Source organism: Bidens hawaiensis, unplaced genomic scaffold (assembly GCF_021521415.1).
Source record: "Bidens hawaiensis isolate Kalapana, Puna unplaced genomic scaffold, B.hawaiensis_p1.1 tig00017043_1, whole genome shotgun sequence".
Taxonomy (NCBI): Eukaryota; Viridiplantae; Streptophyta; class Magnoliopsida; order Asterales; family Asteraceae; genus Bidens; species Bidens hawaiensis.
The window spans coordinates 467,770-539,858 of NW_027492580.1; the positions used below are offsets into that span (position 1 = coordinate 467,770).

The 72,089-nt window shown below is 34.5% G+C and overlaps 4 protein-coding genes and 2 pseudogenes across 5 annotated transcripts in view; 4 read left to right on the forward strand and 2 right to left on the reverse strand.

Annotated features, from left to right (window-relative positions):
• Positions 1-9,235: 9,235 nt before the first annotated feature.
• Positions 9,236-14,987, reverse strand: LOC143552875 (fructose-1,6-bisphosphatase, cytosolic-like). Of its 2 annotated transcripts, none has more exons than XM_077042989.1 (12): positions 14,798-14,987; positions 13,036-13,083; positions 12,866-12,940; positions 12,718-12,779; positions 12,567-12,633; positions 12,372-12,485; positions 11,326-11,412; positions 11,085-11,155; positions 10,930-10,995; positions 10,243-10,329; positions 9,583-9,658; positions 9,236-9,503 (listed from the first exon to the last, which is right to left on the reverse strand). In XM_077042989.1, exons 1-12 carry the CDS (start codon positions 14,954-14,956, stop codon positions 9,393-9,395), a joined length of 1,023 nt encoding a protein of 340 aa, XP_076899104.1. In that variant the 5' UTR covers positions 14,957-14,987; the 3' UTR covers positions 9,236-9,392. The 2 variants fall into 2 exon arrangements, with proteins under 2 accessions (XP_076899104.1, XP_076899105.1); XM_077042990.1 differs by having other exon boundaries at positions 12,866-12,936; positions 13,032-13,083.
• A 1,887-nt stretch (positions 14,988-16,874) lies between these two features.
• Positions 16,875-18,107, reverse strand: LOC143552874 (O-fucosyltransferase 23-like). The gene has a single exon (XM_077042988.1). It carries the CDS (start codon positions 18,090-18,092, stop codon positions 16,875-16,877), a length of 1,218 nt encoding a protein of 405 aa, XP_076899103.1. The 5' UTR covers positions 18,093-18,107.
• Positions 18,108-21,948: 3,841 nt separating this feature from the next.
• On the forward strand, positions 21,949-23,594 carry LOC143552893 (O-fucosyltransferase 23 pseudogene; annotated as a pseudogene).
• Positions 23,595-28,316: 4,722 nt separating this feature from the next.
• On the forward strand, positions 28,317-29,914 carry LOC143552876 (protein WHAT'S THIS FACTOR 1 homolog, chloroplastic-like; annotated as a pseudogene).
• Positions 29,915-31,182: 1,268 nt separating this feature from the next.
• On the forward strand, positions 31,183-49,649 carry LOC143552883 (transcription factor VIP1-like). The gene is made up of 5 exons (XM_077042996.1): positions 31,183-31,248; positions 40,514-40,932; positions 48,240-48,372; positions 48,569-48,653; positions 49,400-49,649. The coding sequence occupies exons 1-5, from the start codon at positions 31,183-31,185 to the stop codon at positions 49,609-49,611; spliced, it is 915 nt and encodes a 304-aa protein (XP_076899111.1). The 3' UTR covers positions 49,612-49,649.
• A 14,438-nt stretch (positions 49,650-64,087) lies between these two features.
• Positions 64,088-72,089, forward strand: part of LOC143552894 (serine/threonine-protein kinase STY46-like) — a 9,157-nt gene continuing 1,155 nt past the window's right edge. Inside the window, exons 1-10 of the mRNA XM_077043008.1 lie at positions 64,088-64,297; positions 65,622-65,736; positions 66,229-66,296; positions 66,457-66,576; positions 67,340-67,412; positions 67,508-67,618; positions 67,712-67,762; positions 70,685-70,824; positions 70,898-71,005; positions 71,935-72,008. Coding sequence (XP_076899123.1) covers positions 64,110-64,297; positions 65,622-65,736; positions 66,229-66,296; positions 66,457-66,576; positions 67,340-67,412; positions 67,508-67,618; positions 67,712-67,762; positions 70,685-70,824; positions 70,898-71,005; positions 71,935-72,008 — 1,048 coding nt within the window. The 5' untranslated portion in view covers positions 64,088-64,109. The remainder of the gene's footprint in view (positions 64,298-65,621; positions 65,737-66,228; positions 66,297-66,456; positions 66,577-67,339; positions 67,413-67,507; positions 67,619-67,711; positions 67,763-70,684; positions 70,825-70,897; positions 71,006-71,934; positions 72,009-72,089) is intronic.

The following is a 72,089-nucleotide window of genomic DNA, read 5'->3' on the forward strand; positions in this document are numbered from 1 at the left end:
AATCATATTTCGTGTCGGCATGTTTATCCCATCAACACCTATTAGACCCCATGTTTGGGTGACCCTCTTCACATGGTTCTAATTTAAGTCGTCCTACTTGTATCAACTTGTAATATTAACATACAAACGGTTAGGTGACCTTTTTCCCATTTATATGCCAATATTACCTTAACATATTAATTTACTCTTACGCGGTTAGGTGACCTTTTTCCCACTAAGAGCTTACTAATATGTTAAGCGTTATACAAAAGGATGGTGTTTAACTTATTATCCTTAATTTTAAAAGGGATTTTTAGTTTTAATAATTCTAGTTGTAAAACTTTAAATCATGTTCTAACATGCATTTAGTAACACGATATTTTGAAACCATTTTTCAAAATTCTAATTTATAATAAAGCCATTTTATTATGGGCGTGAGACGGCTAGTTAATAAATCCATTTTATTAAACTATGTGTCACGTAATTACCGATAATTATTAGAACCCATTTTATGCTTTGTTAATTAATTCTATGTGACGAAGTTGATATCCTAATATCTAACAACCACACAATCAAACAATCAATTAACAAGCATACACAATTATACTAGACACGAGCCACTAAATTAGACCACACTTGTTAGCCGAAACAAGTGTGTGTCTTAGGTCCAATCCTAAGGGACACATGACACATGGATGTTGTAGCTCCCACTCGATCCCGCATCCAAATGCTTCGAGCATCTTCTTCAACCCCGTTGTGATCCATTGGGCTTGAACTTGGGCCTTAGCTTCCATAAGCTTCCATTTGGGCTCAATTGGTGGGCTTAGGTCCTTTTGGGTTTGAATCCCTTTAATGGGCTTGTGAGACCCATTATCACCATACCCGGCCCAATTAGGCCCAAACTTCCAATTTTGCAATCTTCTTTATTTTACAAAATAAATGTCCTAATACATTTTTCTATAAAATAAAGATAATACAAATAACCTATTTATTACATACCCATATGAATAAATAATTACAAAATTACAAAATTGCCCCTAATTAATTATTACAAACCGAAACTTGAATAATTAATTACAATCACAACATCAACCACAAACAAACATCCACTTGGTCTACGGCTCGGTCTAGTATTAACAAACATAACCCGTTATGTTTTAGGAACCCGTTCCAAAAACCCCTTGACTTTATCGGGCCTAGCCCAACCCAATTTGGGCTTGACCCAATAACGTGATTATGGGCTTCGGCCCACATGTGCAAAACACATGGGCTTCGGCCCAATTAAAAAACTCATGGGCTTCGGCCCATTTAACCAAAAATGGGCTTCGGCCCATTTAGCTTTTTCCCTTTTATGTCCGGTTAGCCCAATAACCATATCCAAGTGGGCTTCGGCCCAAAATCACCCGATTTGGGCTTCGGCCCATATACTCGGTTTTATATTTTTTTTTTTTTTTTTTTTTTTTTTTTTGAACAAAGCCAAAAACAATAACAAGATTAAATACAAAAAAAAATATCATGCATGTTAATTTTTTTGTATAAAATCTTTCAAGGGGAAAAATATAAAACCGAGAACCCGAAGCTTAGTTTCCCGTATCCCGGCTCTTGATGCCATTTGTTGGGTTTCCATAGAATTTATAAACTTAGTTAACCATTTAACTAGTCACAATTAAGGCGGAAGCGTGATATTTACAAACTAAACATATGTATCCATGTGTTTATATATGTATATGTTCATGAATAACCTAGTTTATTCATGTTATAAGATTACCAATAATCTATTTACTAGAAACCCGAAGCAAGGATCAAATGATACGGAAAAGCTAAACTATCAAGCTAGTAAACACTTACATTCTTAACCCTTTAAGAGTTTAGTAGATGGTTGAAGAAGATGATGATGTGAATGTTAGACTTTCAAAGGAAAACCCTCAAACGGAATATACCCCGAGCCTCCAACACACACCGAGCTATGCTAGGAAGCTTGAACACGAAAAACCCGAGACCCGAGCCTTTCTTTTTCTTTTTGGCCGTAAACAAGAAAGAAAGAAAGGAAGAAGTTTTGTTTTTTATGTTACTTGAAAGTGTTTATATATTTTTGATCATGATCTTTTCTCATCATCACATACCATCATACTAACATGGTGTTAGGTTTTGGTTAGGTTTTGGTTAAGTAAAATACACTCAACCTTGTGACAAGAAATTGACCAAGATATGGGGTGTGGGGCCCACCCTAAAACCGGCCCCAATAATAATAATTTTTTTTTTTTTTTTTATTTTATTTATTTTATACTTTATAAAATATATAAACACCCCATCTTTTATAAACCATTTTATAAAAGAATACATAGTTAAATAATCATTCCAATAATAATTATTTGAATAAATAAATTAACCGATTAATTTATTTAACACTTTCAAGTAAATATTCAGAAACCCGAATTTCTGAATGTATCGTGTTCTGTATTTGTCTTATAGATCTTATCTTAACAAATACATAATTGGTGTGTGTCTAACTCGTTATTGGGTATGACCCGACTTGGATCAAACATGACTAGCCACATTAACCTAATTATGTGTCTCGGGCATACGGTATTCCAACAGTTTAATGGTTAAATTGTTTATGTAAAAGTGTAACGACATCTTTTGATACAACATTCCATAAAGATGGCATACGTATAATGCTACAAACTTAAACAAACTTATTTCAATAAAAATAGCATGTTAAGCATCAATTCAAGTTGTGCCGCTACCCCTTTTTGGATAGGATACATCTTATCTCATAAATAATTTTTTTAAAAAAACACTTATTTTCGTCTGCTTGTGTTCGATCATTCGATGTAGAGAAGAGACTATTTTAAAAATTGCTTGTGTTCGCAATTTTTATTTTCTATATTATTTACTTTTGTAGTGTGATATGTATATGTAATATGCAAATATATATGATATTAAGCACATACTATGGCCAATCAAAATGCACCATCCTAAAAAGAATTCTTGTTGCTTAGACTACGTGTAATAACTAAGTGAGTGAAAAGGTGTTACGAAACCGTCACACATGCGGGGTTTCGCTTTTCACACAAATATGTGTAATAGTCTCACATAGGTTTCATCTTTTAAATATTTAAGGATTAGTTAGATGTGTGACTATGATCTGATACTGAATTTAAATTAATAGACAACAGAAACTCACGCTATGGAGGGATCATGGTAGAAAGGCCCAGGCCCCCACCAGTGTGATGTGGGGTGGGCGCGAAAGTGATGCGGCAGTAGGAGTTAGCCCTAGCTTACAATTGTGCATAGTGTTATGTTAGTTTTGAGATACAAGAGATGTACGAGACATGTGGAATTTGAGATTTGTGCTATGAAAAAACTTTAAAAGAAAAAAAAAAACAATATCTTTGAACTAAAAAATAACTTTAGTTTGTATAATATAAGAAGGACAATAAAGGTGTAACCTTAAGGGCAACCCTCAAGTTAAGATAAGATTGTAAGAATATTAATTTATGATGATTAATTTTTACGTAAACTCAAGTTATTAATTCCTTTAATGTTGATTTATGTAACAACACTAGCTCTTGCTTGGATTTTAATTCATGTAATTATGAATAAGATGTTGAAAATTGTAGGTGTGGCAGTAATATATAGATATGATATTGGGTCACTATTAGGTAGGGTCCTTTGTGTGTAAAGGCACTAAAAAGTAGGCACTTCAAATTGCCAATATTGAGCATTATCACTAATTGGTATGAGTCCACATCATGTATAAATGATAGCCCACTTAAAAGACAATGAGAGATGCATGTAAATGCCATTGGTGAACAAAATAACTATTGTTAGGATATCATGATATTCGAACATGGTATCTCTATATGAACTATATGAAAAGATCGGGTATATCAACGAAAGGTTGGTAGTTGATGGCGATTTCGACACTAAAGGTGTTGTTAGGCTCAGGCTGATTGATAACAAAACCTGAAAAAAGTAGTAAAGCGTGTGTATTTCACTTTTGTACTTACGTCCATATTAGGGTGAACAATGATTAGGCTAGGAAGGATTAAAGCCTCGACCATTAGCTTTGCCAAACGTACGGTTTTGGATTCTTGTAAGTTGAATTGATCTCTTAACAACCGGTCGATAAAACATATAAAAAAATTGATCAATAAAAGTCTTTCTTCTTGTGCATGATAATCAACTAACAAAACTGATAAGACAGAACACTTGGAAATTTAACATATTCTCTCTACTTGCTCAATGGTATCTTTATTTTATGTCTTCTATCACTTTCACATATGGGTGGACCCAAGGGTCAAGGCACTTTTCAAGTTTGTTCATTTACACATGATTGTAGTTAAAGGACTAGAGTTGTGAGGTAATTGTATGATTATTTCATGAATTAAATAAAAGTATTCAAAAAGGATTTATGTAGACATGTTATGTGATGTAAAGCAAATGGTTTAATGTACAAATTAAGAGAGTTTGTTTTTATAAAAGATTAAAGTAAAAGATATTAACTTTGACATGTATTGTACTAGTATGTTACATATTAAAATAACTATCTTTAAATGTACCAGACTTACACTTTTGACATTTTTATGTAATGGTGGGCCGAGAATCGAATAGTTATGTACGTGATCCGCAACTTGAAACCAAATATATACCGAATTCAAACATGTATGGTGTTGGTATATATCCGGAGTTTATTCGTAGATAAGCAAACAATTACAAAATTAAATAAAATGGTAAAAATACCAGGTTATGCACCTTTAAAAATAATGTATTTTTAGACACTACACAAAAAATACATGTATCAATATGTTTTGATACAATCAACTTTTTTATTATTATATTGAATCAAATAAATAAATAAAAAGATTGTCATAAAACTTTTCTTTGTAACAAGAAAAATAGGATTATTATTTATTGATTTTTGACAAATTTGGATAAAAACATCGACAATGCTAAATGATATCATCTTTCTCTCATAGACATATAATAATGTTATTTAAAATCACTATAAATAAGGCGTTTACCACCAATAAAAGGTCAATCACCCCATAAATTATATTAAATATTTGAATTGAAATTGTTTATTATAATATATAATAAAAATTGTAACCTTTTCTTTAAATGTTGAAAGTGAAGGTTGATAGATTAAAAATGGGTAATTTGGTAATTTGGGTTTGGAAAACGGCCCACTTGAGAGTCATTTGGTCTCTTTATTTCGACTTACGTCCATTTCAAAGGCCGGGCCCACACTCGGATAAGGATTGGTTTTGGACTTTGAATTTATTTTTAAAAAGTTTAATAAAAATTAGTAACTATATTTATAAACTAGTTTTTCTCTCATGTATTATGGATTTTTTTTATTTTTTATATTTGTCGTTTCTATTATTATAAATGTATTTTTATTGTATTTTAATATAATTTATTGTAAGCAAGTTTGTAATGTGTTTGACTTATTTTGATCAATTTTTGATTGGTTATGTTTATTATGTTCATTTTTGGATGAAACATTGGATAAATCATCTACTTAATGTTTTATAGTTGTTCGTTTGTGTTCATTGGGTGTGTTTATTTATGTTCGTTTAAGTTTGTTTGTGTTCGTTTACGTTTGTTCATGTATATTCGTTTGACTTTGTTTAATTATGTTTGTTTACGTTCTTTTATGTTCATGAACTATTCATCATGGCGATTGAGGAGAAATCCAACAATGAAGTGGCGGTTGATGTAGGTGAGGATAGTGATTGATGCATGAGAGGGGAAGTTTACGATGATGAGTGGTAATTGGATGTTAATCGGTGAAGGAGAAAATAGACTGGCGAGGGAGAATATGCAGTGGATAAAAATTAAATTAGGGTTTGATGATTAAAGAGTTTCACAAATAGATAAGATGTTAACTCGTTTAAGGGTTATTCGAGTTCGGGAAGACTCATGACCCGCGAAAATTATTGTTTGTTGACAAAATTATTTCAAAATAAATGAGATGTTATACCCGTTTAAGGGTAGTCCGGGTTTGGTGAGACCCATAATCCTCTTATATTTTTAACTTAAACGGGTTAAAACCGTGTTAAATCAATGAGAACTCACAATTTCGAAAACAAACAATCTGGTGGCAATTTTTAACTTAAACGGGTTTTCCAGAGCGCAATACATTATCTTTTTTTTGTAGGCAGTTATATAGATAAATATATGTTTAAGGTAAAATTAGAAAATATATATTGGGTTTATATCAAATACAAAGAGAATTAAACTATGAAGCGTACGAATTGAAAGGAAACAAGAAACGACACGGATGTAAATTCATAAATAAAGAAGCTTGATCAATTCAATAAATAGGGGTGTGTAAAGTCGGTTATGAATGCTTAACCATAACCATAATCGAGGTTCAGTTATGAAAGATTGTTGGCCAAGGTCACTTTATTAACGACCTTCCTTATGCAAGTGAATCTTAAAAAACAAAAGATAAATAAAAAAACCTACTAACTTACCAAATAACCAAATCATTATTGAGCTATGAGATTGGTTGGGTTCTTGGGCTAGTTTGTTTATTTAAATTGGGCTGCTGCTAGCCCACTGATGGTAAACTTGTTTGTTGGGTTATATACTTGTAAGTTGTAACTTAGGCTGAGGGGTGTGGGGCTTCAGCGGGGGCGCGAGAGCCCCTCCGCTCGCGCCCCCAGGCGCGAGCACCACACCACAGAGGCGCGAGAGGGGCGCGAGCACGGGAACCAAGGCGGGCGCAAGGCCGGTAGCGGCTGAGGATGGGCGTAAAGATGCATGGGAATGTGTGATCTAGCCGTTGGACATTTAAAATCCGACCAACACAAACCTCCTCGTCAACACCTCTCCGACAAATCAGTAACACGCCCACGTGACACGCCACGTCATCATCGTTACTCCGATGATGGTTGTTCAGCCGATCATGCCATAGCTGTTGCTGCTGTCGCTGCAGCTCATGCTGCGGCGGAGGTGGTGCGTATGACCACCAGAGCCGCCGTTGTTGCCAGCGGTGACTCCGGTTATAGTGTTTCCGGCGAATGGGCCGCCATTAAAATCCAGTCTTACTACCGAGGTTATCTGGTAATAAATAATATACACTATTTATTTATTAATAGTGTACTTTTTTATAAATATTTTGATTAGTTAGCTATTAAATAATTATTTTTATCACAATTTTTATGGATGTATATTGTTTTCGAGGATGGAGAAGATTTCTGAGGTGAGTTTGTCCATGTGAGAGTTGGAATCGATGAATGTAGGAGTTGCCATTAATGAGTATGAGAATTGGGATGAGTGAAGATGAAGATGAAGATGAAGATGAAGAAGAAGGTGGTGAATGGGTGGTTATAGAGAGTGGTACGGAGATGAGGTGGTCGTGCGTGTGTGTAAGGAAGGAAACGACAAAAGAGGGCCGTTGACGATTATTATTATTATTTAATATTATTATTAGATTAAATTTGTAAAAAAATAAAAAAAAAATCCGCTGGAGCCCCTGCTCGCGCCCCTCCACACCAGGGCCAGGGGCTCCAACGAGGGCTCCAACACCCATCTTATCCAGTTTCTCTCTCTGCCACACGTCACAATATTATTGGCTGGAGCCCCCACTCGCGCCCCCATTAGAGCCCCCCACACCCCTTAGCCTTATATGTGCTTGGGTCGTTACACATTTAAGGCTGATGTTTGTTTGGTGTTTGGACTCTTTTGGAGGGTTAAGTTATTCTACAAATGCTAACAAAAATGAGAAGTGTGAGAAGTCATAAATAATTAACATGTGTCAAGTAGGAACCAAAAGAAAAAGGGTATAGAGGTAATTATACACATTTTCTCTCTCCACATGCAAGACACATGTTAATACCCCCAACATTTTAGAACGTTTATAACTTTTTGGTATGATATTTTTTTTTTTTTAAAAATATCATCATAATAACAAGCGTTTTTTTATCTTTAATATGAGTATGATTTTTGTTATATAAAATTTAAAACAAAAATCACGTCATTGTGTCTTTTCGCTTATCATTGTGTCTTTTTTCGTCATTGTGTCTTTTCGCACACCATTGTGTATTTTCGCTTATCATTGTGTCTTTTTTCGTCGTTGTGTCTTTTCACACACCATTGTGTCTTTTTATCTAATACATGAAACACAATGCTTAATACATGTTACACAATAACTTGAAACGTAAAACACAATGGTGAATACGTATAACACAATGATCTAAAACGTAAGACACAATGGTGAATACGTATAACACAATGACTTGAAACGTAAAACACAATGGAAACAACATATTACACAATGACACAATGAACAATAAAAAAACACAATTAAAAAAACCCGTTAATTTTTTTTTATTTTTATATAACAATATGATACTCATATTAAAGATAAAAAAACGCTTATTATTATGGTGAATTTTTTTTAAAAAAGTATGAAAAAGTTATGGACATTTTAAAATGATGGGGGAATTGACATGTGCCTTGCATGTGGAGAGAGAAAGTCAACAAAGATGAGTTATTACCTTCATGCCATTTTCATCAATTTTTATTTATTAAAATTAAATACAGTCGTTCACATCTAAGATCAATGGACTGGATTCCTTCTCACCCTTCTCATTTTTGTTGTCCTTTGTATTTTAACTTTACATCTCTTTTGGATAATGGGCCTGTTATGATGATGGTTTTAATATGTTTACATTTGGGCTATGCCTCTAGAGGTGCAAAATAACCGGTTTCGGACCCGACCCGGAACTGGTTCCCACTCGTACCCGACCCGACCTACCCAAAACCCGTAAAAAATCCGGAAAACCCGGTCAAATACCCGGAACCGGTTCCCACCTGACCCGATTTTGACTTTTTTTTAACCATACCTGGAACCGGTTCTTACCCGGTTTCGGTTTCTGAAAATACCTTACTTGTGCACCTCTAAGTGCCGTTGTGCCATACCTCAAATCGAACAAAGTTTAAACAAGTTCAAACCCCAAGTTTTTATATATTGAGCTTAAGTAGTCACGAGCTTAAATTCATATATTTTTTTTATCTAACATACACTAAATATATATATATAAAAATTATAAATATATATATACCAACAACCAAAAAAATATGAATGTACATGAAGAAAATAATAATAAATAATAAACATGTCGATTTAAATGAGTCTAGCTAGCTTCAACTTAAGGACTATTGTCTTCGGTTATGTGAACATAGTAGCTAAACATTCCCAACGTATTACGTAATACATATATTCTCAAACTCTGAGAAATAAAGCTCTAAACAAACCAGGTTCAAGCTTGGACTCGACTCGTTTAACCCTAAATATTAAAATGAGTGATTGTGTTACAACATGTTACAAACACATTATTACATTATTATGGTTTTATAAACAACATGGACACAAGGTTAATTAATAATTATACTAATTAAGCCTTCTCTTCAGCTGCATACAAGGCCTTGATTTCCTCCACGTCATCATAACTTCCCAAGAATATTGGAGATCTTTCATGTATCTTCTTGGGTACTAAATCAAGAGCCTGTACATTAAATTAATTAGTTAATATTATTATTTTCATACTTTTGATTAAATAAATGTGACATTTTTAATTTTATTACTCTTTCTTTTCCAGTGAATGATTGTCCTCCAGCTTGTTCCATCAAGAATGACATAGGAAACACTTCATAAAGAACCCTGTTTTATATAGATTTAATAAAACTCATATAAATAATCATTTAAATACATGGCATGTCTATACATGGGTGTGCACGGTTTAGTTTATGTCGGTTTTGAGCTAAAAATGAAGAAAAAAAATAGAAACTTCGCTTTTCAAACTTTGAAAAACGTTTGGTTTCGGTTTTTTCAGTGTCGGTTTTTTTTTTATGTTTGGTTTAGGTTTGGGTTCGGTTTTTTTTTTTTGGTTTTCCCATTTGAGTTTAAAAGCTTTGGCCTAATTTTTCTTTCTGACTCAAAATACAGAATTTGGGTCTGAAACATATAATACATTTGGACTAAAATATTTGAGTTACATATTTATAAAATTCTTATAAATTACTTATAAAAAAAACAGAAAATGTAAATATATAAATTGGGTTTGTTTTTTTCAGTTTCATTACATGCAAAATGAAGATTCAATTTTACAAAAAGATAAAACCAAACCGTCAGCTTTTGTTTCACTTTGGTTTGTTTAGTTTGGCTTTTTTTTTCTGTTTCGGATCGGTTTTTTCAACTTCATGCACACACACACACTATATATATATATATATATTAATAAGTACCTTAGTTTTCCATTTGGGCTTTTCTTATCAGCAGGGTACAAAAACACACCTCCATAAAGTAAGGTACGATGAACATCAGCAACCATACTGCAACAAGTAATAATAAAACAGGAAATATTATTATTATTATTATTATTATTATTATTATTATTATTATTATTATTTGTTTAATCATAAATGAAAATTACGTAACAAACATGAACAAGGGTATATTTGTTTTCGTTCATTTAACTTTAAACGGACACAAACACGGACACTTAATTGAACAAATATTTGGTGTTCATGTTCGTTTGTTTAAAAAATGAACATGTTCGAGTTTGTTAATGTTCGTTTATTTAAAATTTAAACAAATAGTTCACAAACATAAATGAACATAACTGAACAAAGATAAACAAGCATAATTGAACATATATGAACTTACTTAAATGAACATAAACAAACATAAGTAAACACAAAGAAACATAAGTGTACGCATATGAACAAACATATACTAACGTTCACGAACATAAATGAACGAACGAAATACGTGTTCATGTTCACTCCTTTAATTAAACGAACACAAAATTTTTGTTCGTGTTCGTTCGTTTACTAAATAAACAAACATAAACAAACTTTCCGCCAAATTGTTCACGAACAGTTAACTGAACGTTCAGTTCATTTACAGGCATATTGATAACTATCAAGTACCTTCCAATATATCTTAGAGATTTTGCAGGTGAACCATCCTTTGGGAACTTGCATTTTTCCACAAATCTGGAACTCAAAATATAACAAAATAATAATATTAATATAACTTATGATAAAAAACACCAATGGGTAAAAATATAACATGATGAACATACTTTGCAGTGGGCCCATCCCAGTTCTTAGCATTTCCTTCATTAACAGAATAAATCTTTCCTTTCTTTGGGATCTATATAATTCAAAAAGTAAACATAAATCATCATTATCGTACTCACTAAATCCGACAGATAACAAAGTTATGGTAATGTCTGAGGAGGGTAAGATGTAGACAGTCTTATCATTACAGCGTAAGAATAGAGAGGCTGCTTCTGATAAAAAAAGATTAATAAAAAAGATTACCTTAATGTCAGGGTGAGTGAGTATAAACTCTCCTAGAGATGGATCAAGAGTAAATCCATTCACACCGGATCCGGTGCTTAACACGAGCTGAAAACGAATGATATATCGATGAGTAAATTACTTATGAACGGGCCGATTCTTGATATGTTTTAAAACAGACAAATTAAATGGTAATTTTTTTTTAACTAAAATGGAAATGGGTAGGCCTGTAAACGAACCGAATGTAAACCGTCTGTGAACCGTTCGGTGGGAAGTTCGTTTATGTTCGTTTATTTAATAAATGAATGAACAGGAATAAAAGGTTTGTGTTCGTTTAATTAAACGAACGAACATGAACACATATATTGTCCGTTCATTTATGTTTTTAAACGTTCATTTATGTTTGTTCATATATTTTCGTTTATGTTTGTTCGTTTATGTTCGTGAGCTGTTCTTTTATGTTTTAAATAAACGAACATACACGATCTCAAACATGTTCATTTTTTAAACAAACAAACATGAACACCAAAATTTATTAGTTTGATTAAGTGTCAATGTCCATGTTCGTGTTTGTTCGGTTCGTTTACAGGTCTAGAAATGGGTCAACAAGGGAAAATCACAAGGAAAAAGAAAATGCCATTTGACACAAGTTATTTTTTTAATTAAACTTTTTTTTTTGGAAAAGAAGTGTTTTGTACCAACCCGTACAAAAAATTACCATTTTACCCATGACCGGACTCGCCCATTTTCAACAAGGGAAAATCACAAGGAAAAAAGGAAAAGGCCATTTGACACAAGTTATTAAAAAATTAAACTTTTTTTTGGAAAAGAAGTGTTTTGTACCGACCCGTACAAAAAATTACCATTTTACCCATGACCCGACTCGCCCATTTTCAACAAACGAAATCACAAGGAAAAAAAGAAAAGGCCATGTGACACAAGTTAATTAAAAAAATTAAACTTTTTTTGGAAAAGAAGTGTTTTAAACCGACCCGTACCAAAAATTACCATTTTACCCTTGACCCGACTCGCCCATTTTTCATTTTTATAAGCGAGGTTCATCTCACCGTGCAAGAGCTGCCATACATGCAGTATCCAGCAGCCAGCATATTCTTCCCTGGCTGAAGTACATCTTCTAAATGGGACTCGCCTCCGTCTTTCAGCATATAGATCCCGAAAATCTAACCGAAATAATTTCAATTTATCAAAATAAATACAATATTAAAAAATGTAGTACTCTAGACGGGTATCAGTCGTCATACAGTTCCTATGGAAACGCCACAGTCGATGTTGGAAGATCCATCCAACGGGTCGAAAACAACACAATACCTGCATAATTTGCATATAATTTTTTAAAAATAACATAACAGAAAAAAATATATTATTCAAAAATGAGAATTTTTTTTTACTCACTTTCCGCGTTTGGATGGTTCTACGAAAATCGCTTCCTCGTCCTCTTCAGAAACAAGTATGGACTAGTAACAAGTGATCAAAGCAGTTAAAAAAAACAGTTATAAAACGAAAACAGTAAATATATGAAGTTAGTTAAAAGAATATTTACTGTTCTGCCACTGCTGACCAAAGCCTTAACAAAAACTTCATTTGACAAAACATCCAACTTCTTCTGTTCTTCTCCCTGAAACCGGAACATGCGCAAATTAATTTATTTATTAACTCGGCCCGTTTGAGATAAAACACAACTCGGGTTGACTCATTATTTTATTAACTTGCCTGCACATTGGTCTCTCCTGCAAGTCCAATGAGTTTTGCTAAACCTGCCTGCACAAGCAAACTTTAGATTATTATTATAACAGCTTTCTTGATATTCTTTTGGTATAGTTTGTTTAGCCGTTAGCGACTTAAATCGATCGATTAAAATTTTTCAAAGAAATAGCATATTAACTTTGTAAACGAGCCTAGTCGAGCCAGAGCTCGGCTAGGCTCGAGCTTGCCTACTTTAACTTAAGAGAGCTCGAGCGGTTTCATTTCGAACACTGTTTCTAACGCTCAAGCTAGGATTTCAAGCTCTGTTTCTAAGACTCAAGCTCAACCTCAACTCATTTATGATTTATATTTTTTTTATATATAATTATAATCTGATTTTTATATATAACATAATATATCCTATTAAGTCGTTTTAACCGTAGTTTTATATATAATATTGTTATATAATCATATATTTAATATATTAACAAAAAACTATATAAATAAGATTTTGCTTTAGGCTCTTGAGCTTAGCTCATTTCAAGCTCTTTTTAAAAACTGGACCTTGGCTCGTGAGCAGCTTTTCAAGATGGAGCTATGCTCATAGTTTGTTAATTAATTTACATATATTTATAATTAACATATATTTATAATTAATTTTATATATTCATATTTACAACTCGATCTAATTTCCACATGTATAATGAAAATTATCTAGTTATTTTTATCATATTTTTATATGTAATTACTATTATTATGTATTTACTTGTTTAATATATTAAATAAAAATTAATACAAATAACTGACTTATTTAGGCTAAAGACTCGCAAGTGTACTCTAGCTCGATAAATAAAGCTCTATTTATATTTATTTTTATACTCATATTTATAGTTAAACTTTATATATATATATATAGGGGTGGGATCTAGAGAGAACTCCTCTTAAAGAGAGAACTAGAGAACTAGTAAAGAATTATTTTTAACTATTTTAAAAAAATTTATTTTGTGATTTTTTTTTCTTTCCTCATTTAATAAGATGATATTGATACAAAAAAAAAAGAAACTTGTCGGTGTAGTACTGTAGTGCATATGTGCACTAATGCCTATTGCATATATATAATAGTGTTTTATTGCATATAATACAACACAATTGCATTATCCAATACACACTATTGAATATATGCAAATACGACACTAATAATTGTATGCAAAACACATTATCGCATATATGTAATACAACACTAATGCACATATGCACTATATCGATTTTTTTTTAATTTTTGTATATAATATAATACTATTGCAAATAAACAATACAAACGACTATATATATGCTATTCAACACTATTTCAAATATCAAAATGCACACTATTGCACATATGCATTATAAAAAAAGTCGGTGTTTACTCGTTAATTTTTTTTATTATTTTTTTTATTTTTTTTTTGTGGTGAAGAATAACAACATATAAGAAGGATGAAAGAAAAAAAAATTCAAAAATATTTTTTTAATTAAATTAAAAATACTTCAATATTAGTTCTCTTGTTCTCTCCATAAAATGGAGTTCTCTCATGATCCTCCCCCATATATATATATATATAATAAAATTTATTTAGTTGCATTTTTCATATTGTTTGTATATAGTAATAATTATGACGTATTTACCTATTCTAATAGACTAATATACCATAATAAAAATCATATAAATAATAGACTTGTTTAGACACGTAAATTTATGTACTCTAGTTCGATAAGTGATGCTCTGGAAACAAGAGAAAAGAACATGATAGACCTTATTAACAGCAGCACAAACAAACTTGCATCCAAGAACAATGTGACTTAGCAAGATACTAAAATCGCCACGTGACTCCGGATGCTTGGATTGCTCGTTAAGCACGAACCAAGTTATCGTCATCAAGTCCGTTCGGACCGCATCGGCAGCATGATCCATCTTAAGTCTCACAATGTAACAAGAAAATAATAATAATAATAACAATAACAATAATAATATTTGTACGTTAAAACATATCAAAGGAGATTGGATTTGGTAGGTTGATATAATAACGTAGTTTGTGAAACATAGATGAGGTTTATATGAGAGCAGTGGTGACACGTGGCAGAAGTGACATGACTAGAGGCCTTTGTCAAGTACAAGAGATGACTGGACACAAAAGGTGGTGGCAGTTTGTGAGTTTGGAGACAAATTATATTGATGTGTTAATGGGACTTGTTTTGGAGTTTATTGATAATAATAATAATTGTAAGTTCGTTAAGGGTGTTAACGAGTCGAGTCTAAGCTTTAGATAAAGATTGTTTTGCTGTCTGGTCCGAGCTTAAGTCATGTATGAAAAGCTTGTTTAGGCTTGTCGAGTCTTAACGAACCTGGTGTATTTTTAAGTTTTAATTACCTTTTTTGAACTTTTATATATGTATTAATTTCGCGCTACACCGTAAAGCTCGAGTTGAGTTTTGGCTCGTCTAAGGAGCTACATGAGATCGAGTAGAGCTTAGGTTCAGTTGTGAAGCTTGGACTAAGATATCGAGAGGGGGGAGAACTCAAAATGTATAAAAAAATTTCAGAAACGGGAGGGTCGGGCTTAAATTTTCGACCGGAAACGGCTAAATTTACATTACGTATGAAAAATCCCGGACAAAAACGGATAAATTCACAATACTAAGCAAAAAAACTTGGGGATGGACTAAAATTCGCCACTGCTTAGGTTCATTTAAGTTTTCTCAACATTTATAAATATGATTATAGGCTTATATAAAGTAATAAATAATAAAAGAGTTGTGCTTGATCGAGTCGAGCTTGAGTTTTAGAAAAAAAAAAGTAGCTTCAGCTCTCATAAGCTAAAACGAGCCATGATCGAGCCTATTTAAGCTCTAATTCGCCTCGTTTACACACCTAATCGTAACAACCTTTCAAATATAGGTCAAACGGTCGTTTTGATGAAAAGATTTTAAAGTTTGACTATCTATGGTTAGAACGGCGTCCAGATAGATATTAGATGACTGATCAAATAATAGTCAAAATGGCCCTAAAGATTTTGATTGAACAACCGTTTTGATCAATAATTTTCAATAAGGAAGGATGTGATAAGTCTAATGATATAATATGTGTACAAACATCATGTATATTGAAACAAATAATATATTTGAATAGATATACATTGTATGTGGTGGTTTATTATACGTACAAATAATATATTTGAAGCATCATCTAATAGTATAATTGGTTGGACAAGCGTTTTAAGTTTTAATTTTGACCAATAATATTTAATAAATGGTTGTTGAGGATGTGATGGTACAAACATCATCTATTTTTAAACAAATAATATATTTTAAACCTGAAAATATATTTGTATTGAGGTAAAGGACTATTTTAAACAATAAATTTCAAAGTTTAATTATCTATGCTTAAAACATCGTCCGAATAGATATCGAACATGCGTTTTAATCAAAATTTTTAAAAATTTGACCATCTATGATTAAAATGTTATACAAATATTATTGGCTGAATAGCCATTCTAATTAATAATTTTCGATGAATGATGAAGGATGTGATGGAGTCTCTAATACAATATAAAACGTACAAACATTATCTATACTAAAACAAATAATATATTTGAAACTAGATAATATGTTGAAATGGTTACTGCTTCTAATTATGTTTGTATACAATTGTGTTATGAGATTTTCATAGTTCTTAATATATGTATAACACTATAAAACTTTAATTGTGAAACATGAACAACACTTGTAACAGTGTACATACACAACTATGAACTTTGAACAATACAAGTACTTGGTATAACATCTTATTTAGTATAAAAGAATGAACTATATTTACTAGTGATGGATAAATTTTAGCAAGATATACTATTCGAACCATAACTGATAGCGTGTAAGCTTGAATCGGATAAATTTGTCATCCATAGTGGTGGATCGCCAGATTCTCCTTCAATGTTATAAGCATACGACGGCCATCTAACGTTGTTTCCACATGCGTGTGAAACTCCCGTTTTGATTATCTTTTGAGTTCTCTCGAGAACCAAAAGACTAGAAAACGTGGAATAACTATTCCCCACAAACACATCGGCTTTTAAACAAACTTCATAGTCTATTGCTGCTTGAATAAGATACGAGTGATTATTGTAAAACTCAGTTAACCCTAATCGCTTCTTGTCAAAAGGGTGCATACCTTCTTTCCAACCATTTAAGATCGTATCATCCTCGAGAAGTTCATTAGCCACGGCTAGATAAAGAATCGTTGGTGGTTTTAGGACCCGAATGTTTGCTACTCTAGCTATAATCTCCTCTTTACTACTACAAATGTTTGATACATTTGATCTTTGTTCTAGTTTTTTACAATGTATCATCCAATCTTTTTCGATCCTCATATGGATCGCTACATATGGTGTTCGATACAAACGATCTTGTTTCATTTCACTTCCAAACTCTCTAATCTTCGACACGACTTCATTTGCATCCTTTGAGATCTCATCTACTAAAACCAAGCATTCGAACACCTTTGCATAATCGCTAACCGGCCAATGATCATGCCATAGAAACGGATTCTTCCCCATTATCCTAATCGTCTCATACACATCATAATCTTGTTTGCTAAACTCTTTCAACTGATCAAGATCTCTCTCAACCGTCCATCTCCTACCACTACCCTTTTGAACCTTGAGTAAGTTACTTCGATTCCCAATATCAGAATACTGACTCACACGCACGAACCCATCACAAAGAGAATTAAACCTCTCAAAGTCGAAGACTTTATCAAACGAAATAGGCTCCAACCGATCAATTTCCTTGTAGAACAACGACGCGCTTAAGCTAGGCATTAGAAGTGATCTATTCAACATTCTTGCGGTTAAACAAGCTCTTGCAAATGCAATCTTTTGATTGTTTAATCCCCAAACAATTTGAGGCACCTCCAAGAACTTCATTCTTGCATTTCCCGGTTTGAATTCATCGTTTTGAAACACACGAATGGAAACCGAGTTGGGGAGTAGAAGTGTTTTGATGATCAATGTCATTACTAGCAAGAACAAACATTTTGTAACCAATGAATTCATCTAATGAATCTCAACCGAATTCGATAATAACTTATTGGATATAAAGTATGAAGAATTTGGGAAAGAAAAAGATAAAAGGAAGATGATGAATTGATGATGATGATCAAAGTTGTTGCATGGAAAAAAAGAACATAAAGAATGAAGACAAAGAAACAAAAAGAATAAAGATAAAAAAAACATCACAATCTTGACAACCTGGTCTGGTAGTGTGTTCCATAGATGATAGATTTCACCAATTTCTTGAACCATGCTTCCATAAAATAAACAATTTTTGTATGTAAGTTTTATTATTGGTATTTAAAGTTAAAGGGTAAAAAGGTCATTTCATAAAAATATTCATAAATGCAAACAGTTCATAGTTGATAAGAATTTGTTGGAAAAAGAAATGAAATAATATCATGATTTTAATAATAACAGTAATGTCAAGATACTCCAAAGAGTGTCATAACGATGGGGAATGGGATGTGTGATACTTTCTTTAATGACAAATGTTGCACGTACTATTTTATATCGATAATTCTAAGTTATATGATTCACTTACCTTACAAGATTATTTTAGTCGCAGAGAAGATATCGTATGTAATGTGTCACAAGTAATGTTATGTCATGTTAAATACTTTAGCTCATTTTGATGGAATTACACTTTACACACGCTTAATGCGGCCTTAAGACCATTTAAATTAATTAATTTATAATTATTATACTTATGTTTTAATAATAGTTTAACCAAGATAACATAACTAGTCCTCTACAATTATTTAATGCAAGTAATTGTATTAATTATTGATAGTTAAGGGGCGATTATGATTACCCATTAGATACCTTTAATTCGAGAGAACTACGGGGAGTTAGTATACGACTCATTCATATCGATAAGTGCATTTTCCGATAAGAACACCGATAAGAATGTTCTTTCAATTGCTCCATCGAATCAAGGTATCATAACGGGAACCGATTTATATGCAATCATGACATCGCCGTCTTCATCAATTCCCGTAAGTATCCATAATTTGACGTCTATTTTATATTTATGGTTGATTCCACATGATAAGGGTTATATCATTGTTCGTGTTTATAGATATCTGGCTATAAGAACGTTGTATTACGAAGTCTCTACAGTCCCAACCTCATGATTCTAGAAGTTGGGACCTCATGATTCTAGAAGTATTGGTGCAAAGTTCAAGGATGGGACCAGCTAATCCGGACGTAGTGTTCCGGTTAGGCCCAACCAGTACTTGTTGTGAGATCCGGATGTTGCGGTTAGAGTGTCTCAGATGAACTGATATAAAAATTCGCTCTTCAGACACACACACATATGGACATACTATAATTCTTGAGCTAGTGCAAGAAAGATTTTGTTATGACGTAGTTTTTATATTCCTAGTTTGTAGCAACTTATTAAACCTTATAAACATATTTGATCACATTTAGTTCGGTTCCAAATAACATGTATAGCACTAGTAAACTCTTATTTTTGTTTCTATTTTACTTTATACTATGCTTAATTAATCATAATTCATAAAAGCCTTACCCTACATACTACACAAAGGATTTAATAATCAATTAAGGTGATGCACTACAATATATATATATATATTGATGTGTCAACCGTTGGATCACTTAGAATCTAAAGATCACATTTGGTGGTTGCATCTTACCAATTTTGTATGGCTCGAAATGACAACACTAGAGATGTTTGTTATTGTTAATAATGATAAGGTTTTTAATAGTTTTGTATTTTCATATTTTTGTGTGATTTATAATTTTCGGGTATTATATTTTTAAAATTTTCTTTCTTTTTTCTTCATAATTATCACCTCTTGATTTATGAGAATAAATCATGCCTTGATTTATATATTCTTTTTGTACCACCAAATTGAACAACTTTAGCCTTGGCCTTCTTACAAACCTTTAAGAAACCATGATATAATTAATATTTGAAACCCACCTCTAGAAGCTTTTAAGCTTAAAGTATATATGATAGATGTTAACAAGTATGAAAGATGCTATATAGTATGTTTATGTCATAGTTTTTGTCTTTCTGAGAAATTAAACAATTGATTATAATATTCCTTAAGATCTTGATTTCAAGCTCGCTTTTGATAGAAATGATATAGATCGGTTGTTGTGAGCTAAACAACAATAAGATAGACAGTAGAAAGATCGAAAACTATAATTTTGATTACACCAGAGCATAAATTACATAGCTTACCTTTCACCCCAGGTGAGCTTCCCCAGGGTAGTGGCTCACACAATGACCAACCGTTGCAAATGTTCTACGAGTCAAGCCACCTCTCGCTGAAAAACACCTAAGTGTCGCCAAACGTCTTAGCGATGCTAGGAAAGTAGGAAGTGTCACAATTTGTCTCAACCACACTCTTAGTTTCATCGGTACCTTCAGCAACACTACTAGTGTTGCAAGAAGTGTCGCTCAACATCATAAAATGACGGAATCATATAATTGATCATATCATTCTCAAATTTCAGACCCATTAGATTCCAATATACACTATTGAACTCTCTTGGTCTTTGAACTAAAGAAAAAATTAAAATTTGCTACTTTTTGTTGGTAAGAAAATCAACTTACGCTTACTATTAAGAAAAACTAAAGAACCGGTTTTTGATCTCGTCTTCTCTAATAAACATCATCAACGTCCACTTTGACAACCATCGACGCTCCCTCTAGGTCCGACGACTACTATAAACAAAATTGTTGAAAAATCAGGCTCTTAATTAAATAAAGACGCACATTATTTTAAATAGCCTAAGGGGTGACTGATATTAGCGATTGAAGCGATTGATTTTAGGGACATCATAAAGTAGTGAAACTTATATATTCTTTTTCTTTAATATTAAGGGCAAAAGAGTCAACCTAATAAAACTCAATAAAAAATTTATTAACCGATTCTCAAAGATTAAAAATTGTAACTATGTGACAAAGTATAATTTTCAATCATAGAGAACAAAATCGTAACAAAAACCACATTGGTATCATCATAAGGGCCATTCTCTTCGTTTGAATAAGTTTTTAAAATTTTCACAACACAGTCAGCGAGCTCGAGCTAGGCTTTGGCTCCTTTAAGTCATATTGAATATGCAACCTCAAGCTGAGCTTTGGCTTGTTTAAGGTCTCCATTGAATATGAACATGAGCCAGTCTTTGGCTTGTAATACGAACTTAAACCTAGCTTTGGCTCGTTTAACGTCTTCCTCAAAATAGTTCAACCCAAACCAAACCAAACCGAGCAAGCTCTTTAAGTTCTGTTTACGAGTCAAGCTTCATCCCAGAAACATAGGCTTGAATTGAGCCAAACTATATGTCGATCTTAAGGCTCAGACTCGATTAACCTCAACTCGACTTATTTATGCCTTTATTTGTTAATATCTTATTTTGTTTTCATTGGTTTGGAGTGAGGGGTGTCCAATAGTGAAAGTAACATATGTAAAGTTAAGGTTGTACTAGGGTAGGTAAAATAACAAAAGTAGTTAACCCACCCACGCTACATACAAAATAATAATATACTTTCATGCAAATAATATAGTAATATTTTTATTACTTTATGTAAATATAAAAAGTACATAAATCAAGGCATAAATTATTAAATTGACTTAACTTTGTGGTACCCATTCACATGGCTCGAAATTGCAGCGGCTTCAAATGTGTTTAAGCCACTAATATTGCACGCGTTAACTTTGTCAACTTTGACGGGCTTATTATTCTTACCAACTTTGTCAAATTTAATATTATTAATTATCATTTTCATATACAAAAGTTGTTTTAACTTTTTCTTATAATATAAGCTTTAACTTTTAACCCTCAAATTGCCATATTTAATATATTAATATAATAATATTCATGAGAAGTTTTGAGAAATTTGTAGATCAAAACAGGTTGTCAAGATGGTGATGGGTTGTTGTTCTTTGTTATATAGCTTTCAAGCTTTAAAGATTATTAATACTTTTGTTCTTTGTTTTTATTCCTTTGATTCTTCTTCCATATTCACATAATTGTTCTTGATTATTGGATGATCGGTTACGGGTTCATCAATTTGGATTAGTTAAGGTGAGTGATCTTGTTATTTGATTATGATTATGATTATGATTATGCTTATGATTATTATTGAATTTGGTTAGTATTCATTTTTTTAGAAATGAGTTTTTGAATCTATGATGGACTTGTTAAAGTTGAAACATGTGAATTCTTTGGTGTCCATATTTGTGTTCTTGTTTGTGATGGTTTTGATAATCAGAACTCTTGTACCGTCTAGCTCGATTCATGTTAGTCGGTTTAGAGACGACGAATATGAGTTGTTGAAACATGGGAATGAAAGAATGAAGTTCTTAGAGGTGCCTCAAATTGTTTGGGGATTAAACAATCAAAAGATTGCTTTTGCAAGAGCTTGTTTGACTGCAAGAATGTTGAATAGATCACTTCTAATGCCTAGCTTAAGCGCGTCTTTGTTCTACAAGGAAATTGATCGGTTGGAGCCTATTTCGTTTGATAAGGTCTTCAACTTTGAGAGGTTTAATTCGCTTTGTGATGGGTTTGTGCGTGTGAGTCAGTATTCTGATATTGGGAATCGAAGTGACTTACTCGAGGTTCAAAAGGGTAGTGGTAGGAGATGGACGGTTGAGAGAGATCTTGATCAGTTGAAAGAGTTTAGCAAACAAGATTATGATGCGTATGAGACGATTAGAATAACGGGGAAGAACCCGTTTCTATGGCATGATCATTGGCCGGTTAGTGATTATGCGAAGGTGTTTGAATGTTTGGTTTTAGTGGATGAAATATCTAACGAAGCAAACAAAGTCGTGTCGAAGATTAGAGAGTTTGGAAGTGAAATAAAACACGATTCTTCATATCAAACACCATATGTAGCAATCCATATGAGGATTGAAAAAGATTGGATGATACATTGTAAAAATAGAGAACATAGATCAAATTTATCGAACATTTGTAGTAGTAAAGAGGAGATTGCGTCTAGGGTAGCAAACATTCCGGCCCTAAAACCGCCTACGATTCTTTATCTAGCCGTGGCTAGTGAACTTCTCGAGGATGATACGATCTTAAATGGTTGGAAAGAAGGTATGCACCCTTTTGACAAGAAGCGATTAGGGTTAACTGAGTTTTACAAGAATCACTCGTATCTGATTCAAGCAGCAATAGACTATGAAGTTTGTTTAAAAGCCGATGTGTTTGTGGGGAATAGTTATTCCACGTTTTCTAGTCTTTTGGTTCTCGAGAGAACTCAAAAGATAATGAAAACGGGAGTTTCACACGCATGTGGAAACGACGTCAGATGGCCTTCGTATGCTTATAACATCGAAGGGGAATCCGGCGGTCCACAATTATGGGTTACAAATTTATCTGATTCTAGCTTAAAAGCTATTAGTTATGGTTCAAGTAGTGTTTCATGCTGAGTAGTTTAAAGAGGTTGGATCATATTTGGATTTAACTAGCTAGCATTGGCTGACTATTCTTTTGTTGATATATTAAAATTTCAATACAACATATTTTTTTCTTTGGAAGGGTTTAATAATTTATTCTCTAATTGTATCTTGTATTTAAAAAACATTATTGTTATGTATACTTGTTCTTTATGTATACCATCAAAATATAATTTTGAAAATATAGAGCTCAAATATCACTTCACTTGTTACAACAAATGTGTCCCTTAAAACAGCTTATCATGTGTATGTGTTATATCGTGTTATTAAAGGTTTATGTGTTGTTGTTGATATTGATTTAGCAGGTATTTTTATTGCGTGTGACGAACATAATGTTTTTTTTATTAAAAATGAACGTAATTTTTGTTTTTTATAAAACAAGGAGATATTTGAATAAAGTTATTTATTACACACGTGAAATGCGTGTTAGCAAACTTGTTATCGTTATATCATAACTCTTAATTTTAAGTCACTCTAATTCTTGAAATCTGTAAATCGTCAATATAGCGTATTTAAAACGTAAATTAATTTTGAGTCACTACCCTTGCTTCATAATATTTGCTATTATTATCAATCCATAAAATAAATTAAATAAGCAAAATGTTATGACTACAAAAATTGTTTCATATTTGTTACAATTTCTTACAATAAACTATTTAACATCCAAAATTTATTTATATGGACAATGAAATAAAAACAAATATATTATTACAAAAGCATAAAATAACAAGTGTATGCATTTATGTGAACTCAAGGAATAATAGTATAAAACAATTCACCATGTTTTTCGGTCGCTAATAACTAGACAAGTCTATTATTCTCAAATAATGTACAATTTTATTTTCAAATTGACCAAAATACCCTTCACATATGTTTATGTCTGATAGATCCCGAGGACAGAACTGTCATTTTGCAAGGCTGCTAACTAGACAATTGCTTTGTTAAGTTGTCATCAATACGACATCATTGGTCCCCACAGTTCAACTAGACGTTGTTTGGATTTTTTACGTTTATGTCCGAACGAATTCGCGTAGACTTACTGTATATTCTATTTAATTTCGCGTATTTAATGTGACGGAAATCAGCCGAATATGCTTAGACTTAGTGTCTCAACTTTTGAGATCGGCAATCCTCGGATTTTCCCAACGTCAAAGTGTTACCGATTGACGTCACTCAATTGATCAAACTCAAATTTTATATGTTTTTTGTTTTATTTTTGGTTTTTAGTTCCGTTATCATAACACACTTAACCGAAACCGATCAAATTTGCGTCGACTTACCATCTCAACGCCTGAGACCGACAACGTTTAGGTTTATCATCGACGGGTTTTACCTACTTGCAACTTGAATATAAAAAGGGAATTTGAATAGCAAATTGAGTGTTTTGAATAGACAATGTTTAAATTTAATGATAAACTAAAACATTTTTTTAACATTGTTTGAAACATTAGTGAAACTGTATGTCAACCGTCTATACTGATTTTGACGTTGCAGACCTGACCCATCCATAAACACTATTAACAAGGAAACACATCACTGTAAAAAAAACTCCATTGAGTTAGGTACTCAGGTTTTGGAACCTGAGATCTCAAGCATCCAAAGCCTTAATCATCACCCATATTCATTGAGGCAGAATGTCAATTGCGGAAAACTAAAATAAGTTGGTAAAATTTCTCACTAGCACTCGTTTATTTAAGTTAAGTGACGTAACATATATAAATTGTAGCTAAGTTTGAATTTGAAGATTTTTTTTAGTTTTTATTAATTTATTTTTTAATTTAAATTATTTAACTATCGCTAATTTGTGTTCGTTCTATCATTATATGTATTCTTAGTTATCTCTAAGGTTAAACTTTGAATACCTAGAGAATTGCTTCTTTACGTTAGTTAATTGCTTTTGAATTTTATCTTTCAAGAAACCTTAGGGTTTTTTAAGTTTCATAATTGTTTAGTTTAAATAAAACCAAAGTAAAAAAATAAAACCAAAGTAAATAATACATTTTATTAAATTGAGCTATAATTTACGTTTAGTTTATTTTACTTCTTTTTATTAAACGACAAGGTAATTATAATAATATTAAAAGAAAGCGCTAGCAAGGAGCTAGACTAGTACAAGGAATAAAATCAAAAGTTACATTAAACGAACACCAATCTTCCCAAACTATCCAAAAGAAACACGTACGCCTTAATCTCCTTTATAAATTTCTCCATGTTCTTTTTGTAGTTGAAGATTTTATCATTACGAGCCTTCCAAGTATAACCAAGATCATATTCATACCCATTTTTTTACCGATACGCCTTATTTTCGTGAGTGATTCCATGAACTGCAACCTATCATAACTTATTTCTCTCCAAACCTCAATCGTAAAATTGCAAGAATTGAAAAGGTGACCTACATGCTCCTTTGTTGGATTGCATCCGGACGCGTTGGGCCCGGTCGGTTTGTAACCGGGTAGGGAGTATAGTTTGACTTTGACCACGGGGTTTGAAATTGTACTGGTTGATATTTATAGAAAGGAAAATTCTCAGAATATGTGTTTTCATAAATAAATTTCTAGTTTAGGTATCATTTTTAAAAAATTATTAAAATAAGTATTTTAAACTAGTCGTGACGAATAGATACTTGGTGTCAACGAGTAGTTTACAAAACTCCGAATATTTTAGTCTAAGAAAATTTCGGGGACGAGTATTATGTAGCATTAAACTTGCTGGGACGACTATTTTAGATAAAAAATTAGTTTGGATGAGTTTTTTTTATTAAACGAACGGTTTTTTTTACAAATATCATTCATTTAATTAACTAATCAAACGGAATTTATTGTTCATGCTCGTTCTTTTATTAAACGAAGGAACAAAAACAAACTTCACACCAAACGATTCACGAACTGTTCGCTTAACGTAGTCAAACCGTTAAAACCGAACCGTCAAGTCAGTCCGGCCCGTTTCCATGGGTTAAGACGGTTCAATCATACCCGTAGGCCGTATGGCTATATCCTGTTACAAGTTTTAAACTAGACGTGAATCCACAATAACAATCGATGACGATTCAGGTACGTGATTCTGTTTGTTTATTTGATCAAAAATGTGTTACTTAATAATCAATCAATCAATCAATCAATCCAAATTGTTGTATTGCTTTAACTTGATTAATAATAATAATATTATTAATTAACTCCCATGGATTTAGGGTAAATTACAACTTATTATGTTGGCTCATTTTTGTAACCGAGCCAAACTCGTCGCAAGCTCGGCTAGATCTTAGGCTCGTTTAAATTCAATACCGAGCTCGAGCCTAGGCTAGGGGTGCAAACGAGCCGAGCAGAGCCCGAGCTCGAGCTAGAGCTCAGCTCGTGAGTAGATTTTCAAGCTCGAGCTCGGCTCGTTTACTATTTATCAATTATTTTTTTATATAATTATTATAATTATTTTTATATATTTTTTTCATTATAATTTTATGTATAAAATAATATATATATATATATATATATATATATATATATTATGTAGTTATTTTTATTTATTTTTTCATAAATTTATATATATATTGATTAATAATTATTAAATATATATTTTAAAAATGTATATAAATGACACGCTCGTTCAGGCTCGCGAGCCTGCTCGGGCTCGATCGAGCTTTTTAACGAGCCGATCTCAAGTAGCTCGGCTCATTTGCACCCCTAAGCCTAGCTGAGCTGCCTCGTTTAATTTCGAGCTCGAAACCACCCTCGCTCGACTTGGCTCGACTCATTTTTGGTCTGTTTAGGGGCTACTGGTTCCAGCTCATTTTTGTATGTTTCAGACCAGTTTGCCTAGATTTTTAGGATTTGGCCAGAATCTTACCAAAATATGGCTGCAATCTCAGCGACGGATTGCCTGACTAGGTGCATGCCTGGAGGGCTTTTGACAATGTAGATTTTAGAAGCTATATAGTTGATTCTATCTTAGGGGTGTAAACAAGCCAAGCCCGAGCTCAGCTCGTTTCGACTTACAAGGGCTCGGGCTTGAGTTCGGCTTGGTTCGAGCTCTTTTCCTAAAGTGAGCTGTTTTTCAAGCTCGGGCTGGGCTTTATTTTAATTTATTAATTATTTTTTATATATTTTGAGAAAAAACTTAAACGAGCGTAAGCTCGGTTCAAGCTCGTTTAGCACCTTAATGGCAAGCCAAACCTCGGCTCGAGTTCGGTTGTGAATGTGAAGTGTAAACATAATACACAAGGCATGTTATGGCTCGACAAGCCTAAACGAGCTTCGTATACAAGGCTCGAGCTTGGGCTCGATAGCTAAACGAGCTTTATATTGCGGCTTGAGCTCGAAAAAGCTCGGCTTGTTTCAAGCTTTTTATCGATCCAAGATCGAGTAGGTTGCGAGCAGCTCGGCTCATTTGCACTCAATCTAGCTTTATTTTTGTACTGTAGAAGATAAAGATATTGTCTTGGTACTGCTGTATACTAATATTATAATGTCGGTAGAACCTGTATAGGCTCGGTCGTTCCATGACTAAATAGAAGTTGAGCATATTAATTTTGCACCTTAGATTCTTACATTTGAAATTTGAAATAATTTAACAAATATTTCACTTTTATTCAAAAAACCAAAAACCGAATTTGTAACTGTGCATTAGAAGGCTAAATAGGCATGCCAGAACCGATTTGTGTAGATATAATATATGTATTTGTCGTTTTGGTTGTTGAAACCTGTTATGATACAAACCAGGTCAGCCATTTTTTAGAACGAACGGTTTTTACCAGTATCCGTTTTGTCAAACCTGTTCTGACCCGAACCATATTTGCCATTTTTTTTAAAACGACATGTTTTGACCCGTATCCATTTTTTGTCAAAACTTGTTCTGTTCCGAACCAAATGACCGTTTTTTAAAAAACACGTTTTGACCCAAACCCGTTCTGACCCGTTATCCAGCCAACCTGCCCGTTTTGCCATGTAGACTTTAAAGAATAGTTGCAGAAACTTGAAGGTTTTATGTTACTGTATTTTTGTTTTTCATTTTTTATTATTAATTTAAACAGGGCTAGGTATTGGTAAAACAATGAAGATACAAAGTAAGAAGCTTTTGATCAATATTCACGCGCAGAATCCGAATCTTCAACTTCTGCGAAGATTCTCACTATGGTCAATGAAAAAAGACCCCGATCTCGAAGCCGCCTTAACAAGAAACCGCAGATGGATTATAAACAATCAGATTAAAAACATAATCTTGAGGTGCCCTGATCACGAAACATCGGTTAACTTCCTGCAAAAAAAATTCAAACTCTTGATCTTCAAGGCAAAGCCTTAGACTGGCTCAAAAAATACCCGTGCTGCTTCGAAACGTACCTCAAAGGCGATGAATATTATTGCAGATTAACCAAAAGGATGATGTTTTTAGTACAAGAAGAAGAAACCGTTAGAAATATTCAAGAACCGGTTGTTGTTCAACGATTAGCGAAGGTTTTAATGATGGTTTATAATCATAAACTCAACGTCTCGAAACTAAACGAATTCAAGAATAATTTAGGGTTACCAGATGATTATTTAATAAGAATCATACCGAAATATCTTGATATGTTCTGGGTCGTTAATTATGGCGGGAGAAAGAATTCGATGGAGATCGAGCTTGTTAAGTGGGACCCCGAGTTAGCGGTTTCCATAATCGAAAAGAGGTTTAAAGAACCGGGTTCGAACCCGTCGTTCCCGTGCTCGTTACCGTCCACTTGGGTTAAATCACGGGAGAAGTTTCGTGAATTCGATTCGTTACCGTACATTTCACCGTATACGGATCCGGGTCGGGTACTAAACGGGTCGAAGGAATTGGAGAAACGAACTATCGGGTTGTTACACAAGTTTTTGTCGCTTACGTTATGGAAGAAAGCGTCGATTATGAAGTTAGGACATTTCAAGCGGGAGTTTCAACTACCCGAGAAACTAAACGTTTTGCTGTTAAAGCATCCGGGGATATTTTACGTTTCGAATAAGTATCAGATATATACGTTTTTGCTACGAGAAGGGTATAACGGGTCGGGTTTGGTTGAAAAAGATCCGCTTGTTGTTGTGAAGGAGAAATTTGGAGAGTTGATGCAGGAGGGGCTGCATGAGTATAATAAAAGGCGTCACGCGTTGAATTTAGAAAAGAAACGAAAAAAAGGCGTTGCAGCGATGAAAGAAGAGAAAGATGAACCGGTTTATGAACTGTCGGATGACGGTGATGATGATGATAATCTAGGTGGGATATTTGATCCGGAGGAGAGAAAGCGGTTTTATAAAGTTTTGTTCGAAGAGAAAGCGCGATGAGTTTGTATGCAGAGGTATGTTTTTTGATATTAATGTTGTAATGTTTTTAGTTAGTTAATGTATCCGCATTTGAATATGTTGTGAACGTATTAAGCCGCTATGTTCGAATACAACTTGTTCTTTAACGAAATGAACCGATCGTGAAATGATTTAACAATGTACTCTAAACGAGCCAAGCTTGTTCAAGCTCGAGCCGAACTTGAGCCTCATATAAAGCCTGTTTAGTTATTGAGCCTGAGCTCAAGCCTTGTATGGGAAGCTCGTTTTGGCTCGTTAAGCCTTAACGGGCCTTGTGCATATTTAAGTTTCCGTTTTTTTCGTACTTAGACGTATTAGTTTCACACTCTACAGCCGAGCTCAAGCCAAGCTTTGACTCGTTTCACGAGCTCTAGCCGAGCTTAAGCTTGTTTATGGTTTTGTCAAAGGAAACAAGAAAGGTAAATTTAATATTTTAAGAAAACTATTGTTAAAAAATGGGTAAAAATTGGTAAATAAAATTTTCCGAAGTTAATGATGGTTAAAATTGTTATCTATTAAATTGTTTTTAATGAATTGGGTACATATAATATTTTTATTTTTGCATTATGTAATCCAATTCTATAAGGGGATATTTGAAATTGGCCCAATAATAATTTATTATTTTTTGTCTTCATCTAATACAATAGTTATTCTGTAATAGGCTATATATGAGAAGAAAAGAGGTTTGAGGTGGAAATATGACTTGGGGTGCAAGAAATATTTTGTGCAGGTGACTCTAAGGGATTCTTATGCATAAGATAGAATTTTTTTATTTTTTTTCAGATTAAGATATAGTTAATATTAATTTTATTGCAGGTTTCAGGCGCACGAAAGGCGCTTTGGTTGTTTCCTATGTTCGCCAAGGAAGATTTGGACAATATGCCTGCGATACATGGCCTAAGTTTTCCGACATATTCAGATGACGAGTCTTGATGGTTTTAGCTTCCTATTTGATCTGTAAAGTTTTCCTCATTTCTTTTGAAACTTAACACATTGTGGTCAGAATGTTTTAGTCAAACTTTGGATAAATGGTCAAAGTCAAAGTCAACATATTTCAGTGATAGCAGTTATGAGTTATGACTTAAGTGCAGTCTTTGTTTTCTTCATCTTTTAGCTCTTATTACTCATTAGAAGTCATGGATTTGGAAGATATTAACGCGAATAAACCACTTTTTTGTCCGTTAACATATGATTCCGGTCCAGACTAAACGGGATTATGTCATTATGTCCCATCATAACATGCACCAAGCCGATTAAACGAATGCAGAAAAAGGCTGCAACAGAAGACTCGTGCTTGAAACACGCTTAAACACATCACCGAATATAAGAACAAGCACGAACATGGTAACAGAACTCGGGCTGAACCGAGAACCAACTTGGGATAAAGCATTACATTATGAAGATAAGGTACGTATCCGTAGCGGTCGACAATAAAAAAGCCATTGTTCCTGTCACAGCTGTGACACCCGGTAATTTCTCGTTAACACTGTTAATACAAGCTCCGTTATCTCAGACACTCATTCATGCATTTCACTTATTAGGGTTAATTAAGTGTGTCGGTTATTGAACAAACATTCACGTACCAGTAATTAGGGAATTACTGAATCACGCGGGTCTGACCCCGAACGTTGGTGAAAATATTAAAATAATATCTCGAGCATATGTTTATAATATTATCTATGTGAAATTACATGCTAAATGATTGTGTTTAGTTCATAGCTTGTTTCATGAAATTGCGATCGATTGCGCGTAATTTGTATGTTTTCACCTTTTAAAAGGTAATATTTATGATAAAACAACGAGGCTTTAGTTTTATGAACTTGGGTTAGAATTTTATTTGTAATGATTCGTTATAATCCAGTTGTGGTGTTATAAAGTTCGTTTAAAGCCAAAACTGATTCTGGAAGGACCATTCTTGTAAATATAATTTAATATAATATTAAAATAAATAATCCAACCCTAATACCCACCCCAAACCATCGACTCTTCCTCCTTGCTCCCTCTCATCGATCGCAACTCACAAACCATCTCCACCATCTTCAATTCAACCTTGGGTCTTGCAATTAGTGGTGTATTTGAGTGATTCTCAGCATTCCTAACACTAGTTGGTAAGTTTTTATGCATTAATTTCATGTTTTAATGAGTTATAATGAAACCCTATATGTTCAATGTCTATATTATTGATGATTATGATGCTAATTGATGATTAGAACCCTAGGGATGTCATAAACATGTTAGCGATTGAGTTTTGATGGCAACAGTTTGCTGACAGATTCGTTATTGTTTATTGACTGGTCTGTAACTTGATTTTAAATGATGATTTTTGATCTATTCTTGATTCCATGATGTTCTACTTTGAGTCTAGTTTCCAGAAAGATATAGTTTATAATTTTTGGACGGGTTTTGAATAGTTTTTATGATTTTACAAAACTATGTGTCAAGGCTGACGTGAGGAGTCAAATTCTGGTCTGTATTCCCGATATCATAACTCTTTTATGGCAAAGTCAAATGGGTTGGTTTTACTTCTGAAACTTCAAATTTTTAGTTAGGATTCTAACCCAATTGGTCTTGATTAATTTGGTTAAGTATTGATTTTTAACCAAATAAAAACTTAGTGTTGCGCACTGAAATAGCTGCACGTGCCTTTCTGGTTTGGATGAATTTTTGTGATTTGGAAAAATATAAAATAAATATAGTTAGAAATATAAGACATTTATTCTACTGTGGTAAATATTTTATAATTTATATCTGTTATTTGCCTATGTAATAAAATACACCTTTGCATGCTAAAATCTGTCTTATAAATCCAGAATTTGTTCATGTGTTATTTGATGAGATGCATGTTTATTTAGCTAACACTAGATATATGAATTGTGTTAGAACATGTTTTCACTCATCAAAGTAATATAATCACCAACGGGTCATCAGGTCAAACTTGTTGCATTGTGAGTCATTACGTGAACCATATGACTATATGTTGTTATACACTTGAGTTGTCTAGTTGCATGATCGCACTCTCATAACTTAAACACTTGTACTATGTAACATTTAGCAAGTCAAGTGCATTCTTTTGTTTTTGAGGAAAGTCTATTATACGCGTCAACAGGTGAGTTCATACTTTTTATACTGGTTTTCGGGGAGAAAACACAAAACCTTTTCCTATACTTGTTTTCGGGGAGAAAACACGAACTTACTTACATACTGGTTTTCTGGAGGAAAACGCAGTGACTCATTTTAGATTTTTCGTAATTTCTTATATATCACAAATTTATACTAGATGCCCTTATATCACTTAAAGTCCTTACGTTACCTTGAACCGATGGATGGGATCGCGGGGTTATATTGAGTAGTACTACTGGGTTTGACAAACCTCACTCGGGCTAGTCGCGCTAGCACGGCTGTGATGTCGTAAAACGAGTGTTATATTTACCTAACTTTTATACGCCAGTGTTGGTGATAGACCTGGTAAGAAGGCATACATACAGTCAGCTTCGGTTCAAACGTCTAGTAGCTTGTGAATGGGTTAGCTACCCTGGTATATTTGAAATGGGCTAAATCTACTTACATTACTCTTTATTATAACTTATGAACTCACCAACCTTGTGTTGACCCTTGAGTATTTATACTTGCCAGGTTACTAGGTATGCTAAGGAGCACGTGCATGCATTTGTTTGGAGTTTCATTATAGCATGGATATTTACCTTATATTGTTTTACACTTGGATGGGTTGTACATGTTTGAGCATGTAACTACTTTGTTTTTAAATTGTTTACATTTACGCTTCCGCAAACGCAATTACATTGTAACTGAATTCTCTCATATTAATGAGTGATAATAAATGGTATCTTTCATATTAAATGATTGTTTAGTATAACAAGTGGCTAGATATGTCACGTGCCTCGCGGTAAAACCCCGTTAGTTGAAATTTGAGGGTGTGACAACAGCACTGCCACGTAGACTGGGTGATGGAGGCCCAAGTATTGAAGAACGTGTCATGTTATATTTGGAGGCCCATGATCGTGCTTCCAAAGGTGGCCCACGAAAACGGGCATAACTTGGCCTACGAAGCTCCGTTTAAAGCCCAAGACCAGTCAAATCGAAACTTGAGACGAGGAGCACGTTGTGGCAAACAGCCTACGGCGGTTTCTCCCTTGTCCGAAGCCCAAAAACGCCTCCTAAATAAAGTTATGGGAATTTTTATGTTTTTTCAGCAGTTTTTACATTTTTATTTTTGGGTTTGTGTTTGGCCCATGGCCTTTTTTGGGCCCATTTAGAATTTGAAAGTCTATTTATATGTTGCTTATGTAATCCGAAAAGCCAGACTTGAATTTATCAATAAATATTTTTCTCTTCATTTTCCTTGACCTTTGGGTGGGATTTGGGAGTTTGAGAAGTTCATCACGGGCATTCACAGAATAAACGTAATTCGATCTTCGTTATAGTTTTACAGCAACATTGGCTCATGATGCATAATACAAGACAAGCACGAGCATTGAAAAGAATAAGAAACATAATGTATTTTGTATATTACATAATATGATTTTATAAGACGAAGGCCAAGCAAGCAGCCAGTATGATGAAAACAATATCAAACCTTCTTTTAGCCTAGAAGAAACTGACGTTGCACACAAGTATAGTAATTACGTAACTGAGAAACGCACGTAAACCTTCACCCTAGTTTGATATAAACATACTTGCACAACTAATAACCTGCCAAGGACTAAATATATACAAAGTATTATACCCTTGATTGAGTGAAGAAGTAGAGTTAATAATTAACATTAAGATGACACATTTATATTAAGGGAAAAGATCCAATACAATAATGTCTTAACGTACAATACGTACGTGAATCCATTTTTTCAGGAATCGATCCATGAAATCACATTCAAACATCTCGGAATCGTCAACACATATCCAATCAATCATTGGTTCACCGAAAAAAACAGTTTTGGATGGTTAATCGATCAATTTTTCACTTTTTTTTCACAAAGACCGTTTTTGAGCGTTTAATGAACGTTTAAAGTTTTGTGAGCGTTTTCTGAGCGTCTTTGTTTTTTTTCCTTTGAGCGTCTCGCGTACCTGCCGTACATTAAGGCATTAGCGTACAGTAACTGCACCGTTTATATTAATCAATAATTTCATTTCAAATAAAAAGATCAAATTACAATAAAGATGCATGTAAGCGGATAACAAGCTGCGCCGTCACCCCCTTTTGAATGACAAAACTGATCCTAATGAAAACCAAATTATCGTTCTTCGGCGACGTTGAGTTACCGTGCACTACCCGTTGAACTATTGTTAGAAAATATACTTTATATAAATAAAATAAAATCATATATCATGATGTTCCCATATTGCCCTTGCCATGTGTCCAAGTGACTTGCTTACTTTTTTATTAGAAAAAAGTGCCACATGTTAACATAATAACATTGAGTAGAAATAAAGAAGACATGGGACCATGTCCAAAATATCGGCAAAAATATTAATTCCATTTATACCCCTTTGCCCATTATCTAAAAGCCAACGTGTCATCTAATAATTCTCTATTATATTTAATTTAATTAATAATAATTGAGTAATGATCGTAATTAATTTTACCCTAGACATTTTTATTTGCAAAACTCTTCATTGTTGATCGGGATATCACGTGTCATAAAACGATAGTAAATGAAGACTAGTAGTAAATGAATAGTCCTAGTATACTTCAAACATCCACGACCCGACTTCTCTCTTTGTCCACAAAAAGCTTCACAATAAACATAGTAGGCTATTAACGTTGCATTATAACGTCATTATCGATCGTTATATAGAAAGGCGAACGTAAATGCTAAACGTCAAGTCACGATAAATTGTGTGTCTACAACTTGTGCTATGTCAAAAGTTTGAAACATACACGCCATCATAATCCTCTTTTGTATGAAACGTCGTTACTCGTTTTATGTTCATTAAAAACAAATAAGACTAAACCCTTTTTAAGGCAACACTTATTCGAGCACCAAACTCGTTATGCGTCCCACTTCTTATCAAGTTTAATATTGGACGTGCTATTTTTTCTAGTAAGTCCAAAATGATACATGAAACCACTTCGATATAGACAATTGATGAGTTTGACAACGTCATGGGTAGAAGACGACACATACATAATGAATTAACTTCATGCTTTATTTTCACATTCATATGCGAAGAAAGATTGATTATATGCAAACCAAACTCGTGTTGTGTTGAATTTTACAAGGCAAACTTATATACAATCATGTTTTCGCTAACTCTTGACTATATGTGAGATAACTCTTTGACATTGCTAGGTATATCATTTTCATAATTTTATATATTTAAAATACGAACAACTAAAAATGCAATGATACACGACATTTGTTGTGGTATTTAAAACCAAGGGGAAGCTTGTACTGTGGCTTCGGCCACCCCCGTTTTCTTGCTCAGTAGTGCAAATTTATGTCTGTTTCGTCCGAAAATTGTTATTCGTAGTAAAAATTTACCCGATTCCGTCAGAAATTTTGAGTCCGACCACCCTGGTTTATAATTTTTTTTACGTATGAAATCCGGCCACCCTAACATTTTCATTCAAGTTCCGTCACTGTGACTAAAACCGTCAAAGACTAGGTGGCAACCTGATAGATAATATATATGTGTGTGCTCATTTTGGACTCAACAACCTTATAGATAATATATGTGTGTGCTCATTTTGGACTCAACATTTAAATCACCCGGGCACAAATTAAATACTTAATTTCCATAAATCCTACTAATGAATATTTTTGTGCATGTTATATTTTTGAAAAAGTATATCTACTAATCTACTATTGGTCATTAAAATTTCCTATATAGAAAACGATAAAATAATAATTATGTTGTTAATTAAACCATTACATATTTTATAAGGCTGAGGGGTGTGGGGGGCTTTAATGGGGGCTCCAACCAATAATATTATGACGTGTGGCAGAGAGAGAAACTGGATAAGGGGGGTGTTGGAGCCCCTGTTGGAGCCCCTGGCCCTGGTGTGGAGGGGCTCCAGCAGGGTCTCCAGCGAATTTTTTTTTTATTTTTTTATTAATATATTCAAACAACGTATTATTAAAAAAACTCATAAATTATTAAAAAAAACACACATTAATAAATAATGCCTAATCAAAGTATCGTTAGCACCCGATCGATCACGATCACGAGGTGGTGCTCTAACTCTCGGGACTCGAGGTTGATGGGCTTGATTTTGCAAGAGATCCACCACGGTTGCGGTCAAAACTCCCCCTACATGAAGAAGCAAATCATCCTCTTCGGAGGAGTCGGAATCAGACGAGTACCACGACATTTTTTTTGTGTTAGTTTTGAGAGGATTTTAGGAGGAAAGGTGTATAATTGTGAAATGAAGTATATTTTATAAAGGTATATATATTTATAGTTTAAGAAAATATTTTTTTTTTAATTTAATATGAGCTCAACGGCTCTTTTCCGTAAACCTATATAGAAAATATATTTTTTTTTTGTTTTTTCGGCTCCCAACGGTCCAAAATACCTCAAAAGGTGTGCTCCTCTCTCTCTTCTCCCGCTAACCAGCTCACGCCTGCATTGTTTTTCGCGTTAGCGCCCCGTTAGCGCCCCCGTTAGCGCCCCGGTAGTGTGGTGTTAGCGCCTGGAGGCGCGAGCGGAGGGGCTCTAGCGCCCCCGTTGAAGCCCCACACACCTAACAAAGTTAGTGAGGCCCTGCCATCTGAAAGTGACGTGACAGTTCTGTTTTCGGTTTTAAATTGGACCATTGTACACATAGTTCTGAGAATGAGAAAAGTAACAAGAAACAACACATTACTTTAGGAAAATCACTTTATTTTCTGCATTTAAAGAATTTGCAGAATAACATAGTTTTATACACTACTTGTACACTTTCTAATTTTCAAAAAGCACATATAATGATTATCTTTCAAAAGCACAATATGAAATTTCACTAAATCCATGTATATTGTGATTTTAGTTCAAATATTAAAGAAAACTCACACATCCTCTTTGCTTCTGATTTATTTAAATTACTTAAAAGCGATTTATACATTGCTAACTAATATATTATCTACATGCGAGTTGCGACACGTCAACATACAACATGATGAACACACGATACAATATTCGTCTATCTTAACATCGTCATTTTATGATGTTTTTGCACCCTTACATAATCAAACAATAATTTTAACAAACGATTAACGTATATGATTTTTCTGAACCAGAACCCAATCCAAATTACAACATGTAATTCAATTTACTTTAAACTAATCATAAAAATCATAAACTTAACCCGTACGGATTGATACCCATAATTTTAAGAAAGGACCGGACATACATGTCGAGGATTAATTCGAGCATCATCTATCACGGATTAGTAAATTTAGTTTGGGGTAGATTAGGTGAAGCGGGATTTGAATGGTAACATTTAACCGTTAAAAAAAACTTTCACCAATCAAAAATAATTTTTTATTAGTTGTTTAATTTAGGAGATAATATAAAAAGATATAGTAACAGTGTCATTGACATCTAAACCACCATAATTAATAACTTAAATACTTGTGTCGCTAAATTTTTATAATTATTATAATTCTTTTAATTTTTGTGAAGTTGATATTGTTGACAAATAATTTAAAAACGTGCAATATGTTGACAAAATTGAACACTCTAATTACGTTTTATATTTGTTTCAAACAATCAAAGATTTTAGTCATTTTCGTTAAAGATTCATTAAAAGCCCTTATTTTGGTTGAAACTTTTTAAATATTTATTTTAGTTAATCCAATAATTACAAAGTTGAATAATTATACGGTGATACGGCTTGCTAAAATTACTCATATATGTTAAATCAGTTCCTTCTAAATAACAATTTTAGAGGTAAAAGCACAAATATATTAAAACTTGTATTTAATAATAAAAATATATTAATTTAACACAATAAGTTATGTTTTAAAGTCATTTTTACAAAAGCAATAGCTCCATATCAACTTAAAAAAATGATAATTTTTTCTAGTAAAACTAAGGTGAAGTTTAACATGCTTAGAACTTGACTAAAAACTCACAACTATTCTTGACTCACTAGATAAAAAGGTTAAACGAGTCTTTTTCATGATACATAATTTTAAATATATGTGAGTTAAAGTTACACGATCTAGCATTCTAACCATAAACCCATAACCCATCAACCTGTGCACCACTTGTCGTCTAGTGGTAGGAGATTTGGGTTCTCCAGTTGACACCCAAGTTCGATCCCCACATGTGTCAGTTTTGTTGGATTAAGACAATGAAGGATTTAAGATAGTTATTGTGCAAGGTTGTCAGTTCAAATCCCAAGTTTGCCTGGATTTTCGTCCGACCATGTGTTACGCTAGATAATTTTGCTCTTGGGGTAGCACAAAGACTGTCAAGTGGCAGCCGGTAGTATGGTTTTTCGAGTGAACGCCTAAGTCAAACTCTGAATCCAATGTAGGTCCGATTAAAACAACATAATCTGACCTTAGTAAAACAATGAGACTCTCTAATTTAAAAAAGTACAATATTCTTAGCACAAGAAAGCCGTCGTTTCATTAAAAAAACATCAAGAATTTTTTTGAACGACTAACAAACATAGAATGTCAAGGTATTTCTTACGAGGTGACCCAATGGCTAAATGCCACCGCCAGCTGGCTCAACCCAGCCGTACTGAGACCTTGAGCACCTCCAAGTATCTCCAGTTCCGGGAAAACCCACCCTCCCGAAAGGCCCACAGGTGGTAAAACTAGGACGCTCTCAGGATCAAACCAGAGATAACAAAGATCCAACTATTTCTTCACTGAGCCACCCATTTCCCGACAAGATGTTCTAAGTGGGGATTGAAGTTCTGTTTTAGTTAGGGATGTCAGTCTGTCACTTTTACCCGAAACCCAACCCGAGAAAACTCGTACTTGAACCCGAGCTAACCCGACCCGAAACCAAACAGAAGTAATTCAGGTTGGTTCTTGGGTTTGATTTATAAGTTTCGGGTTAACCCGACAAACCGAATAAATTTTTAGTTTTGAAATTAAATATATATTTAGATGTAATATATTAGGTCTTAGTCAATAAAGTTATAAGATATAACTCTAATCGACTGTTGTCATTCAAACTATTATGAATCAGTTGTTTATTGTTGATTTATGTTTTCCATTTATTACTAATAGCAACCATAATCGAACAACCAAATCACGCTCGACTAAAGACGATGATAGTTCGAGTTAGTTTTACTTTTCTTTTGAATTATTTTATCAAGTTATATTGGACTCTTATTTGATTATTTGTCCTACGAGCAAAGAAGACTATGTTTTAATTTAGCATTATAGTTTTTAATTTTTTTTGTTTTGTTTTATTGGATACTCGAAACCCGATTAACTCATTCCAAAAAAAACTCAAACCTGAAAAACCCCTGAGAGATTTGAGTTGAGTTTTGGGTCAAAATTTTAAACTTTAAAACTTGAATAACCCGAAACCCAAAAAATAAACCCGAATAACACCCAAAGTTTTAGTCCAAAATCCATAATTCCAAACAAAGACATATTTACCCTTCTACATCAACATCGAAAAACACGACCCCCCTTTCTTCTCTAATCTCTCAATACAATAATAATAATAATAATAATAACATTATTAATATTATTATTACCAGCAGCACTTCACCTACGACTTTCTTCTTCCTTCCGATGAACCCGCCGGAACCCACCACCGGCGGGCCCACTCCGAAACCCTCTTCCGATTCTCCTCCGACGACCTCGACGACGTCGTTGCAGACTTCAATTTCGCATCTTTAGACTTACCCACTCTTTCATCCGATGCCATCATACCCACCACCACCACCGGAGGAGATTCTTCCGGCGAGTCGTCGGATGTTGTGAAATCGACGGCGAGTAGGCCGCCGGTTAATAATAATAATAATAATAATCATGTACGGAGTTTGTCAGTGGATGCTGATTTCTTTAATGAGTTTGATGCGGACTCGGTGTTGATGATGGTGGATAATTCTAAGAAGGCGTTAGCGCCTGATAAGTTGGCCGATTTGGCTTTGATTGATCCCAAGAGAGCGAAAAGGTTCGGGTTTTTTCGGCTCGGTTTTGGGTTTTTCGGTTTTTTAGTTCGGTTTTGGGTTTTTCGGGTTTACTTTTATAATTTGTAATGAAAAGAGCTAAAAGGTTTGATTTTTTTTTTCTGATTCGGTTTTGGGGTTTTCGGTTTTTAGTATGGGTTCGGTTTTGGGTTAGATTGATCCCAAAAGAGTTAAAAGGTTTGCTTTTTTCGGTTCGGTTTTGGGTTTTTGGGGTTTACTTATAATTTGAGCTTGAAATTTTTAGGCCGAAACTAAAGTGATTTTTTCGGCTCGGGTTTGGGTTTTTCTGTTTGTTAGTTCGGGTTCGGTTTTGGGTTTTTGGGGTTTACTTACAATTTGAGCTTGAAATTTTCAGGCCGAAGCTAGAAGGTTTGTTTATTTTTTTTTGTGTTTGATTTTCGGTTTTTTGGGTTTTAGTTTGGGTTCGGTTTTGGGTTTTTGGGGTTTACTTATAATTTGAGCTTGAAATTTTTATGCCGAAACTAAAAGGTTTGGGTTTTTTCGGCTCGGTTTTGGGTTTTACTTACATTTTGAGCTTGAAATTTTTAGGCCGAAAAAGATGTTGAAATTAGTGAAAAGAGCTAAAAGGTTCGATTTTTTTGTTGCGTTTTTATATATTTTTTATTAAGTTTTGTTGTGGGAATTCTGTATATTGTCTATGGTATGTTTTTTTCTATGATTTATTAATAGGGGTGTAAACGGTTCGGTTTTAGGCTAAAAAATGAAGTACAGTTTTGGTTTTTCAGTTTGGGATCAGTTCGGTTTTGGGTTAAAAGTGAATTAATGAAGTACGGTTTTGGTTTTTCAGTTTGGGATCAGTTCGGTTTGGGTTGGTTTTGCACTAAAACTGACTTTTCGTTTGGGTTCGGTTTTGGCATTTGAGCTTGAAATTTTTGGCCAAAAAATAAAAATTGGCCCAAATAATGAATTTTGATAGTTAATGAAATTGTTTATTATGTATTTGGGCTAAAGTATCTGAGTTACATATTTATTAAGTTTTTATAAGTTACTTAGAAAGTTAGAATAAAAAATAGAAAGCACTTGCTTTGATTAGTAGAATGAACAAAAGTTTGAACTTGCTTTGATTGATCCCAAAAGAGCTAAAAGGTTTCATTTTTTTTTCGTTTCGGTTTTGGGTTTACTTAAAAATTTTGAGCTTGAAATTTTTGGGCCGAAAAAAATTGTTGAAATTAATGAAAAGAGCTAAAAGGTTTGATTTTTTTGGGTTCAGTTGTGGGTTTTTCGGTTTTTAGTTTGGGTTCGGTTTTGGGTTTTTGGCTTTGATTGATCCTAAAATAGCTAAAAGGTTTGATTTTTTTGGGTTCGATTTTATTGATCGATATCACTTGTATAACATGGGCCAATCCCTAGACACTAATAGCCGGCCCTAATGATGTCTTGTATAGATCTATATATAGGGCCATATTGTATCTCAATTGAACACACAATCAATATACAATCATTTACCAAGTTTATCTTGGTATCAGAGCCTAACCCTAATCAGCCGCCACCTTCCAGCAATTACAATTGCCTGCAACCTAACCCTAGCCGTGACACTGTTCATCGTCACTGTTCATCAGCCGCCAATTTCTTCTTTTTCCAAGCCTTGATCCCTTCTTTTCGGCTACACAATGGCCCTCCTCGCAGCCTTCTCTACTAACGAGAAAACCTCACACAACTCTCACAAGTTTGCCTTCACTTTGTCTCCTACAAACTATGGACATTGGAAGGCTATGATCAAGCCGTTTCTTGTTACCAATGGACTCTTCGGTTATATTGATGGGAGTATTCCCTGCCCTCCATCCACAATTTCATCATCACAGGGAACATCAGACAAGGATGTTGCTGCTGTTGTTCCCATCCCTAATCCCAACCACACAGCTTGGTTATCTAATGATGCCCACGTCCTCATGATACTCACCTCAACCATCTCAGAAGCTTCTTTTCAGCATGTTCAAGGTGATACTTCCCGTGATGTGTGGCTTACTCTTGAACGTGCTTATGCCCCCCATACTTCTTCAAGAGAATTCACACTGAAAACGCAGCTACTGAAAATTCAAATGAAAGGGGATGAAACCTCTGCTGCATATCTCGCTCGGGCACAAGAATACGCAAATGCCCTTGCGAATATTGGACATCCAATGCCTGACAAAGATGTTGTTATGTTAGTTGTTGCAGGTCTTCGTGAAGAGTATAATGGAGTCAAACAAGGCCTCCTGGCCAGAGACTTTCGGGCTGTGTTCTCTGAGCTTCCCAGTCTCATTGCTGACCATGAGTTTCTAATCAGGAAACCAACCTCTGAAGTTGCCCCTGTACAAGCCTTCACGGCTGCCACTGCAGCAAGTTCTGCCTCGGCTCCTCCTGACACTGTTTAGGCCATTCAGCAGATGGTTGCCCGTCTCGGTTTTCAACTTCAACCAGCCCCGGGTTCCTCACAAACCTCCACACCTCAAGCCTTTTATACAAACAGGGCTGGACAGTCACATTACTCACGCGGCCGTGGTACCCGTGGTGGCCGTGGTGGTCGAAACATCAACAACTACAATCGCAGCCAGGGAACTCGAAACTCAGGTCAGTTTAGTTGGGCATCTAATCAAAATACTGTGTATGGAACTTGTAACAGGTGCGGGATAGGACATGTCCCATCTCAATGCCCAAACAGAGACCCATCTACCATCCGGTCACGACAACCGTCTGCTAACTATGCAGACCATCGCTCACAAGCTTACACCAACTGGCTTCCAGACACAGGTTCCAATGGCCATGGAGCATTAGATATGTCAGGGTTTGACTCCGCTGAGCCTTACTTTGGTGATGATAACCTACAAGTTGGTAACGGTACGGCCCTCCCTATTCTACATATTGGTTCAAAAAAATTTTCCTCTCCTAACAAAACCTTTTACCTGAACAACATTCTTCATGTTCCCGCCCTCAAGAAAAACCTTCTTTCTGTACAAAAATTCTGTGAAGATAATCATGTCTATTTTGAATTTCATGCTACTTTTTTTTCTGTGAAGGACAAGTCTACACACATTACCCTCCTCACGGGTCCAAGTGACGGTGGACTCTACTCTCTTAAACTTCCAATAAACCAGCCAATTCCAAAAGTTGCTTTTTCCACAACTCGTGCTTCAACAACCACCTGGCATCAACGATTGGGACATCCACATTCTCAATTATTCAAGACAATGCTTTCTAAATATCATTTACCTGTTTCTGCTAAGACTTTTGATTTTCATTGTAATCCATGTTCAGTTGAAAAATCTTCCAAACTACATTTATTATCTTCTGATTATAAAAGTACGTGTGTTTTGGATTTAGTATTTTGTGATGTTTGGGGGCCAGCCCCTGTACCTTCCTTTGATGGCCACAATTATTTTCTATTATGTGTTGATCATTTCTCCAAATTCATGTGGTTGTTTCCCTTGAAACGCAAATCTGATGTCTTTGCAGTTTTTAAACAATTTGTGACTATGGCTGAACGACAATTTTCTACTAAACTTAAAACTGTACAGTCTGATTGGGGAGGAGAATTCCGAAATCTCTCCTCTTTCTTTGCCACAATAGGCATTACTCATCGTCTCTCTTGTCCCCATACTAGCGAACAGAACGGTATTGTTGAGCGACGTCACCGGCACGTTGTTGAAACCGGTCTAACATTAATGTCACAGGCCTCCGTCCCTCAACGTTTTTGGCATTTTGCCTTTGAAACAGCCGTCTACTTGATAAATCGCATGCCTTCTCGCACAAACTCCACAATATCTCCTTTCGAGCACTTGTTCAAACACCCACCTGATTTCTCCTTCCTTCGTGTCTTTGGCTGCCAATGCTTTCCATATCTTCGTCCTTGTAATCCACATAAAATGGATTTCCGCTCTTCACCGTGTGTTTTCCTTGGATATAACACTTCTCATCATGGTTATCGTTGTTTTGACCCCGTCTCCGAACGCATTTACATTGCCCGTCATGTTCGGTTCCATGAAAACACCTTCCCTTTTCTACTTAATTCTACCGACCAGTCACCCCCTACACCTATCAATCCCTATGTTTCCTCTTATCCAACCGGTCCCTTTCCTATGCCAACTGATACACCAGCAGACCATACCACTTCACAACCGGCACACACCATTCCACCAGAACCAGTCCACACCGACCCACCCGAATCTGCCACCACTATCTCACCAGAACCGGCCCATACCATACCATCACCTTCAGCCCAAATTCCAACCTCTCACACAACCAATGATACATCCTCACAACCAGACCAAACCACCACTACTCAGCCCACTAATACCTATTCTCGTCGTACAGCCCCACAAACCACTCCAATCTCTGCCTTCGACCGTTACTCTACCCCATCTCAACAACCACAATCATCACAACAGACCAGCACCACATATCCTTCTGCCACTCCCACCGTACCTACTCCACCCACTCCACCTCGCCAACGACCAGCTAACCTAAGACCTAACCCCAAACAAAACCAATACTTTAATCCCACCTCATACCATACCTCCACTAGTCCACCTAACATCGAACCCACCTCCTTTGCTTTTTGCCAATAAAGAGGCTCACTGGCGTAAGGCTATGGCGGATGAATACTCCGCACTTCTCCGTAATGGTACATGGTCTTTGGTTCCCCGTGTTCCAAACACTAATGTGGTTGATTGCAAATGGGTTTATAAAGTAAAACGCGATCAACATGGGGCAGTTAAGCGATACAAGGCGCGTCTAGTTGCAAAAGGTTTCCATCAGCAAGCTGGCATTGACTACACTGAAACCTTTAGCCCAATGGTGAAACCCACCACCATCAGAGTTGTTCTTTCCTTAGCCGTTACAAACCGGTGGACTCTCCGACAACTTGATGTTCAAAATGCATTTTTACATGGGGATCTAAAAGAAACAGTCTATCTGAAACAACCACAAGGATTCATCGACCCCGGTAAACCGAATCACGTGTGTCTATTACATAAATCCTTGTATGGTCTCAAACAGGCACCTAGAGCATGGTTCGAACGTCTCTCTTCTGCCTTGATTGCTCTCGGTTTCAAGGGATCTAAAACCGATCCGTCTTTATTTATATATTCACAAAATGGGACGATACTATATATGCTGGTATATGTTGATGACATTATTTTGACAGGCAATAACACCCAGGCCATTGATCACATTGTGCACCGTCTTAGTCAATCATTTGCTATACAAGATATGGGTCCTCTATCTTATTTTTTGGGCATTGAAGTGGTCCGATCAGGGTCTGATATCATCCTTTCTCAAAGGAAATACATTACTGAATTGTTGGAACGTGCAAAATTATCACAATCCAAACCGGTGCCGTCACCTTGCACCACCAATGCTTCTCTTCATCTTGGTGACAGTTCTCCGTTTGATGATCCTGTTAAGTATAGACAAATGGTTGGGGCATTACAGTATGTCACCCTATCACGACCTGACATCACCTTTGCGGTTAACAAAGTTTGTCAGTTCATGCATTCCCCCACTGAAAATCATTGGTCCGCTGTTAAACGTATCTTACGCTATCTACACGGGACAGCAGATCATGGTCTTTTACTCTCTAGCAGATCTTCTCCTGTTCTACATGCCTATACAGACGCTCAAAATTTAACTGCATTTTCTGATGCCGACTGGGCTGGGTGTCCGGATGACCGTCGATCCACGGGGGGATATGCAATATATCTTGGGTCGAATCTAATCTCATGGTCAGCTAGAAAACAAAAAACTGTATCTCGGTCATCCACGGAATCTGAATACAAGGCCTTGGCTGACACGGTTGCTGAATTAACTTGGCTTGAAACATTGTTGAGAGAACTACGTGTCCCAATGCAGATTGCTCCAATCCTATGGTGTGATAATCTAGGAGCCACATACCTATCTGCCAATCCAGTCTTCCATGCCAGAACAAAGCATGTGGAAGTAGACTTTCATTTTGTTCGAGAGAAGGTTGCTCAAAGGAAGTTATTTGTTCAGTTTATTTCCACACATGATCAGATTGCTGACATTTTCACAAAGCCACTACCATCAGAACGTTTTCTCTTTTTGAAGTCCAAGCTAAGAATTGGTCCCCGGCCTTAGCTTGAGGGGGAGTATTGATCGATATCACTTGTATAACATGGGCCAATCCCTAGACACTAATAGCCGGCCCTAATGATGTCTTGTATAGATCTATATATAGGACCATATTGTATCTCAATTGAACACACAATCAATATACAATCATTTACCAAGTTTATCTGATTTTGGGGTTTGGGTTTTTGAGTTTATAGTTTGGGTTCGGTTTAGGTTTTTTGGGTTTTACTTACAATTTGAGCTTGAAATTTTAGGTCGAAATAAAAAGTTCGGCCAAATTAATGAAATTTGAGCTAAATCATTTTCATTTGATCTTTTCTGTTCAGTTTAGGGGTTTCGATTTTCAGTTTGAGCTTGAAATTTTTAGGCCGAAAAAGTTGGCCAAATTAATGAAATTGGGGCTTAATCGTTTTATTAATTACTAATAACTAATTGATTATTAGATGTTTGAACTAAAATATTTGAAATTGTGGCTAAATCATTTTTGTTCGATCCTTACGGTTTGATTTTTTCGGTTTTTTGGTTTCGGATTGATTTTTTCGGTTTCATGCAAACTCCTATGTATGTATAATCAGCTTTGAGTTATTAGTTTGGCAGTAGTAACAAAGTGGATTATTAAATGTATAAAATGTAATTAGTTATGTTCATTTACTATTGATAGTTTGGTAGTAGTAACAAAGTAGATTATCAGTTTTGAATTATTACTTTTATGAATAATTAAGAAAAAAATATCCAAAAAACTTATGATTATTACAATTTCAAGCAACAAAAGGTCATGTAACTTATTGTTTATTTTATTTATTTTCTGATATTAGGAAAATGGAGTTGTGTATATGTATTTTCATGAACCATTTTTGTCAAGTTCAAAAAGTAATACAAAACTAACATTTTAAAAGAAAAAAGCGAAAAACTTTGGTTCAAAACCGACAGCTTTGGCCGATCCAGACTGTGAACACCCCTAACAGTCACCATCTTTCAAGCAGACATCCAAACACTCTCTTAATATCATGGGTGAAGCTTCATTGACCCCGGGCCCCCTTGTTTTTTTGCGTAGTAGTGTAAATTTACCCGTTTTCGGCCGGAAATTTGAGCCCCCCCCGGGTGCCTCAGGCCAAGCTTCGCCACTATTAAGTTTTGTTTCATAGATTCACTATGTATTGTTGAATAGTGTGATATTTTAACATTTATTTGTTGTTGTTTGTAGGATTCTTGCAAATAGGCAATCGGCTGCGCGTTCGAAAGAGAGGAAAATACGGTATACGAGTGAGCTAGAGAAGAAAGTGCAAACCCTTCAAAACGAGGCAACAACGCTCTCAACTCAAGTCACAATGCTGCAGGTATATCTCAATCTTACATTAGCCAATAGTTGTTATAATATTAAAAGTTGACAAATAAGTATGAAACGTGCATTTGAAATAAGTATAATATTTTAGCTTAAAAAGTTTAAGGATTCTTTTGATCGATAAAAACATTAAACAGATAAAAGGAAAATGATGAGGTGTTTTAATATAATTATCGATAATTGTGATGCAGCGCGATACTACCAGTCTAACTTCCGAGAACAAGGAGCTCAAGATGCGGTTACAAGCAATGGAACAACAGGCAAAACTCAGAGATGGTAAATAAATATTTGTTTAACTGCAGCGTAAGCTGGGCTCAAACTGAACCAAAACCGAAATTTCAGTTTTTATGAAACCAATGTTTTTTGTTTTTGTTTTTCGGTCTTGCGTATGAGTTAGGTTCGTTTCGGTTTTTGGTTTCATATTTGGGCTTTAAATTCTCAAGCTTGAAAATTTTGGCCCAAAATAATGAATTTGAGCTTGAAAAAATTTTGGTCCAAAATAACGAATCCGGGCTTGAAATTTTTTAGCCCAAAAAAACGAATTTAGGCTTGAAACTTTCGGCTCAATATAATGAATTTGGGCTCAAACATTTAGCCCAAAATAATGAATTTGCTTTTGAAACTTTCGGCCCGATATAATGAATTTGAGCCTGAACCTTTTGATTCAAAACAATGAATTTGAGCTTGAAACTTTAACTTTCGGCCCAAAATATTTGGCCGAAAATTATGAAACTGGGCCTGAAATCTTGGCCCAAAATAATGATTTTGGGCCTTAAGTCCATTAACAAACATTTAAACATGTTTGGTGTGGTTTGGTTTGGTTGCCAAGCTTGGTTCAATTTTCGAATCGGATATAACCAAACCGAATTATTTTTAAGAAAAAAAAAACTTTACCGTCTATTACTAGTTTGTGCTGGTTATTTTGGTGCGGATTTGTCGGTTAATTCGGTTTCTGTTCGGTTAAATCAGTAGGTGTTTACACTACAACATCCCTTAGCATAATCATTTATTTTATTCTACAGCTTTGAACGAAACCTTAAGAGCCGAAGTGCAACGCCTCAAAATCGAAACGGGCCAAATGCCACCACTGAATGGAATGAACTACAACCGATCATTGTCACCTCAGCAAATGTTCCATCACTTCGCTAACCAACCATCTCAGCAGCAGCATAACCGAATGCATGAGTCGACTGCTAACCGCCCGCCCCGGCCCACCTTCATGGACTTCAGTTAATATGACCCGGGTCAACCGCGTTGACCAGGTGAATGTTGACTTAAATGTGACCATTTAAATGAATTAGGAGATGAGTAGTGATTTGATCATATCATATTGTAGATAAAAATGGAATGGATGCATGTCATTGGAGATTGTTTAAATATTTGTTACTAGTGTTTAGCTTTTAAACTTTTTATTTATTTATTTATTATTTTTTTGGTTAAATTTGGGATGTTGGTACTTAGATTTGACTCTTGTTGGTCAAATGTTGACTATGTTTTTTCAATGACTTCATGCGCATTCTTCGTGTGACAATGGATCGATCGGTTTCTAGGTCCATCGGTTTTTATCGAATCGTTGATCGATTGTTTGATGAGTTTGATTTACCTTTTTATTTAAACTAGTTTGCTGCCCGCGCGATCCAACGGGGATTTAAGACTTGGTAATTACGTAACAAATTAAACTGAAATTAGTTCTAACCTGGTTTTGACCCGAACTAAATTAACCATTTTTTGAATTGACATGTTCCGACCGTAATATGGTCTGGCTCGTGACCCGAGCCCGCCTAACCCATCCTGTTGTCTGTCCTAACTGGAAATCACGTAATATGTTAAAAACTCTATAAAGTATGGCAATACAAAACTCAAATTAAAGATAATAAAATGCTCGTTTTTTATGGTGTGATTTTTTATAAAAAAGAATATTGACGTGACTACCAGATGTATCTATATCGCCTTAACATACAAGCATACATTTACATGTATTTGTTCTTAAATAAATTTGTAATCAATGTTTTCTATAAGCAGTTGTCCTTTCAAGACAGTTAAAAATAATAAATGTTACATTTACCAAAAGAAAGCTTGACAAACTACTCAGAGCCAGGCTCGAACTTTAGAAATACAGTTCAAAACAAGTCGAGCTCGAGCCTAAACTTGAGGAAACCCCCAATTTTATTTAGAGTTTGCTAAATAGAAATTATGAATATAAATGCGTTAATATTGTAAATGTGACTGAAAAGTTGTTTTTATTATTTAAATAATAATTAATCTTAACATGAAGCTAATAATAAGCTAACAATTATAAATTGGATTTAACTCAATGGTAGAGCACTCACTTTATTAGTGAGAGGTATGAGGTTCAAACCTCACTATCACCAATTTATATGGGAGATATGAGGGATGACCCTGGCTTGCCAGGTTTCGAGTCTTGATCTCACCCGGTTTTACCGGCTCGTCGCTGTCGTGCCGTTTGGCGGGCGTGGGGGTCGGGTTTTATCCAGGGAATCCCTCAATAGGTGGACCGCTAGGGGCTCCGTCCGTCCGGACTCGTGGCCAACTCGGGCTACCTTTAGCCAATATGGGCCGCGTACGGAGTAGCCGGCGTTACTTAGTTGGTCGTTCTAAAAAAATAATAAGCTAACAATCATTTTTGGAAACTAAACTTATAAAACTTTATTATATTAATATTTTAAGTAAAAGTTGAAAAATCAAACCTAAAAATGTGGACTATGAGAGCAGCAGACAATTGTGAGGGTTTAGGACTTTATGATAATAGTATTAACTATTAATGGTTATTGGGTTATGGGCTTGAAATGAGTGATGAGGCTAATGGGTAATGGTCCAATGGACTAGTTAGTTGACTATTTAGAGGTGGGAAAAAACCGGGTTTCAAACCTGACCTGGTATATCTGACCCGTAGTACGAATCATGTTTTAATTTCTCTGAGAAACTGTACCCAGACCTAGTGACGTAGCTAGGATTTTTTTTTTTCTGCGGGTTTGGAAATATTTAAAGGACAGACGACTGATTGTTTATCACTAAAATTCGGGTTTAATAGTCTAGTCTGGTTAAGTGGTTCGGGCCGAGTCACATAATAAAAATAGGAAAAATTAAATTAATTTTAAATGCAGTGTGGGTTGATTCCGTTGTCAAGGTTTCTAAGGGTTCGGTGTATACATTTCTACAGGTTCGATGTCGAGATTTCTATTGGTGCAATGTCGGAATTGACGAATATATATCACTAAAAAACTTTTTTCTACGGGTTCAGCTTGAACCCGTTCTCCAAAAGCTGCATACACCCCTGCCCAGACCTAGAACCGAACTGAACTGATTCCACCTCTGCCCACTCAAAACCATACCCGTCCCAGCAAAACTGGTCAAAACGTAATAAAAAACTTGATTATAGTCAGAACTGCTTCCTACCCGGCCCGAATCTTGACTTTGTTGACCAACCCTGGAAATTCCCACCTGGTTTGCCTACCATCATCTTTTTTAGTTGTTTTTTTCCGGGTGTCGTTAGACTACAACACCACTACACCCCTAAAACAAAAACCCATTTTTTGTTGACTGGACAGCACATGACAAAAAACGCTCTATTTTATAGTCCTTCCATTACACATAGCCTAATAACACCAGTGCTTTAAACTTGACTTATTTTGTGCATCGAATATTATTGTTGCTTAAAAGTCTTTCTTTTAATTTTCTTACTATGGTCCATTTGGTAGTATATTAAAACTCATGATGTTGAAGGTTTGGTACCCATATATGCTATGGTGACAAGGAAGCACTAAAAGTTGATATCTCAAATGGTCTAAATACAATATTTATTCATGATGAGACATGTCTTGTATGTAACAAATTTTAAGACGTAATGAGTATCTTTGTAAACTAAACTACCTTTATGTTAAGTATAATAACTTACTTTTATTTATTTATTGTAAGTCAATTATAACTTAGCAACTTATAGAATATCTTTAATAAAACTAGAAATAGGCGAGGATTCCGTTTGAAAATATTGTTGTCACCGGTCTCACTATTTACATTGTTATTTCTCATTGGATCTTCGCTAAAAAAGACCTTAGAATACTATTCTCACAATTTTCTGAATTTCAAACTAATGTTTAGGACTTTTAATCAGAAGGGGACGCGAGTTGATTAATGTAAAACTTTCCTCAAAACGGTATTTCAAACGTTTAATATTTATTTTTTTAGCTTCTTTTTTTGTTATTCTTATTTTTCCCCATATTTCATTTCTCTTTTATTTGTTTACTATTCTATTATATTTTTTCTCAATTTTTTATTAATGTTTTGTTGATATTTTTCTAATTGCTTTTTGTAAACCTTTTTTTAATCCTATTTTTATGTTTTTTTTATTTCTTTAGGGTTTTCCTTTTTCTCATTTTTTTCATGTTCCAAGTTTTAAACCCGGTTATATCTACATATAGAGTTATAAGTACAAAAAAGATTGACATCCCGTCTCATAACAAGTATTATTACTAATGTAAATTACGATGAAATATTTTAAATAGTTGAAGATATTTAATCGAACGATTTGAAATCTTCAACTTTCGCTCCCACCCCCTCACAACCACCATTACCATCTTCTTTATTGTTGCTAGCATAGCTGTCGCTAACACCCAGACAGACTGTTACAATCATTTATGTTATCGTCATCACCACCACCGCCATGACCCCCACCCCCTCTATCGTCGCGGTTGATCTTTAGGTTTCAACAAATTTAACTTATATCTATGTATATGATTCCTTGTACCTTGTAGTCTTCAAAACTTCTACCACTAATGTCCACATGCATTTTTAATAAAAGACAAATTACTTATTTTTGTCAAATCGTGCTAACATTATGTCACAAGGCACTATGCACCATTTTTCTCATCATACATCATCTAGTACTCTTGCAGTCTTACTCTCCATTATTGATGTAAACAATATAAGTTATTTGTGATTTGTTAAAATTCAAATCGAGCCGAACTCATGCTTATATTGAAGGTACAAGCTCAAGTTTGAACTTCATACATTAACGTTGATTTCTTTAACAACTTTCGTAAAAAACCAAGCCAAAACCCTTCCTAACAAGAAGCTAGCAGGGGACGGCAACAATACAAACAAACGAAATTACAATGCTAAACATTTCCAGCTAGACCACTCTAAATCCACATTCTTTGACCTGTTTTTAATCCAAAGGTAACTTAACACTTCAATATCGTTGAGAATGTTATTTATTCTAATGGGCTCATTCTCATAAACAGCCTTGTTCCGAGCTATCTAAAGACACCAACAAGCCACCAATATTATCGATTGCACCATTTGCCTATTGTGCTTCATTTATGCTGAATATATCTCGAATTGAGGAGACATTAATCTGGGGAATATTACACCACGAGCTAATGCTACTTCACCAAACCGAGCTGAAATAACAGCCTGCTAACAATTGGTCAATTGATTCCGCATACTGATAGATGCACACATTCAATCTCACATGAGCATTCCTAGTGATCAAGTTATCGCTCATAGGAAGGTGATTAAGTAAAGTCCACTAAACCATCATATTAACCTTCATAGGATCCCATCTATTAGGCTCATGAACTATTACTATAAATATAAAATAATTTTTATATCATATAATATAATATAAAATTTCATAATATAATAAATAAAAATAGTTATAGTTAAACAAATCAAAATAATATACAAGCTAAATTCGAGCTTTTGAGAAAAAAAGCTTGAAACATGCGGAGCTCTAACTTGAGTTTTCTTAAGTTGAGGAAGTGGAGTCCAAACTTCAACCAAGTCTAATTCTAATAGTTTATACACGTTGGTTGCGTTAGTAGCAGGATGTTACGACAAAAATGTTGTTAATGAAAGTAGAGTGTAAACCAATTATCTCCGTCCGTTTTATGGATTTACATGAAGATGCTCTAAAACGACGTAGTTCTATGAGATCGACACATATATGCATGTTTTCTCTTTACAATACAACTCTTATTGTGACTAATATTCTTTTTTGTAGTGATTTGCCCATTAGGAACATGTTAGCAATACGAATTTGTCCTTTGAATTCCCTTGTTTGGGCATATGAAGTTTACTTTTATAATACATAATAAAGGTCTTGTCACATCGATTTCAAGACCTAAATGACACTAATCTTATATTCTTCCATCCATTTTCGTATAATTATGCTTTGTTTATATATTTAGGATTTTATAAAGGTTATTCGTTTTCTTTTTCGAAAAACCCCTATGAAGGGTGAAGCTAAGAGTTAAACATGAAGTAATCCCGAGCACACCGACATGGAAATATTTAGATATTCGGCCGTCACAACTAGGCCGTCTATAAACAACTGTAAGTCCCGAATCTGGATCACTACAATATGATATCAACCAAACGAGTATTGGTGCGGAATAACAACACTCGGTGATTCAAGAACACGGAAGAGAATAGTAAAAGTAACACGGAATTGCTTCAAAACACACGTATATTATTGAATACGTCAGGTGCTTAAGCACTTACAATACTTGAACAAATACTAGGAATGAACAACTCTCTAGTTCTGCTCACTCTCTAGATGATGGCTCTTAATGTGTTCAACCTCTAAACCCTATACAATGAGATCTATTTATAGGGAAACCAAAACACTAGCCCAACCAAAGCCCAAAGCCCACCGAGAACACAAGTGTATTCTCGGTTTACATAGCAACCCGATGCCCAAGCCCAATACAAGTAGAATAAGTACATATATCACATACAACAAAACCAATTAACTAGAACTAAGTACAAAAATATGGACCCAACAATCTCCCCCTTGGTTTGTAGCTTCGTTCTTGTTTATTTCACTTCAGAGTAGCCTAACCGAAATCCATAGCGATTTCGGTATTGCACCAATGTAATTCTTCAACTCGTCTTCGTTTGCATCACTTTAGTCTTGATCATGTCGTGGCATTTTGATATGCGTCAGTCTAACCAATTTATGACCCAACAATCTTGCCCTTAAACTGATGCTTTCAAGATCTTCAGAATCTTTACTAGAACATAATCAGCAACTTCAGTGATCAGCAACTTCAGCATCTGCATCCAATAATCTATCATCTCCCCCCTTTTTGACAGCATCATCCAATTTGAATCTCAGACACTTCATATGCTTCCATTGCAAGAAATCAGTCTTGAAAGAACAATCAACTTTGATAGAAAGATCAACCAAAATTTTTTTTGAAAACAATTAAATAAGACAGACATATTTTTTTAATTTTTATTTTTCTGTCTTTTTTATTTTCTTGAAAAAGACTTGAAATGAGATCATACCAGCTAAACCAACAATAACACACATAACCGACATCAGATTTCATGGGATGAAAACAAAAGCCTGATCCAAATTTAAAACAATTTCTTAACCCATTTTGTTTCAACAAGAGTAATCATGATGTAAAATTAAAATAAATAAAATGGAATTAAATAATATAGACAAAAATAAAACAAAAAACAACAAATAAAACAAATTTAATCACCCGGTTTTCTTGTAATTTAGCAAAAGTTTGGGATCAAATTTCAGTTTTTGATAAAAATGTCGCCTTTTATGAAAAGATCCGAACATGGAATCATATTGTTTAAGATGCTTTCACAAAGATTCATGTTCAGCGTTATTATGACATAAAAAAATAGTTTGATAGCAGGTATAACGAACTTAGCATGATTTTCATTGCATCAGTGATATGAATTAGGTTCAGTTCGGCATAAAGCTTAGATGGACATCACTCATGGACTTGTGATGCCTCCTATCTCTTCTCAAAGCGTATTTGGCTTTCCCCAGATCTCCCCGATTTGACTCCAACCCCCTAGTGCTTGATCAAAAGATTTTTATAGAAGTAAATTTAAGCTTTAAGGTTGAACGTTGGACATAGTGCCAGTAAACTGACAAGCCTTTCATTCGAGACATGACAGGACTTACTTGTGTGCCCCCATCTCTGTAGTTCTAGTTTCACCCTTTAAGCTTTTGAAATACCAAGTTTTTAACAGCATAAATTGTATACATAATAATAAGTTTTTTTTTCTTTTCCTTTTCTCTTTTTTCGTCTTTTTTTATAATAATAAACATAATAGCACAATATTTTTGGTGATCAAGACACTAACGGGCTCGTGTATGACTGGGTAATTGCTTTTTTGCCTATCATTCGGAGAGATGTATCTGGAGACATGCACCTGTCTTCAAAATGACTCTCCACATTAAGTTTAGCAAATTTAGTTTATATCACTTCAACTTTTACGCACCATGGAAAGCTACCATACAATATCAATGACTGTTTTAGAGCCTTTTAAGCTTAATAACTTCACCCGTTAGGCACACAAAAACAATTTATCTATCACTTTCCAAAGGTTTGATTAATTTTCATTTGAAAATATTTGAGGCTTCTAAAAAACTGTTAACTGAATAAATATATCACTTCCCAGAAAGTTATAGAAGACACACATGTTAAGAACTCAGTCACCCCGGGTCACTCTTCAGTTTTCAGGTAAATGGCTATCCCGTATGACCACTAGTGGTTAACAGGACCAAAACACATATGAGAATACGTGTCTCTCCAACTTGTAATTACCGACATAATTTTAAGTGAAAGAATTCAAAACACAAAAACACATCACAATCGCCCCAGATGCTTTCAGTCTTTAGTTAAATGGCTATTCTGTGAATCTACAAGTAGATCACCGGACCAAACATATACAAGTATATGTTCTTCAAACTTGAGCAGCCGACATAATTTTAAGCGAGAGTGAAGTTTGAAAGTCATAGATAATTTTTTTTATTAAACTCACACACACTCTTTTTGAATTTTTTAATTCCCCCCCCCCCTTAAATTTGTGCAAAAATTTTAACTGAAAGGAAAACTTTTATGTACAAATTTAACCTCAAAAAGACTCGATCATCGAAACGTAGTATTTAAAAAAAAGTTGTGATAGTCAGTCAACTGATGTACTATCATTTCTCATGTACGATCAAGTCATTTTCACATTTTGAAATAAAACAAAGTAAAAAACTGTAATTGAAAAACTATACATGAACATATTTTTGTATTTTTTTAAAAAATAAAATTTTAAAATCTTTTTGATCGATCAATCTTTCATACCAAAGTGATACGATTACCTTTTATCTTCAAGACATCATTTTTCATTTGTGAGAATCTCCTCATAGGAATAAGCTTGTTTTGAGATTCTGCATCCTTGCGAGTTGAATGTCTGGAACAAACCTTTTAATATGCAATGTATTCCTGATTTGTTCCTACACATTTAGAGAGCAGATTAAAAACATTATATCACCCAAAATTCCCGTCCAGGCAACAAATAATCCATTTTATGGTTTAAAGATTTAAAAAAAATTGGATATTTGCCCTATCATGTGCCTGGAACAACCCATTTAATAAACAATGAATTTGTGGTTGTTCCTACACGCATAGCGGGATTAGTTGGACATAGGAACCCAAGTCATAAATGTCTTGGGGTTCCCTTGAGCATCAGCATATGTGACCTCTTGCCAACTCATATCTTTACCATCTTTAACATAATCATTTGTTGATACAGATTCTGTTTGCTGAGTTTTAAGATTCCAAGTCTGTCTTGGTTTAGTGAAATTTGAAAGAACAGACTTTGGAGTGGAGCAATTCGAATTCGAATTCTTAGAACTCTCAACACTCTTTGACTTCTGAAAATTTATTTTTCTTTTAACAGTTTCTAAATCATTTGAGTGCAAACCCGTCATATTAACTTTGAATCCTTGAGTATCTGTGATCCGTTGCACAGATACTCGTGGTTTTGTAAAATAAGCATTTTGTTTAACCACTTGATTCGGTTGAAACCTATTACCTTTCACCTGAGGGGCTTGTCTATTAACAGCATGGTAGTGACACTCCTTTGCCAAATGCCCGCCGATCCCGCACACGAAACACGCCTTCATCCTTCTTCTAATGTCAACGGAAACACTTGCCTCATCTTGGAATTCCTTCTTAGGAAAGGTTTTTCCATTCTTCTTGCCCCTTGACACATCCTTCTGATTTTTCTTGTAGTATGGAACATATAGACGATGGACACAATTTCTGGCTATATGTCCTGGCGTGCCACAGTGGTAACATGTTTGCCTCTTGATATAAGTAGCACTCATTGATTTATCAACACATGGAGATCCGTAGGATCTATAAGGACGAGACTGTCCTTGTTGTGCTGATTTCTTACATGCCTTCCCTTTGTTGCCACAACTCTGTGTATTATTATTAGTACAATTTTAAGTTGTGGTGTCATCTGAGTTTGATGACACGTTAGAATGAGATTCATTTTCACTAGCCTGAACCCCTTTACTATAAGAAGCCGCATCATTTACTATATCTGCACATGAAGTAGAAGCATCAAAATTGTTCACACATTTAAACACATGCTTGATTTCCTCTAGGGATCCTGATCCAACAGTTTTAGATTGAACATGTTTACCATACTTCATGTATTTTATCCTTTTCTCCTGTTCTTTGGTGACAGGGGTAGGGACATAATTGTGGTTGTAAGGTGGGGGAACTTGACTGTATCATATTCCCCCACCTTCATTTTCCTTCCACCACAATTGGTTTTCAATTATTGAGTTAACTACTTTACTGGAACCATCGAATTTTTTAAAATCAAGTTCAGCCTTTTCAAACTTGCTAGTTAGATTCAAGATCTCTAACTTGGAGGCTTCCAGTTTAGCAGTTAGCTCAGCAATTTCTTGTTTGGCATCAAGGTAGTGACAACTTTTTATACTAAAATCAGACTTAAGCTTTTTAATGTCCTTGTTCTGTGCTTCTATTTTGTCTAGAAAGCTCTTTTCATTTTTCTTAAGTTTAAAACTTTCTGATTTTATTCTCTTCATATCCCTAGTCAGGTTATCAAAATGAAACTTATACATTTCTATTTTTTCACCACAATTTAAAGAACATGGTTGAAACCTTATCTCAGACGAACTCATTTTCCCGCCAATTTTTTCAAAAAAAAATATGATTGCCAAAATTCTCAAGAAGAATGTCCCAGTCAAGAGAAGTGTCTAGGAAAAATTTCGTTCAAGACAAAATTTTCCGAATTTCCCGCCAAAATTTCACCGAAAATCACCCGAAAAAAAATGTTTTCGCCAAAATTTTCAAGGATGGGTTTTTACTAATAAGGAGTATTCTGGAAAAACTTCGTTCAAGAAAAATTTTCCCGCCAAAATACTCTTTTACTGAACAATTTGACTTTGACCGACAACTAGGAGCCGAGAACTAGGTTTGACCGAGAACTAGGCTTGGCCGAAAACTCAGTTGACCGAAAACCTCTGTTGACCGAGATCAAATATGGTTGACCGAGAACCTAAAATGTTGACCGAAAACTCCAATCTTTGACCGAGAACTAAGGTGTTGACCAATGTTTTGACAGAGAACTCCAAGTTTGACCAAGATTTTGACAGAGAACCCACAAATTGACCAAAAATTTACCGAGAACTAATATTTCACTCCCAATAGGCAAACAGAATTGTAACAAACTTCCAAATAAAGTGAGATTTGATTTAATTCCAAATCAAATCAAATCTTTACTTAAAAACAAATCAGTCTTCTTCTTCGATCAGATTCTCGCCGGAAAACACATAATAACCTTGTAAATGATATTCTCGAATCGTTGATATCACAATAACGAGCCTGAAAAGGCCTAAGGCTCTGATACCAATTGTAAGTCCCAAATCTGGATTACTACAATATGATATCAACCAAACGAGTATTGGTGCGAAATACCAACACTCGGTGATTCAAGAACACGAAAGAGAAAAGTAAAAGTAACACGGAATTGCTTCAAAACACACATATATTATTGAATACGTCGGGTGATTAAGCACTTACAATACTTGAACAAATACTAGGAATGAACAACTCTCTAGTTCTGCTCACTCTCTAGATGATGGCTCTTAATGTGTTCAACCTCTAAATCTTATACAATGAGATCTATTTATAGGGAAACCAAAACACTAGCCCAACCAAAGCCCAAATCCCACCGAGAACACAAGTGTGTTCTCGGTTTACATAGCAACCCGAAGCCCAAGCCCAATACAAGTAGACTAAGTACATATATCACATACAACCAAAACCAATTAACTAGAACTAAGTACAAACCACCAAATATGGACCCAACAACAACTCGTGTTGAGGTTGATTTGTTTAACCCGTTTAGTTAACTGAAGTTGTGTTGCAAATTTACATTATCTGTTTAACCTGTCTAAATAAACTGATTGAACTATTAACTTGTATAAAATTATGTTACAATCTATTAAACTAACTTATTATTACACCATCAACCTATTTTACTCGTATAGATAAATGAGTTACACATGTCATGCTTGGGTTACACTATTTGAAGTGTCTAGTTTGGTGTCTTTGACATAAATAATAGTCCTATATGTGTTAGATTTATATCGCAATCGCTTTTTTCTCTTAAATAATATGATTTAGGATATGTTATATAATGGTGAAGGTTAATCAAGCATTATGTGGTGGCGTTGATGGCCGAAAGACAAAGGTACATGCACTAATCATCCGGTGACCGAGTGGTTGAGTGTTATGTGTGCCCTATGTCCAAGGCTTGATGCCAAACTACTATCGAGCTGGGGGTCTCACCGGAAGCAGCCTCTATATTCTTAGAAGGGTAGAGGTAAGGTTGTCTACATCTTACCATCCTCAGACCCTACCATCACTTTATTATTGGTGAGATTTACTAAGTACGATGATGATGATTTAGAATATGTTACAAGCCTTATATCACACTTGTCTCCTTTATAAATACAGTTTCATTTATTTATGTTAATATGTATATCATCAATCAAAATATAGATGTAATTAACCCTATTTCATGATAAAATATTAAAATTATCACTAATTAGAAGAAAAAAAAACAAGATGCATGATTTTGAAAATTTTGTCATAAAAGTGAATATGAATTTGATTGAGACTGGGCCATTAGTTTTTCCCAAAGGTCATACCTTCTTGAGAATAAAATCTAAATCATGTCTCTAATTCTGATTTACCAAGTATGAAGAATCATTTTTGTTTGTATTATTATTTATCATTTAAAAGTTTCATTAACAATTGACCTCTAAATATAGCATAAAACAAATACTACTAAAATAGTTATTTCATCTAAACACCAAAAAGGTGAACAAATTAATCCTTGCCTAAAGCCTTTTTGTGACTTTTATATGTTTTAAATTCTATCAATTTAACTGGTTAATAATAAATAGCTAAACTGAATTATAATAGTTTAAAGTATGATTTATTGACCGATAATAATTCATACTGCTAATTACTCTTGTTGTCAATACGGGTACCAATACCAATTTAACGAAAAGTAACTTTGTATGGCTCTAACTTAGAGTATGAATGCCTTGACAAGGAAAGGGAAAGTTACGAGTGTTGTATTACACATTAACAGTATGGAGTGCCATGTCCGATAGATCATAGTTTAAATTACTAAAATATAATCTACATTTTTAAATTTTATACTACTATAAGCATCATTTTAATTCATAAATACCAAATTTCATGAATGTATAAACTATAAATAATTAAAAAATTTACAAGAGTAACCGCTTTTACAGTTTTACTACATATTTTTCTTAAATCTATTAAATTTAATCATTACTAAAACTTTTAATAAAAGAAAACTTAAGACACACATACCATCTTTTTCCGTTAAAGGTTAGTCATTTATGCGTAAAAGTATCGCCGCTTTTACACCGACTTAACATTAACAATAAAGTACTACTACTTTTACACCATTTAGCACAAAAAGTACTTGCAGCTTATTACCCGTTTATCTGCATCTATTGTAATTAAATCATTTTTTAGTTAAATGAAATTTGATGAATCCAAATACAAAACAAAAGATAAAATCTAAACCAATATAGTAAAACATTAAGTTACATGTCTTGTAGAACACAAGTTTTAATGTTCTTCCACTATGAAACCCTCTTGTCACTCTATCATTCCTCTATAAAGTTAAATGCTGACCCCCTTTGGCATTACCTTGATTTAAAGCATGTGATCTAAAAATTCTTTCAATTTCTAATTACCAAAATTACCCTTCTCATTGATTCTCAAAGCTTGACAATTTTTTTTAAACAAATAATACTTTTATTCCTTAAATACACCCGACCACGACTGAGGGTGTAAAAGAGCCAAGCCGTTTATGAGAAACTTGAGTTTGAATTGATAAAAAGCTTAAAATGAGACGAGCTTTTTGGAGCTAAATCCGAGCTTCAAATAAAGATTGTTTACCTTTTGAATCCAAGCTCGAGCCTTGAGTATTTATAAGACTCTAATATGTATTAAGTTTACACTACATATCTGAGCTCGAGACGAGCTTTGACTCGTTTAAGGTACTATACGAGCTCAAACCAAGCTTAGGCACGCTTAAAGTTTTTCTCAAAATATTTATATATAATTATAAACTTCTATAAGCTAATTCATAAATAATCAAGCCAGGCCTGAGCCGATCCTAAGCTTGAAATTAAAAGCCTTATGAGCCAGACTCTAGCTTTAGAAAACATGTTAAGTTATTTATTAATTAACTTATACAAGTCTATTAATTATTCTAAATATTCTAAGAAAAATATCAAATAAGCCTAAGCTCGGTCGAGCTTGTGTACTTGAAATCTAAACTCGGCTTGAATTTGACTATACAATATGGAATCAATATCTAGAAATCCAATAGATGCAAACTTAAAAATACACAAGGCTCGTTAAAGCTCGACGAGCTTAAACAAGCATCACATACAAAACTCAGTCTCAAACCCCATAACTAAAGAGACTTTATTTATTTAATGCATGGTTTCAGCAGCTAATAAGCTCAAACCTGAAAAAGCTCGACCCACAAACAGCTGAGCTCCGTAACTCCAACCACTCTCCAGACCCCTTTTCATCATTTCACATCTCAACCAACTTCACAACCCTATCCACTCCATTCTCTCTCACACACTTCACCTAAACACACACACTAACAAAAACCTTTCAAACCTTTTTTATTTCTTTAAATGTAAAACCAAACATCAAATCTCTCATTATTATTACAAAATTATATGACCAAATTACCCTCACTATTTCTCCATATCCACAACTTTACCCTCATTCACTCTTTCTAGATTCCGTCAACAAACCGTCAATTCGTCAAAGATCCCACCCACCGCCTCCGTCACCGTCACCGTTATTTCATTCTCTCCGGCAACAATTGTTTCCGACCACTACCTTAAAACCTTAAACCACCGTCAAACATCCCACCACCACCGCCTCCGTCACTGCCACCGTCATCATTTCATTCTCCGTCGAAAACAATTGTTTCCGACCACTACCTTAAACAACCTTAAACCACCTTAAACTACATTAAACTTCCTTAAACTACCTTAAACCACCGTCAAACATCCCAACAACCGCCTCCGTCACCGCCACCGTCACCATTTCATTCTCTGTCGATAACAATTGTTTCCGACCAGTACCTTAAACAACCTTAAACTTCCTTAAGCTACCTTAAACAACCTTAAACTACCGTCAAACATCCCAACCACCGCCTCCGTCACCATTTCATCCTCGGTCGAAAACAATTGTTTCCGACCAGTACCTTAAACAGCAACCTTTAAGAACAACAACCTTAAAGAACAACAACCTTAAACGTGTATGTACATTGAGTGAGAGTTTGTTGATGGATTTGGTTGAAGGAGTGGGAGAGAGTTCGTCGCCGCCGAGGAGTTTCACCGGGGGGTTTACCGGGAACAACGAGATAGCGAATGACGTGTACAACCGGTTACTGGAGGTCAATAACGAAGAAGCTGTTAATAATCCAGAGTTTCGTGAGGAATTGGAGGCTCACTTCACTAAATTGCCTGCTAGGTATATTATCATTTACGCGCGTTGTTATTTCGTTGATTATGATTGATTTCATGATAATATGATGTTTAATTGTGTTATTGCGCGTCGAATTTGTGATTAGGTATATGTAGATTATCAATTTAGTGCGTTTTGCCGTGCCATTTTGTTGTTTTGATTGAGTTCTTGATGTTAATTGTGTTATTGCTCGAGAAATTTGTGATTAGGTTTGTGTAGATTATTATATTATGTGTGTTTTGGCGCGTTGTTTTGTTGATTTGATTGAGTTTATGATGTTTTGACGTGTTATTTTGTTGATTAGGATTGAGTTTGTGATGTTAATTGTGTTATTGCGCGTCGAATTTGTGATTAGGTATATGTAGATTATCAATTTAGTGCGTTTTGCCTCGTCATTTTGTTGTTTTGATTGAGTTCATGATGTTAATCGTGTTATTGCTCGTGGAATTTGTGATTAGGTTTATGTAGATTATCAATTACGTGCGTTTTGCCACGTTTTTTGTTGATTTTATTAAGTTCATGACTTTAATAGTTGTGTTATTGCGCGTGGAATTTGTGATTAGGTTTACGTAGATTATGATTCAATGCGTTTTGGCGCGTTATTTTGTCGATTAGGATTGAGTTCATGATGTTAATAATTGTATTATTGCTCGTGAAATTTGTGATAAGGTTTATGTAAATTATGAATATGAGTTAACGAGTGTGATTATGCGCGTTTTGACTCGTTATTTTGTTGATTATGATTCAGTTCGTGATGTTGATTATGATTGAGTTATTGATATTAATTATGTTATTGCACCTGGAATATGTGATTAGGTTAGGTTAGGTTAACAATGCAATTATAGGAAAGTATTGGATTACAAGAATATAATTTGATAATAATTTGATTATATTATTATTATTATTATAATTATTATTACTATAAAGGAATATTATTAATGCTTTTTGATTATTGTTTTTTGTATTTTTGGTAAAGTTATTTACACACAAACAAGTATTTATTTAGTTATTGTTTTATGTTTATAAATATGTTAATTTAGGAACAAGCACAAATGTTTTAGAATCATAAGGAATAGAATTTGGTATATAAAGTCTTAATGAGTGCATTCCTTTACTTTTCGGTTATTCCGATCCAATGTTCAATAATCGTGTAGTAATTCCTGTTTTCAACCCGAGATTATGTTAATTTCCATCATTTTTTCATTTGTGTGATTATTATTAATATTTACGTTTGTCACGTTGAAATAGTTAGAGTGTACGTTACGGATTCTTTTGTAATTTCGTGATTTTGATTGTTTCATTAATTTGTCGATGCGTTTATTTGTGCCAGTTATGCGTTGGATATTAACTTGGATAGAGTAGAAGATGTATTGTTGCATCAGAAGCTCCTTATCTTGGCCAAGGATCCAGAAAACCGTCCCGTTTTTCATGTCCGTTTTTTGGAGGTAACGACTAATCACACTAGTCAGGGGTGTGCGCAGTGCGATTTTCGGCTAAAAACAAACCAAAAACCGAAGTTTTTTTTGCCTTTAGTTTCGGTTCGTTTTTTTTTTTTTTTTTTTGCCGTTTGAAATTGAAAATAAGAGGCCGAAAAAAAGCTGGTCGAAATTCGAAAATAATGAATTTAAGTATAAATAATTTTGTTAATTATTAACTAATAATTGACTATTATTATACACTTGGTCAAAAATATTTGAGTTACATGTTTACTAAATTTTTATAAATTACTTAAATAAAACGTAAAAAAAATAAAAATAAATAAAACTCTAGAAATTCGGTTCGATTCGGTTTTTATTACATGCAAAACCGAAACCGAACCGTAAGTTCGGTTTTTACAAAAAAAATAAAACCAAACCGTCGGTTTTTGTTTCGGTTTGGATTTTTTGCTTAGTTCGGTTTTGGATTGGTATTTTATCATATAAATGAACATATTGCAGAACTTTTTGACTCGAGCGGATGGTGAAGAAGACCAAGAAGACTCAACTGCAGGATTCGCACATGGAAGGTATATACATATACATATGCACGCGTATATACAAGGCTGCGTGCAATAAGAACTTGTATATATATATCACTTTATTTGACTAATGCAAGTTTGTTGTTTTGTTGTATAAAGATGCACACTTGTCTTCTTTTTTGTTACATGTTTCACTTGTTTTCTAAAGTGACAGGAACAATGAGACAGGCTTCGAACCATGCTCTAAATTGGAGGACTTAAACTTGGACTTCAGAAGAAGCTCTCTTGACAAGGACAAAGAGAATCTTGACGGAGATTCGTTCACAAGGTACTAAAACCGACCCGAAACCGAAAAACCAAAAAAAAAACAAACAAACAAACTGAATTAGAAACCGACGGTTCGGTTTTGTGTTATGCGAAAAACCGAACCAAACGAAAAAACCGAACTGTTGAATTACTATTTTGTTCAATTGTTTAAGATTTATAAACTTGGATATTTGTTTTATTTTTAACGTTAATCGGTTGTTTTTTGCGAAAAAACCGAAAAAACAAAAAAAATCGATGGTTCGGTTTTGTGTTATGTGAAAAACCAAACCGAACCAAAAAACCGAACTTTTGAATTTTTAAGTTATATAAACTTGGATATTTGTTATATTTTTAACGTAAATCGGTTATGTTTTGCGAAAAAACCCAAAAAACCAAATAAACAAAAAATCGACGGTTCGGTTTTGTGTTATGTGAAAAACCGAACCGAACCAAAAAACCGAACTGTTGAATTACTTTGTGGTTGAATTGCTTAAGATTTATAAACTTGGATATTTGTTTTATTTTGAACGGTTATCGGTTATGTTTTGTCGAACTGGATGAGATTAAATCACTTTAAATGTAATATCATGGGTCAAATTTCTTCGGCCCGAAAATTATTAGCCCGATTAGCAAAACCGAAAAAACTGAAACCGAACGGTTTTGAAAAACCATACAACCGAAAGTTTGGTTTTTGGTTCGGTTTTAGCCCAAAACCGCACCGAACAGCACCACGACTGAATGTTCTTAGGAGGGGTTTAAGTTAACCTTTGGTTAATGTTTCACAGGCAAGATGATATCCATGTGCCGATTCACGAAGTGATATTTTCAGCTGTCGACAAGCCTAAACTTCTCAGTCAGGTACTTCTTATGAGTTTTAGTTGCTTCATTTTCAATATTCTCAAGTTACTGTATTTCTGTGATCCAACGGCTAAAAACGACTGCAAATCTTCCAGCTTTCAGCTTTGCTTTCTGACATAGGACTGAACATACGTGAAGCACATGTGTTTTCAACGACTGATGGTTATTCTTTGGATGTGTTTGTGGTTGATGGATGGCCTATTCAGGTAATTTTGTTTTTTTTGGGTGGTGTCATGATGTTGATAATAATAATAATAAAATATCTGCGGTGAGGTTTGAATATTGTTATGTTTGCTCAGGAAACGGAGGCTTTACATGCGGCGGTGGAGAAAGCAATTGCTGGGAGTGAGGTACTTCATAAGTCATATCCAAAACGGCTTACAGTGTTCGCTATGCTTATAATAATATGAATATGCAGTCGATCTCGCCGATATATCAGTGATATATCGGTTATCGGTCCATTGGCGATATATAAATCAGAATATTGGTTCAGAATATCAGTACCGATAATATCGACGATATTTGACCGATATTGGACTAATATATGAACGATATATCACCGATATTCCTGATATCAGTGTTTTAAGTCTTAATTATCAACTTTTAGTGTTTTAAGTGTTAATCAATTCTTACTTGCTACGATTGTTCGTGTTTTGCAATTTGCAAAAGGTTAACTTGTTAATGGTAGGAGACTATACTGAATTATTAGTGTTAAATTGCTATATATATGAATTTTATACGATATTAAAATTACCGATATCTCACTGCGATAATAGATATCTCAGATATCGGTCCATGACCGATATCCGATATTTTTCCACATTAACTGCATAGAATTATATGATATGTGGTTGTAATGTGATGCCATGTAGTCAAGTTTACATGAGTAATGGGAAGGTTAATAGACGTAGGCACCAGTTTTGTAAATGGAGCCTTTTGTCAAGGCCGGCTATGAGGTAGGGCTTGGTGGTTGACCGACCCCGACCCCGACCCCGACCCGACACCTTGATAGGCCGATTTTGTTTTTTGTTTTTAAATTAGATACATTTTTTTTGAAGAAAACTAAGTATTCTATTCTTAATGTTTAAATCCAATTACTCAACTAATTCAAGGCACATTTTTTTTCGCCTTCGGCCCAAAAAATTTTCACGATTCTCGGAGACGACCCTGCCTTTTGTTTATTCTGCATAGTCTTTTGTGGTAAGTTGTGGTTAAGTGAGAGAAGAGAGTGTTACGTGTTACCTATTCTTTTTATTGATCTTAGTTGTTGATACGGAACACCGTTAGTTAGTGAGCATGTGGGCCTAGAATAAGAAATGTAGAAGGAAATCTAATGAACTTAAGTAATATACATGTATATACACGTAAGAGTATGAGTATAGATGTGAAATTGCGTCTAGATGCCTTGAAATATTTTGAAATGATGAGTTTACATGTGAAATTGCGAATTATATACCAATTAATTTTCAAAACATTCATGTCTTACACTTTCATGAGAAGTGGTTGTCATTTACAAAGTCATAACATGCCTCCAGATAATAGATCGTCACATCCAATCTTAATGATGGCAATCAACATTTAGTTTATTGCCTGCAAGTGCTTGAACACGAGTTCACGTGACGTCTCTTAATTAAGTAGTATAAGCTTGCTTGGATCATAACAATCAATACATGCACTTTCTTAACAACAAAGTAACAAGGTTTTGGATATTCATATGATAAATGGGTTATGACCCGGTTAACTCGTTTATTGCAACCCACCAACTCGTTTAACATGTTTACAATTTCATTACAACACGTTTACAACCCCCCAACCTATGGGCTCGTTTAGATAAATGTGATAAATGTCTAAGGGCCTGCTTGGTAGCCTCTTAATGATTCCATTAACAGTATACCTCTGAATCGGTCAGAGGTAGAGTGTGTTTGGTTCACTTAAAAAATTCCTCTAAATGGTTCATGGAGCCTCTTAACGGGGGTACGTTTTAGAAGCATACTGAACCCATTCAGAGGCTACCTCTTAATCGGTCATGTCTCTTAACGTCTCAACGCAAGGTTGCCAAACAACCCCTAAGTGTGTTGGTGTCTAGGCCATGAATAAGTATTATAACGGCCATGTGACCCATGTCTATTTTCAATGATTCAACCCGCCAACTCGACACGATGGACATTACTTATTGAAATCCATCTGTTTTCTCCTTTGCATTAAATATAATGTGGTGAGACGTGGTCCCCACGATTTGAATGCACCGTGAGAAATCGAGAATTGAGTTGACCATCCTTTATAATAATAGAAACCATGCCTATTTTTGCTTAATCGGTATGATTCTTTAAATAAAATAGAAATATATGAGTCATTTATTTTGGTGCTAATTGTTTTTGAAAATTTTCAAGGATTATTAAGTTAATTTCTTGGTTATAAAATTTCCTTTTATGCATACATCTCTAGTTTTAATAACCAAGAAAGATAATTATCGGTATTTGTACTGATAATTATCTTTCCTATTTAGCTTCCATCCGTTGGTGGGACTGAGAGACAGTGGCTTTGTTCCGGGACATGCGGTTTTGAGGGCGGAATCTAGGAAGGTTGCTAAGCATGAGGCAGCGTGTTTGGAGAATCAACTCGTGTTCATTCCGTTTTCCTTCCCGAGGCGGTTTGCTTTTGGAGTGGGTGCAGAAGGTCGTCCACAGTGACTCGCATAGCCCGAGGAACCAAGGATTGATATTTAGTAGAATAGGCTTTGCGATTCAAAAGGGGATAACGGCGTAACTTGTTGCTCGCTTACCCATTATCCAGATGTAGTTCGGTTTGTGTTTATATGTCAAAGTTATATGTTATCAGTATTAAAAAAAATAAAAAAAGCTTTCAAAAAAGAACAACTATACAAACATTACAAATTTGAGACAGAGAACAAATATAAGAACTAATCTTGTTGAGTTTTAAGGATTTTTTTTAATCATTATTCATAACCGAATGTTATTTGTAACCATTTTTAGAAATCCCCAATTGATGCAATTGCATTTTCTATACATTTGCATGCATAAAGTAGTATGTTCAACGCCTATTAATATCATTGACGTATTACGATACTGCATTTGCATTTTCTATTTGCTCCTTATAATCTCTATCTCTTATTTTGCATGCATACGTAGTCTGTTCAACGCCTATTAATATCAGTGACGTAAAACCATATGTTTTTACGAAGTCGTCTCGTGTATGACAGATAATCATCAGTATTTATTATTCTGAAAACTGCATTACCGTGTACATTGCAGGGTTCGTGGTCTGGTTCTTCACGGTCTAAATCAGTTATGGAAGGAGCACCAAGTGTTCAAGCTAGTTTTGTAGATACTGAGATAGATATAAGATTTCTCCAGATTGGGGAACGGATTGGATCCGGATCTTGTGGAGATTTGTAAGTGGATTATTTTTTTATATTTGTTCTATATGTTCTTGATTTTGATGTGTTATCTTTTACTCTTGGCAAGGCACCGTGGCGTCTATGTTGGACAAGATGTTGCGGTAAAGATTTTAAGATCTGAAGCTTTAAATAAAACATTGGAAGATGAGTTTTGTCATGAAGTAACAATTCTCAGGTAATTTTTTTATTTTATTTTTTGCGATATTCTTCTCGTTCATTGCGAAAATATGAAAATATTTTATGTTTTGGTGTAAATTTGCAATTTTAATAATATATCAAGACTTAAATAAATAAAAATATGGAGTCTTGAGGAAAATTATTCATAAAATGAGATTTTGAAGGAAAAATGGAAAACAAATTATGAAAGTTGAAATTTTAAAATCCGGTGCGACCATCCGGTCCGGTTTCACTGCTTCAGCGGTTCGAAGTTAGATGGCCGGTTCAAATTGTCGGTTGTGAAAACACTGCTAATATGTGAATTGAGTGCTTATTTATTAAATTGACTTCCTTAATAAACATGTTAAATACTCGAATAAAATATTCACACGATTTTTCATAAAATAGGAAATAAATTAAATTTAAGAAAATTGGAGAAAAACAAAATGTATTGATGTTGGGGCCCAGATTATGGAATTCGGGTCCAACAGTACATGATCTGGCCCGTTAAGACTTTTTCATCCATTATATGGGCCCTTTTCTGCCATGTTGCTCGGTCCAAGTACGAGTCCACTAGCATCTGGATCAGCTCCATATCATATATTGTGAACTTTTGATCTTAATAAAAACCCCTCAAAAAAAAAATTCAAAAAAATTAATCAAAAAATCATAACTCAGAATATAAATCAAAAACGAAAAAAGTAAAAAAACTAAAACGTTTCCTCCGTTGTCCTCGTTCAAGAAAAAAAAACGACCCGAATCCCGTTTTGACCCGTACCGACTTTGACCCATTCCAACCCGAACCTGTTGACCCGAATCCGTTCCAACCCGAACCAAAACAACCCTTTTTTTAATTGGCCCATTCCGACCTTAACCCGTTCCGACCCAACCCAACCCATTTGCCACCCCTAACTGTGATAACTGTTTGCTTTTAATTGTTGTCTGCAGGAAAGTCAACCACAGCAACGTTGTTCGTTTTATCGGTGCGTGTACAACACAACCTCACATGTGCATAATAACAGGTACTAAAGCTCATACTTATTATTAACAAACACAGTTTGTTTTTATATATTTTTATTTATTTTTTTATTTTTTGCGACAAA

Coding starts and splice junctions, on each gene's coding strand:
- LOC143552875 (XM_077042989.1), bottom strand. CDS start 14,956: ATGGATCATGCTGCCGATGCGGTCCGAACGGACTTGATGACGATAACT. Junction 11,413..12,371: donor TGTATGGCAGCTCTTGCACG/GTGAGATGAACC, acceptor ATTCGTTTTCAG/CTCGTGTTAAGCACCGGATC. Junction 9,659..10,242: donor AGCCCAAATGGAAAACTAAG/GTACTTATTAAT, acceptor TATATAAAACAG/GGTTCTTTATGAAGTGTTTC.
- LOC143552874 (XM_077042988.1), bottom strand. CDS start 18,092: ATGAATTCATTGGTTACAAAATGTTTGTTCTTGCTAGTAATGACATTG.
- LOC143552883 (XM_077042996.1), top strand. CDS start 31,183: ATGGTAACAGAACTCGGGCTGAACCGAGAACCAACTTGGGATAAAGCA. Junction 31,249..40,513: donor CATTACATTATGAAGATAAG/GTACGTATCCGT, acceptor TATTATTACCAG/CAGCACTTCACCTACGACTT. Junction 48,373..48,568: donor CTCAAGTCACAATGCTGCAG/GTATATCTCAAT, acceptor ATTGTGATGCAG/CGCGATACTACCAGTCTAAC.